Source organism: Pinus tabuliformis, chromosome 7 (assembly GCF_031772625.1).
Source record: "Pinus tabuliformis cultivar Carrire ecotype Pingquan chromosome 7, CPIR1, whole genome shotgun sequence".
NCBI classification, from domain to species: Eukaryota; Viridiplantae; Streptophyta; class Pinopsida; order Pinales; family Pinaceae; genus Pinus; species Pinus tabuliformis.
Window position 1 is genome coordinate 1,122,270,537 of NC_142293.1, and position 72,089 is coordinate 1,122,342,625.

A 72,089-nucleotide genomic window follows, 5' to 3' on the forward strand; every position below is an offset into this window, starting at 1 on the left:
TCCCTTCAAGAACTTCCCTTGAAGTTCCAAGGGTGTCATTCTTAACAGTTTATTTGTGATTCCAAGGGTGCCAAGTTGGTCATGCCCTTCAAGAAATTCCCTTAAAGTTCTGTTGTGTTATTCAACAACCCCCCTCCCCCCCCCCCCCCCCCAACAATTTATTAATATAATAGCTAATATTCTATTAATAAATAGGGACCCTTGATAAAATCCTTCCAAAAAAAAACAAATTTAACATTTAGAAACTTTCTTTTAAGTTTTTGGAATAAAGCAAGATATGAAGTCAAAACCCTTTGAAAGCTAGCAATACTTTCCTTTTCACATACCGTTGGACCAAGTGTGTCAAAAGCTTTATTAACAAGCAAAACTCGCGAAAAGTGATCAAAGAAATCACCACGCTTAACCTAAATATCATTAGGCATTTTCATTTAAAACTAAGGCCTAAGGAATTTCCTATTAAAACAAAAGCCCGTATCGCATATCGTCATTCACAAAGGGCACACTCTCACGAAGCATGTTGAAATATGCGAAATGTGATATTGCGATGAGACGGTCAACCTATCACATCGCATTGGAACACTTAAGAGAGGTTTTAAAACTTACAAATCGCGCGATGTTGCAAAATGCGATAAGAGCCCGGACCCGATAGAACCCAGTTTCATAAAATGATGATTAAGTCTGCTACATGATAAAAAGTGATTTATAAGGTAAAACTCCGTTAAACGAGCTATGCTTTGAATAAATAAATAACACACGACTTATCCTGCATCTTGCATCCCCCAGGAACCTAAGGAACTCTAAAAAAGTGCACAATCAAATATGAGATAATGAGATTTTCGATATTGCATCACAATTGCAAAATCGGCATTCTCGCAACTAAAGTTCACCACCTTAAAAGTTTTACTTCCCATTTTACGATCCAGAACATTAATTAGAAATAAAGGTAGCGATAAGGAACCATTAGTAGATATTTACTATGGGTTAATTGAATTTACGTTGAAAAGTGACTCGACGTGACACAATATCTTTTCATTTTCATTTAATTAAAACTCCTTTCTTGTCACCTTTTCAAGGTTATTTGTATCATTCATCCTCATTTTCATTCTCGCTTGTGTCTATCTGATACCTTCCGCTTTGCTCCATTTCAGGGAAAATCCACATGAAGAGTCATTAGAAGCAATGGCAAAGAGGGGAAAGGCAATTGCATATGAAAAGTAAAAAATGATCCCTCTTTTCTCTGATACTACATGCAGCGGAGCCAAAGGAACTTCAACTTGGGAGGCCATGTATTATTTGTTAGAAGAGGAAAAACTAAGGCCACAGCCGATGCTCATGTTTCCTCTGACACCTCCTACTTCGAGACAGCATGCTCATTCCTACACTGCATATCCTCAAGACCGAAGATAATCCCATACACGGATATGTTCAAGTGGATAATTGACGTGGTGGATGTCTCAGACAGACAATTCAAGAATCAAATGCAAGATGTTATTGGATCTTTTTCAACAGACAGCCTATGGCTAATGTACCATTTACCAAAGCCACAGAATATCTACAATAAACAATGCCTCAAGCAATTTGCTAAGGAGAATGAAGACCTAGTATACGTCACGCGGGCCTGGATAGCAAGCAAAGGCAAGCTCAAATGGGATAAGACAGGTATGTATTCTACGACATCTATCTCTCCCCCTTATAATGTTGCAACAGTCATGCTATGCAGATTGTTCGATAAACCCGATAGCACCCAATTTTCCCCAAAATGATTTCCATTAATAGATGAAGTTGTGAACGCAACAATAATGAATTGGGCTCGAATTTTGTCTGATAATTTGGCAAAATAAATTATGGAATATAGGAGAAAGAGAAATCCCTCTTTAAGGGTTTATCCCCCATTTTTCATAAGCACTTCTGTAATGGATGCAATCTGTTTTAGTTCCAAATTTCCCATTATGGGATGGAAGTGGACCACGTATGACCCACTTCCTATCCATCTGTACCATAAGATTTTGTGGGAGTCTTAGTTTCACCCTCATTTTTATATGATTTGTCAAGGAGTTATGCTACCCATCCATAAACAAGTCTACAACACAACCACAACTAGGTTTTCAAAAGAAGCTGAAGTGGATAATTTTCTTGTAGCCAGATGGTTTGGGGAGGAAACATTTACCTATATCGAAGTATTTTGGAGCATTTCTTCACCGCATGTTCTCCCATACTATGTCCCCGACAAGTTAATGGCTAGGGAGATAGCCTACCAAACGATAGGGGAAGGTGGGTTGAGCAAAGGATTGAAAGGGTGGAAGAAGGTCATTTGGCCTACATTTCCATTGCAATGTGGTGCATTTGTGCTACATGATTTTTGACATGCATGCAAAGAAGAAGAGATCATGAAGTCTCTGAAATTAGCTACAATCCCAGGAAGGTAGTATGACCCAAATGGCACTGCTAAGGACTCCACTACTATGGTGAGAGTAAAACCATTCACCCATGAGGAGGACACCTTCAATGACCTCTTCCTACAAAAAGAAACATTTTCAGAAGTGACGCATATGGAATCACTATAATTTTCCCCAGATGATGTTGAAGCTTTCCATGTGTACAGAAAGAGGATGTTATTGAAGGTCCCATTGGACCTACTGCAGATTGAACCAATAAGGGAGCCAACTCCCAGTGTAATCTTGGAGGATAGCTCCAAAGATAATTTCGAAGAAAAAACCCAAGAAAGATCTATTCATGAGTTAGAGCACTCAGAGCACCAGTCTCAAAATGGGGGAGGCAATAAAAACAAAGATTCTGAAAGGGACACAGCTGGAACTACAAAGGAAACAGTTGAGAAAACCACAACAAAAAAACAGGCAGAAGTTCACTCTACACCTACTGAGTTAGAAAAAACCCCAGTTATTGATTTGGAAAAGGAATGCGAAGATTTCAATAAGAAGCTTCACACAGATGAATAAACATCTGAGACATAGACTCCTAAGAAAGTACAGCACAAGTCAACTCAAGAAACAAAAGTAGAGAAAATTGTAGGCACTCAAGATGTTGAGCTCATTCCTGCCACCCCCACTTCAGAAACTATTTTGAGAATTGAGGAAATTCCTCCACAAGATGTATTTCACAGTCCTTCCCACAAAGTTGTTGTCAAGAGATAGAGGAAGAAAATAAAGTCAGACGTTGCAGCTATTACGACTCCTAACAATGAACCAATGGACATTATATGGAAGGACTTGCCCATGGACCCATCTGAAAATCTCACAAAATTGTCGCAATTTGTAGGAGCCTATGCTACGGAAACTATTGACAAAGTGACAGAGGTCAAAATGCTAATTAAAGAAAAGGAACAAAGAATTATGTTGTTGGAACAACAATTGGCTCAGGAGAAATCCAATCAACAAGCAGAATTACAAGTAGCCCAGCTCCAGCAAGAATTTGAACAGATGCGAATACAACATCAGGCCAGCCTAGTAGAAAGAGATGCGCATATACAAGCTATGATTAATAAATATAAAGACAATCCGCAAATCGATGAGTTCATAAAGGAAGCATTCAGTCTTAACTCCCAACTAATGTAGTAGAAGGAATTTCTTTGCTAGAAAATCTCGCAAATAAGTCCTTATTGCGAAATCAATGATAAGCTAACAAGCCAAGTTGTCAACATGAGACTTGATTATGATGAAATCCATAAAAATATTTCTGACTTTATCTCCTGGAAAGAATCAGAAGAAGGTAGAAAGGTTGATATGCCAAAACTGGAGGAATCGCATAAATACATCTTGTTCACACATTGGGATTCTCAGCTCAAGCAAGAGGAAATGGAAACAACGATCACAGCAGCAAAAAATAACATAATAGAAGCCATCAACGAAAATTTTCATGATGCCAACCTAGTTACAAAAAGAATACCTGGATTTATTCCAAATTTTAAACAATTAAGACAGCAGTGGAGGTAGGCAGCGAAGGAAAAAGACGAGGTGATCATACATATTAGCAAGCTAAACTCGGAAGCATACTGGTAGTTCTTAGTAAAACCATACATCCCATGGATGACCTTGATATGTTTAACAACCTCCACAAAAAAAATGGTGCCAGCACTAACAGACGCTATATTTTTTGGGCAGTTGAAATTTGTCATCGGCCAACCGACACAACTCAAGCCTATGATAGATATTTGAGATCTCAAATATCAAATGCAAAGGAGTTAGTCACTTAGTTTGTTTTTATTTTTAGTTTTATTTTCGCATGATCTAAGACAGGTCGTTTAAACCTCCTTAGCTATTTTTGTAATAATCTATTTCAGGACCTATATTTTGGTATTTCAACCCCTCTCATGCATTTAGAAAGGGGTCCAGAAATTTTATCAGAAACATTCTTCGAAACATTGCACTTCTGTACTTTTGAGGAGGTTTTGATGGAATGAATGGAACATGATCTATTTTCTCTTAAATATCTAGCATGCTCTACTGAAATGCACTTTTGTACTCTTAGAATATGTTGGATTGATTGAAATTTGGTTAATATTGCTGAAGCACATGAGCAAGACTCGTCATATATGGTACTTTTATCTTATGATCTTGTTCTATTTATGTATCAAGCAATACTTCTTCTTTTAATTGTTTTATGTGTGAAAGTATGAATTATAGTTTAGTATTATTGCACTTTTGTATGATGTTGGCTTTGACTTTATTCTGAATACATGAACGATTTTATATGTGATATATCTTTCTCAATCATTTTAGCTAACTATTTATCCAAAACAATTTCATTTCTTACTGCATTTGAATGATCTATATTACCAATTGTTGTAGAACATCATTGTAGATTGCATATTGTATTTAAATTCCTAGGTATATTTATATTTAAGTTGTGTTTAAACTAGGATATATACATGTGTTTAGTAGTTTAGATTATATTACACTTAGCTTAATCATTCCTCTGTTACGTCATAGATCACCCCATCAACACTATCAAAATCTCTTATGGGAAATTGGTCCCATTATCCCCAGCCGGAGCCACTACACCTAATGAAAAAGGAGTTGTTAACGAAGGTCCAGACTGGGTGGTTTTCCCCCGTGTTGTAGCAATGATTTTTGGGGCTTCAACATTTTGGCACTAGAAGGAGGGCCTAACTATGAATGGCAAGTAAATTAAAATCAATAGACCATTCTAAGAGTAAAACTCCCTCAACATCTCCTCCAACTTCTCGATCACATTCCAAATCTCCAAATCCTAAGTGAGAAGTTGTAAAGAACCCTTTAGAATCCACTACTGTGATTTCAAAAAAGTCATATCAATCTTCTTCTATAGAAACCCCTGAAGTCTAGTCTTTGATCCATAAGCTACAGGGGATTTCAATATCTCAAGAAGAATCTGAGTTATCTCAAGCTAGTGTTTCTTCTCAGTTCCCCTCATCTCAAAGGTTAACTAGAGCATAGAGTGAAAATTTTGGGATCCCCCCATTTGAATTCCCTCTACCAAACCGTAAGAGAGCTAAGAAGACACAATTTGAATCCCATAGTGAGGTTCTCTCATCATCACCTCAAACATCCTCATTCATTCCATCTATTTCATCACAAAATCAACCATCCGCCTCACAACTCCAGATCGTGATTTACACTCTTACTGGAGCACACACCTCATCTACCCAATCACCTTCAAATACAAGAAAATCTTCCTCTACATAGATACGTACGATGGCTCAAAACCCACAAAGGCCATGGACAAATCCAGGAGCTGTACGGATGGCGAGACCCTTACATCTATTTCCAACCCATCCAGAAAAGTGGTTACCAAAGTTTAATCTTGATTATGGTTTACTAGCCGAAGAACACATAAACAATTTTACGTTGTCCATAAACCTAAATGAAGTAGTGGAAGAAGATGCAGTTGTAAGATTATTCCCTTATACCTTACAAGGATCAGCGGGGTCATGGTACTTTACAGTATCATTGGGTTCCATTAATAGTTGGGATGCCTTTCAAGAGAAATTCCTAACCAAGTTTGGAGATGACAGATCAATGGCTACTCTTATCAATGATCTCTCCATCTTGAAAGACGAACCTAAAGAGCCAATTAAGGCCTTGAATTCACGTTTTAACAAGTCATTAAATAAAATCCCAACAACATCCAAGCCCATCGATGAAGTCCAAAATGAATGGTACATCTCTGCCCTTCCTTTAAACACATCTATTTTTGTCAATAGGGCTACCAAACCGACTTTGGCAGAAAACATGAAAGAAGCCATAGTTGTAGAAAAACATATTCTAGCCTTACACAAGAAAAATGCATTAGAAGAATGAAAAACCAAGAAAGTAACTTTTAGGGATGAATCCAAGAAAAATCCACCTAAAGATCCTTTTGATCTTGAAGGTCTGCAAAAGGTCCTTAAAACCATGTCTAATGAAATGGTTGATATCAAGGAACAGGTAGTAGAGACTTCCTCAAAGAAACCTTTCAGACCATACGGAAGAAATCACCCCTCTGATACTAAGCCTCCAAGTACCATATCAAATGTTGAAATGAATGTGGAGGAGGATGAATTCTCAATAGCTGAAGAGCAAACAGGTGATGAAGAAGTAGTCGAGTTACAAGGAATGTGTGATTTTATCCTTCCTGATGAAGAAGCAGAAGAAGCACTACCTTTTGCAACTAGGAGTAGAAGCTTTTTTTATTTTCCACAAACAAATTCAAATCAGAAGGTATCAACTCCAGCTCCTAAAGACAAAACAATAGGTAATAAATATTCATCTAAATCCACTCAAACTGCTCCTTCTCAAACAAATTCTTCACCTTCAGCTAAAACCCTGTTAGTCTCTGATGAAACGAAATACAACATACTGGAAGATATATGAAAAAGACTAGGGAGAGCATTACCTTTCACGAGCTTAGCAATTTGAAACATCAACAGGAGCTATTTCTCAAAGATCTAAAAGTGATCCCTACTTCTCCGCTTCCCGTTGTTGTAATCTTGCAAGCTACCCAAGAAATGGGAAGACCTCCTAATACCTCATCAAACTGGATCGGTCTTACCGATATTGCTCTTATAGGAGTAAGATCCAAATCCCATACTCCTCCATTCCTTTTGAATTTTGAAGCTTTCAACAAGAATCTACACAGCTGTTTAGTTGATTATGAAACTTCATCTAACATTCTACCATGAACAGTTTGTGCGAAATTGAATATTGAGCCCCAAAAATATGTTGTGCGCATTGTGCAGTTAGACTGATCCCAAGTTGAAGTTATAGGAGAGCTCAATCAATTCATTATCAGAGTCTCATCAAACCCTAAAGTGTTTCAAGTCATTGACATTCTTGTGGCAAATATCCCGAGTTGTATGGTTTAATCCTTAGCAGAACTAGTCAGAAAAGCTTCATGGTTATTTTGCAACTGACTGGTCCCACATGTGGCTTCCCTATAATGGAAAACCAAATCAAATCAGGGTTGACCTTGAAAAACATAAAAAGTATATTGTTACAGAACTAGAGGGAGAGAATGAGATAGTCGCATATAGTAGCAATATCATCGGAAACTACTCAATTGAATCATTTCTAGGAAATTTTAATGCAAATACTTCACCCTTCTTGGAAAATTATGTTATATCGCAAGTTGAGAATTTTTCTCAAACATATATTTCTAAGTGTATAAATTTTATAGATAAACCTCTAGTTAGCTCATTATTTTGGAAATTATTTTTAGATGGATCCAAATCTAACGATGGAGCCGAGTAGGATGCATATTAGTTAGCCCAAAAGGAGAAAAAACTATGCTAGCATGCAGGCTTGAATTTGAATGCACAAACAACACTGTCGAATATGAAGCATTGGTTCAAGGGCTATATAAGGCTATCGACCTTAATATCAAATACCTTCAAGTGTTTTGAGATTTGGAAATTGTGATAAAATGGGTAAGAAATACTATACACTGTTTGTCTGGACAATTGAAACATTATCAATCATTAGACCAGGACCTCACTTCTCACTTTACAACGTTTAGTATTTCCCCTATCCTAAGACTCCAAAATGCAAGTGTCGATATTTTGGCTAATCTTTCATCCAAGCTCATTCCACCAGAAGATTATAGCCCTGATCGCTTTTCTATTGAATTGATTTTTAGGCCTTCTATTCCTGACAATATCACCAATTGGTGAGTCTTTAATAATGATCCGGATATCATAAGTTTTCTAACATATGAAGGCTCTTATGATGACTAGATAATAGATGAAGATCAACATGACTCCCAACTTAAGCAAGAAACAACTATGAATTCCATACCTAAGTCTCATGGGGGCATCACTGACAAACCAATATTATATCACATGTGTTCATATTGGGGCATTAAAAATGGAAAAATCAAAAAATAATATATTAGGGTTATAATGAGGGCCTAAAGGGTTTTACTATACTATATAATAATATATATAACCTAAGGTATTTTTTATATGATTTTTTGGCTAAGCGGAAGGCAAAATACACCATAGTTTTGGAGAATTTCGGGAACAGTGCAGTTGCACGGACACAAAAATTTGGGAAAGGTTGCAGTTTTTTGTTGAGCCTCTCTTTGACCCCAAACCTTTCTTTATTTCTGAGTTTGAACCCTAATCCTTTCTTCCTTTATATTTTGAGAAATACACTACAAGATTGCCTAACAAACACAGACTGCGAGTGTTTCTCGACGAAGATGAATTGCAAAATGGAGAGTATATAACTCCTCAAATCGAGAGTGCCATTTGAACAACTTCTATGCATATCACTATTTTGTCTCTCCAATATGCAGAGTCAAATTGGTGCCTTGATGAGATCCTGCTCATGTTTGAGTCAAGGGCAACTATTATTCTAGTCTTCTATGGTGGTGTCAAGCCTTCAGATCTTAGATGGGGAATGCAAGGCGAAAAAGGAGTATATGGTCGAGCACTGCAAATGCTGGAGAAGAATACAATGTTCGATTCTAAACCATGATATGACCCCAACACCATCAAGAAATGGAGGAAATCTCTCACTGATGCTATAGAAATAAAATGTCTCGATATGGAGACATATAATGGGTGAGTACTCCAATCTCCCTCGTACTCTAACATTCTACCATACTAGATTGATATATACTTTATGTTGTACACATTTCTGACTCGTAATTTCATTTCAACAATGGGTCACAGACACTACATTGATGGCGAAAATGCAGCTACCAATGTTTGGAAGAGTGAGGCCTCTAAAAAAATCTCATGTATACTCAGACATGGAAATGTTTGGTTGCATGTTTTTAGGGTGGACAACCCTATATTCACCAGGCCAACAAGCTCAAAGGTAATATTCACGACAAGCTCATCTACTATTAGAGGACCATGTTCTTGGTACTTGAAGCCATTAGGAAAGGGTAATATATCATACATTACATAAGGTCCATAAATTTTATCGTTTCCCTTCTCTTGCATGGTTACAATATTCAAAGGAGTCTTAGATAGGTTTGCCACAAAGTGAGTAATAGGGCGAAGCGAGATGAATCGAGAATTGGACCATAAATCCAGGGTGCTAGAAGAACAACTAGCTACTCTTGGAAAGAGACCAGATCCAACGTCGTTGATAGAGCACGAATCCTTCTACTCCAAACCAAAAAAACGTAGGCTTGAGGGTAACTTGTTGCAACAAGAAATGGTACGAGAAAACAAGCATGGGCAACTTGTTTGTCGGGCAAGAATGAGTGTTGGAAAAAGTTAAAATAGCACTACATGTGTCTAGATATCCAACAACGTTGGATGAGAAAGTTGAAGTATTTGAAATGGCAATGTTACTCGAGCAGCAAAGCAAGAAGACTGGATTTATAGGAATTGTGGGGCTTGGCGGTGCTAGCAAAACCACCGAGATGGAGAGAGCACCTCTTAGTGCAACCACTTCATTGCCACATGTGCTTATATTAGTGCAGGTGCCTGGTAGTTCAGGACATTAGAAGACATTGTGACAGATTGATATTGTGACAAGGTAAGAAAGAAATCAATGTTGAGCTAACTACACTGAATTTCTTTGTAGCAAATGTTTGGAACAATATAATTAAGTGGCTTTTAGCAATTTATTTTTTGGTACCCTAAACATAGTCATGTGGATTAGTGCTTTGGGACTATTTTAGGATAGATGCTAAATCATAATTTTAATCTTCATGGTCACATAATGATGTATGATATCGCATATATAATATCCCTTGCACTGTCTCTAAGAAGCATCTCTTACTGTAATTGATCATTTTTATTTGTATACTAGAAATACAGCCTTTTTCTAACAAGGCTTGTAATCAAGCCTCCTTGAACATGGCCATGATATAATTTGTCTTACTTGATTTGGGAAATTTCTTTGATTATTGTGTTTTACCTTTATATGTTATGAACATACTTAGGTAAATTCTATTATTAAAGATCTTTATTTTATATGTGAGCTTTGTCCTAATCTCAGCTGGAAATGGAAAATATTCCAAAACTTGTTTTAGGTTTTTGTTATAGTCAACACTTATTTACTATACAAATAAATTCCAGAGTAAAACACATACACATGAAATTATGTGGTTTAGTAAACACCACAAAGCTATATAAGGGTATATAGGTAAGGATGTATCTGTCGAAGACAGTTCTTGCATGTTCCAAATATTCCAACTTTGTAGCATGAACCTACAACACCTTCATCTATTGCAGAACTTGTGGTGCAAAACTGGCAATCTTCTTAATATAAGGTTGTAAAATTGGGGACATTGAAAAAAAAGGTTTGTGGGATTCATTAGCAATGTAACGTTTTAATTATCCCTTCAGTGACAAACTCAAACTTGAGAACTTTATGCTATCTGTTGGTCAACCATTTTATAGTGACTCTACAGACATAGATTGATAATAAGCTATGATTAAATAGGAAACAACTTGCCCATGTTAAGTACTCACAATTCCTTCCATTATAGACTCAATATTTTCATTATCTTACTTCAACCAATTTCTTTTTGGGTAAAGACTAGGGAGTGAGACCTGTGTGTATGCCCATGATAAACTATAATATTTGTTTCAGGGGAATTTAAATATTGAGTTTCACCAACACAAGATTAAAAAAAATATAGGAGATTCTTTACAAATGCAATGTTAGGTAGTGGATACATAAAAAATTTCATGCTAACATGATTTTTTTTTTGGAACATGGAGAAAACCAAACCTCTGAGACATGTAGCTTAATTTATATGAACTTTTCAATGTTAGAAGTAGTCTTGACCCAACTCAGTCATATAAACAAAAATCGAAGACAAATAATTTCCGGAGTATATAGTTGTATATTTTTGTGTTATTTTTACATCATCATACATCTATAGAATGGTTCCTATCCTATTGGTAAGCTATAAAAGGATTTTATCAAGGTTGAAACTTAAGGGGAAAAGAAGATAGTATCTCTCATCTCCCAGCAATGTACAAAGCCATAATGCAATGGCAATTGGCTTTGATTCTCATTCATGAATGCAATTACAGTTGGCTCATATGTACCAAATTTTAAGTTACGTTGATATACAATGCTCATCTAATTCACCCAAAACCACTCACATCAAACCCCCTTTCCATGGAGGATATGTTGGCATTATGATACAAGTATTGTCCTTGATGGCAACTCACTCATATGAAAGATCACAGTATAGCAGGTAAACAGCAAAGAATTACAAATCAGTCTTCACATAATGAAGAAAGAGAGGTATACGCAGGTTCATCATTGATCAAGCTGCATATACACGCAGGCTCACTGTATACAAGTCGCGTATATGTACACATGCACTTTCACAAAAGGAAAAGCGTGTATACCTTGGAAAACTAAGTTTTTGGTCCAAGGTATTTGGTCCATGGTATTTTGATCCATGGTATTGGTCCAAGGTATCTGATCCAACGTATTGACCCTAGGTATTTGATCTAAGGTATTGGTACTAAGTGGTTTTGGTCCATGGTATTGAGAAAGGTCTAAAACTATATAAGGAGGAGAAGATCATTACGCCAAGGTGTGCAAGTATTGAATATCTGATTAAGTGTGAGATCCAATATACAGGTTATGGGTTTGTGATGCTTTGCTTGAGCTTAACGAAGGATGCACCTATGTGGATGATGATGGATGATGGATCGAGATCTTAAGGCTTGGAATGTATTATCATTATGTGGTTTGATCATGGATAGACTAGATTTTAATACTGACACATGTTTTATTCTGCAAATGTTATGATCTAAGTATGACTGAATTTTGAAATAGCTGTGAAGTTTTTAAGTTAGTACTTGCGGATCTGTATGCGGGTTCGCTTTGGTAAAAGTGTGTATACATGCTGGTTTGGCTCATCAGAGTAGCGTATACATTATGAAATATGATATCTGAATTTGCAGTTGGTTCTAGTGGTTGTTGCAGAGTTCTGGGTTCTGCTCTATGTTCTGGTGATTGTGTTTTGATGACAGGACTTCAGTGATTCAGTTGTTATGTGATTCAGAGATTGATGATTGAGTATTCAATGATTGGTTAATGCAATGGTTGTATTGCAGTGGTGATTGATTTTGAGCTTCAATGTTTTTGATGGGTCCAGTATGAAAATTGGATGAAATGTGGCCTTCATATTATGGTGTTGTGTTCCAGGAGTATACAGTCTGAAAATTTATGGAACATGGTCCCTGGAGGAAGAGAGAAGTTCGTAGCCTTCTATAGGCTGGCGCCTATGTACTAGTGAACATATCGGCTAGTACAAGAGACAAGGGGTTGAAGCTCCCTTCTAGTAGTAGCTGGAAAACGAGTGAAGGTTGCAGCCTTTAGTAGGTCGGCGCCTACGTACTAGTAAACAGATCAGCTAGTACAAGAGCTAGGGGGTTGTATCTCCCTTCCAGTAGAAGCTGGAGAACGAGAGAAGGTTGTAGCCTTATGCAGGTCGGTGCCTGCGTACTGATATGAGTCTGCACCAATACAAGATTGTAAACATGTTTTTCTTATATTAAAAAGAAGACAGCAGCAGGTGGTTTTTGTCCCACATTAGGTTTCCACCTTATATCTTGGTGTTCATGTTTGTTTCTTATGTGTGATGGTTTGTTATGATATTACTGCACATGGTTACTATTTATATGGTTAATGAAGTATTGATGCACTGATTAAATATCAGCATATGATGAATTAACTGAATCATAAGATTTTTTGATATATGTTAGTTGCCTTGAACACAGCTGCATATACACATGAGTTACCTTCACTAAAGTAGTGCATATGAATTTGAATATGAAAAGAAAAAGATTATTGATTTGACGAATACTGATTCACCCCCCATCTCAATATTATTTCCAACAGGATATAGTGGTATAACCATTGGAATTCAAGTCCAACTCCACTACCATTTTGACAATTTATTATTCCCATTGAGCATTTTTAAATTTGATTCGTATAAAATTTCCATGCGGAGATAGAGCACTAGAAAAGGTTGATTATTTGTATAGAGAGATAGAGAACTAGAGAAGGTTTATTATTTTTACACAGAGATAGAGCACTAGAAAAGATTGATTATTTGTATAGAGAGATAGAGCACTAGAAAACGCTAATCATGGGTTGAACAAAAAGCATGCAATTCATTCACAAGTTTCCTTTTTCTTCATACAAAGGATTGCCATTTTCTTCTGCGTTTACTATGTGTTACACTAAAAAATGTCACCTTGACTACTTACAGTTAGTATGGCTCAAATCAACAGTCATGCTACCCTCTTAGGCAAGTCTTATGCCTCTTTTATCCATCTCAAACTCAAAGAAGAGAGAAAGTCTTGTAAAAACTATGTTTATCTCTGGGGTCGCAGGTTCTCTCTAGCCTTAACTGCGGGGACGCAGGCCATGTTCACAAAAACTGCGTCCATGGACGCTCTGTATGTTAAAGGAAAGGTGCGTCCTTCTGTAAAAGGCAAAATGTGCAAGTTTTATCTTGAAAAAGTTACTTGTGGTTACTTCTAGAACATTCTAGAGGTCGGTTTGATGAAATGGATGCGCCTCCAGTTGGTTCATGTATCTCTATTAAGAGGGAGCTTATCTCATCAATAAGGGAGCTATCCCACCCATAGAGGGGGATGATCCCATTGATAGTGGACCTGAATAACCTCTTTACAGCACTATAAATAAAGGCATTGAGCCAGAAGGAGAGGAGGTTGGAGCTATACATTTTCTTTGGGTAAATGCTGCAGGATTTAGGTCTTCCATTAGAACCTTTGTGAGGAGAGATTGTCTTTACATGATTCTACTTGGAAGTGGGTGAGCTTTGTCAAAGTAGAGGAAAACACTTGATGGACCCTGGGAGGAACTTGCACAACACCAAGGCCAGGTTGTAAGAGTTTCTTTGTTTCGTTATTAATACAAACTGGTTTATTTTTCTCAATAGCTTGTGTTAATGAGTTATTTCATGTGTTCCTTGGTCTGCATGTTGAATGTATGTTTTATTATATGAAATACAAGTGCTCGGTAATTGTTTGATTGTTTGTGGTTGCAGGAATTGACTTGAAGGAAGAGCTCATCCGGATTGGCAAGGACGAACTACAACAACAGCGTTTTGGAATAAGGTAAGCCTAAACACTTGTACTTTTCATGTTGTAAAAGGTATATTTAGAGAAAGATCACTCCATTTTGTCTTGTTTGTCGCTAGCGAGTTTAGACTCCTAGGGAGGTCAGTTGTGTCAGCCCAAATGACTTTTTCCGCCACGACAAATTGGCGACTCCACTGGGGAATCCATTAATGAGAGAGTCTTTTCCTTTATATGAACTTTGCTTTGAGAAAATCATTTTTATTTTCTGGTTTTTGACTGTGAGAAGTAGTATTTGGGTGGCTTAGCTTTAGATTTAGTTAGATTTGGTTTTTCTTCCTTTTTCCAGAAGGACGCACCCTCTGAGTACTACACAGTGCGTCCTTGGACGCGCTGTTGCCGTCTGCACAGAGCGGGCCCGCACCTGTGACAACGGGTGGCCTGCGTCTTCCTGTAAAAGTTAAGAAAATTCCATTTTTGCAATAAATTGCTTTTAGATTTTGATTTTACTTAGTGTTTTCTGCCCAGATCCTTTAGTACCCTGTCAAGAATTCTCACCTGAACTTGTTTTGTGAGCTTTGAGTGTTTTAGTGGATTTCAACGAAGTTTAGACCTAGGGTTTGATTTTTCGATAGGTTCTGTAGTGACTTTGAACGTAGAAAGTTGTCCAGCCTTAGATCTCTCTGGTTAGTCAACCTTCTTAGAAGTCGGGCCTGTCGTAAAGTCTCCTTGTTTGAACAGCTTGCCATTTAAGTTGTTTTGGGTCAAATTTCGAATTGCTTGTTTATAAAGTGTTGATTTCCATTTTACAAAAAGAACAAAAAGATTAGAGTTTTGTTTTGGCTAGTTTTTGGTTCTGCAATAAGCTAGTCCTTGATTTGATTGTGATCAAGTAAAACACCTTAGGATAATCATTGTTAGTTTTGACCTTATTTAAATTACTTAGAATAAATTTGCCTTTAGTTTGCTTATGAGTGGATTTTCATAGATTTTGATAGTTGTTAAAGATTGCTTTTTGGTTATATTAGTTTTATTTGCTTTATTAAAAGAAAAATACAAAAACATCTTCTTTAAAAAGTCTTGTTTCAAGTAGCTTTTTGTTTTTCAAAGAAGAAAAGAGTTTTTTTCGTGCATGTAAAAAGAAGTTATGTTTTTATGCTTGGAAAAGAAAATCGAATTGTTTCTTTGATTGTCTTCAATTAAGAAGTTGCTTTTATAAAGATTGCATTCTCTCAACTTTTTAGTTAAAACAATTCATCGAAAAAGCAAAGTAGTGGGTAAATCATCCTAGGTGCATTTTGTAGTGGTTTCGAGTCGAGTCAACACACCACTAGTTTCACTTCCATCACCTTTTGACTTAAAGAACAACCTTAAAAGTAACGCTTAAATTAAAATCAATCTAGTAATTTTTATTTTCTAGGGCTCTAAAGCACCAACATAGCTTAGGCTAGGGTCTTGGAGTAGGTGAGTACTTAACTCTCCAAGACTACAAAACCAAACAGTTAGTCTATCTTGAGTAGAACAAATCCAATTGTTTCAGTTACATTCTGGGAAAGCTCCTCTTAAAGGAGAAGCACGAGCTCGTGTCCGAACCAGTGAGGGGATCATTCCTCCCTCGTTGGGAACGACGCCAGACAGTACGTATTAAAAACGGTAAACCTCGGATTAACCATTGTCGAGGAGCCAGGGGTCACTTATCGGTAAACCTTGGATTACTGTCAAGGAGCCGGTAAGGGGATTGAGCTTGTTACTCTGCCCTTGCGTGCTGTCGGAGTTTAGACTGTTCCCCCAGGTGTAATTGTTGTGATTGGTAACCTTAGTGGCCATAATATCTAGGATTCTACCCAAGGTGACGGTGGAGGGAAGGTCCCACTGTACCTGGAGCAGACGTCGGCTATACTCACTTGGATTTTCTGGGGGGTTCGCTTCACTTCGAGACGGTTAAAGTGGAGGTACTTGGTCCAGTCTATTCATTAAGCAGGTTGTCGGCGTAACTGTTCCACCCGCCATTTCTGTACTGAATCCTGCGAGGTTGGACCTAATCACCAACTAGCGCTTTTGGTCCGGAAGATACTGTTTGTGTGTGCTTTGACACTCTAGATTATTTAGGCGTGTGCTTCAAATTTGTTTGGTTCTTTAGAAGACTTAGGTGGTTTGATTTGAAATTTTTTACTTTGTTTTCGTGTGTTGTAGTTAAAAATCATTAATTGTGGCGGAATTACCGAGACGGTCCCGTCGCATTGCGGGCCAGTCTCCTGAAGTTGTTTCTGTGGCCGAATTGTTGAGAAGATCCCGTGAACTCAGGGGTTCACCTCCTCGAGACGACCCCAGTAATTTAGAAGGTTTAAAGGTCCTTGTAACTCCTCCTAGTGACAGTAGAGTAGGTTCACCTGAAGAAGGAGAATCTTCCTTGGTAGTCCATCCAGATTACCAAAGTTTAGAAACAGGTTACAATCCCGAAGCTGTTACAGTTTCCGAGCTTGCTGGTAGTTTTTCATCTGCCAGTGAAACAGGCGAAGAACCTGAAATTTCCGAACCTGTTACTCCAACTCCTAGTGTTCCTGATTCACCAAGAATAGAAAGAATTATCACCGAAAATCTTCCTGTTGGGTTAATTGCTATAGAAGAACTTGTTCCAGAGGAAGAAATAGGCGTTTCTGATTCTGAAGATATAATTACCCTTGATCTAAGGGAGCGTGAATCCATCTTTTACAGTCCTCCTAGAAGTGAACCTTGGTACCTTGCATTAACCAATTTTTTAGACAACTCAGTAGGTTTTTCTACACCTCGTACTCCTTTTCCACCTGGAGGAATTCATAATCCTGTAAATATGTCTGGTCAGTCATCTGTGTTTACGCAAAGTCCTGAATCATTTTTACATGGTGGTCCTTCTGTTCCTACTGGGTATCAATCACTTTCTGGTACCTTTGCGGGAGCATCTCCTCAACCCATTGATCATGGGTTATTAGTTGGAAACAGTGGTAATGTACCATTGAGTATAGGTGATGTTTATATGATGTCAGGTTCAACTCCCGTTAACCAACCTCAAGGTGGCCAATTACCGCCTGGGGGGCAACCTTCGTTAATGCCTGGGGGGCAACCTCAAGGTACTTCATTCGTGTCTGGGGGGCAACCTCAAGGGTATCAACCCCAAGGGTATCAACCCCAGCCTCAATATGTACCCCAAAGTCAACCTCAGTATCAATATCAACCTCAAGGATGGCAACCTCAAGGGTATCAACCCCAAGGGTATCAACCCCAAGGGTACGTACCCCAAGAGTATCAACCTCAAGGATACCAACCTCAAGGTCAAGGTCAACCCCAGTACTCGTATTTACCTCAAGGTTATCAACCTACGGGTCAATACCCTGGTCAAAGTTATCAACCACCTCAAGGGCAATCATATGGGACTGCACCTTACAGTTATCAACCCTATCCTCAATACGGCTATGGATCTCAGTATCCTCAACCTGTTACGAGTCAGTACCCTGGATTGTTAACATGGGATCCGTCACAGGGTCAACAGATGTTGCAGCCAAGTATACAGTCGGTACCTCAAGCAGGACAACCTGTAGTTCCTGGTCCACCCCAGCAACCGCAACCTGTCCAGTCAAGTGTTCAGACCCCTGTAACTTCGGTAGTTACTCAGCCGCCAATTGCACCTGGTACTCCACCTCACACGGCTGCAGCAACTACCGCTACATCTACCATGCTTACTTCTGGAGTATCGGCAGCTCCGGTTTCTACTGTCCCTGTAACCACTCCTCAGACATCTGTACCGTTGTCTGGATCTACGGTCCAAACCACAGTCCAGATGCCTGTAGGCCAACCTGGTACAAGTACGGTTGTTACTACTCAACCTCAATTTGTTCAACCTCCGTACCAGGGACAGTATCAACCTGGGCAAGCTGCCCAACAACCGGTTTACCAGTATCAACCGTATCCTGGGTACACTTATCAACAACCTCAGCAACCCCAGTACGGTCCGGTTAATCCTGGTTTTCCAGGAGGATATAATATCCCCAATGCGATTCCTGTTCCTAGTTATCCTGGATATCCTCCTCCTGGGGCTGGTATTGTGACTCAGAATTTTAGAGATCCTAACCGGCAGTTACCGTTTATTGCAACTTTAGATTTACCCGACTTGACGCGCCTAACGAACGATCCAATTCAATATCTTCAGTTCTGGCCGCCAATGCCAAATAAGTTGCCCAGCGATATACCCAAGTTCGAAGGTAAGTCTGGAGAGGATCCGTCCAATCACGTGATGACTTACCACCTCTGGTGTGCATCAAATTCCATCTCAGATGATTCCATCCGCTTACGTCTTTTCCAGCGTACACTCATTGGTCTCGCGGCCAAGTGGTACATTGAGTTGCCACGGGCCTCTTTTTACAACTTTAGCCAGTTAGCTACCTCGTTCTTAACTCATTTTCAGTTACCAGTCAGATACGATAATGGTACAGAATTATTAACTTCGCTAAAACAATCGACATCCACGTACATTTCTGATCACATCCATGAGTGGAGACGTCGAAGGAGATTAGTGAAAGTTTTTATCCCGGACCAAATCTTAGCTGAATGGTTTGTCAAATCATTATTACCAAGAATTACTGAAGATGTAGCTAAGGCCGGAGTAGTTACTGAGGAGCAAGTCATTGCTCAAGCACAATACCTTGACTTAGTTTACACTCAGTCGGGTACGTTACACGAGAAAATTCCGGATCTTCCAAGTCAAACCAAATCGCTGCTGCTCCTTCGGGATCTCATGCCGCTGATGGTATGATTGGTATCGTGACTACGAAGAGCAAGAAGAAGTCTTCCAAGGCTTCAACTACTCCAATTATCACTTTGCCTGATTCTCCGACAGGAGAGTCTTCTCCTGAACTCACCGCCGACATTCACGCCGTAGAGTCATCTACGGCCAAACCAAAAAACGGTGGAAAGAAGAAAGGAAAGAAGAAGGCCAAAGCAGACAAGGCTCCAAAGGAGAAAACAGAAAAATCGGAAACCAATGACGAAAAGCGCAAACCTCGTTATCCTTGTCTCATTTGTGAAGAAGATCATTTTACGAGAGACTGCCCTCATCGGGCCGAGGTAGTGAAAATAGTTAAAGGTTCTCCCACTCCTGCTGTGTTAAAGAATCCATTTCCAGAGCAGGAGAATAAGATGATAGGTTCTTCTTCGAATGCCAGTGAAGAACCCATTTTGATGATGTCTCATGTCAGGATTGCGACTCGATCGCAAGATTATGGTAGTAAGGCTCCTGTTGATGGTAAAGAAGCAGAATCTTCTCACTCTAACCCATCAACCTCAGCTCCTGGTTCCGATCCACTACAGATCGAAAAACCTAACCCAGACTTAGTGATTAAGCCGCCCGCCAAGGGTGTACTTCGAAGGTCTGCTTTCAATCCACATGCGAGAGCAGCCCAGAATTACAACATTGTTGAAGACTTAGCTGTTTCACCTTCAGCAATGTCGGCACTCGAAGTGCTGCAATCATGTCCAGCGCAACGAAAATTGCTTTTGTCGGCTATTGGAGCTGTCGATGTTCAGGACCCGAACCTAATGATCTTTGATCTAGAAAATAGTACACCACGTCTCCCCCATCAAATGGCTTTCCAAATCCAGTGATAGTCAAAAACAGGCCTATTCATCGGACTGTGATTGATGAGGGAGCTTCTACGTGTATTATGTCGATTCAATGTTGGAGATCGCTTGGTTCTCCTTCGTTGAACCAATCCCCCACCATCCTTAAGGCCTTTGATGGCCGTGGGTTCCGTCCGTTTGGTATTCTACAAGAATTGCCTATAGGGGTCGAAGGTAAAACCGTTAGTCTGGATGTGGAAGTGGTTGATGCCCCTCTAGACTACAACCTTCTTTTGGGTCGAAGTTGGTCATATGCTATGACAGCGGTCGTTTCATCGGTCTTCAGAGTCATTAAGTTTCCACATAACGGTAAGATCGTGACTATTGATCAGCTGACATACTTTTCATCCGACCCATCCTCTTCAGAAACTATCCAACATGTTGGTAAAACGACAATCCCTTATAAGGACATTGGTGTAGGTTTAGTTAAGGATTCCGGTTTACTGGGAACTTTTCCTCTCCCTCCACTCAATGTAGATCCTTCATTTGCAACGATTCATATGATCACGTCAGAAAACATTATTTATGATGATCCTTGGTATGTTCCCTCTGACTCTGAGCTAGATTCACTCGGTGATGTTATGCCGTTGAGTCCGTATGAAATTGCTTATGAAGCTCTTATGTCTTTTACCGATTTTCATTCAACCGAGCCCGACCAAATGAATGTGGTCAGTGAAGAGTCACTTTTCACCTCACCTTTAGAACGGATAACGTTTCCCGAAGACGTGTCATCTGACGAACAACTTCGCGAAATCCTAAGTGTAGATGATCTACCATGGGAAGATCTCCATCACAGATCTTCGTTTTTACCTAAGGGCGATGCATTTGAAAATGATTTTTCATCTATCTTTACCGCTGAATATGTCAAAGACGCTCAGGATCCAACGAAACATTCTGATTCAGAGCTGAATTTAGGGAATATTTCTCGTACTATTCCCATTGATATATCAGTGAAGCCCGGAATCGAGGAGAACATTCATATAGGTGCCGCATGTACTGAAGAAGAAATCCAAACTTACAAGGCCCTATTCCAAGAATTCCGCGACGTGTTTGCCTGGTCCTACGAGGAAATGCCAGGAATCGATCCTGCCATTGTTGTTCATGAAATCAAAACCTACCCGGATGCTAAACCCATTCGGCAACGGTTGCGTCAGATTCACCCTCGAAAAGCAGCTGCAATTAAAGCAGAAGTCGAAAAGCTGTTGAAAGCAGGTTTCATTTATCCGATCCCGTTAACGGATTGGGTATCGAATATTGTTCCCGTCAATAAAAAACAAGGAACAATAAGAATCTGTATCGACTATAGGGATATCAATCGAGCTTGTCCAAAAGACAACTATCCTACGCCTTATATCGATCAAATAATTGATGATTGTGCCGGAAGTGAGATGTTTTCCTTCATGGATGGTTTCTCAGGCTATAATCAAATCAATATTCTACCTGCCGACCAACCAAAAACGGCATTCATTTGTCCATGGGGGACATTTGCTTATTGCAAATTACCTTTTGGGCTTAAGAATGCCGGCGCTACTTTTCAACGGGCCATGTCTTATGCATTTCATGACATCAAGCACATTGTGCAACCCTATCTCGATGATTTGCCTGCTCATTCTTTACACCGAGCTGATCACCTTGTCCATTTACGAGCAATCTTTATGAGGTGTAGGCATTATCGAATTCGGTTGAATCCCCACAAGTGTGTTTTCTGTATAGAAACAGGTCGATTGCTGGGATTTGTTGTTTCCAAAGCCGGCATTCGCGTCGATCCCTCGAAAGTCGAGGCTATCATCCAATTGCCTCCTCCTTCGAGTTTGCGCCAACTCCAAAGTTTGCAAGGGAAAGCGAACTTTTTACGCCGATTCATCCCTAACTACGCCGAGGTCACTAAAGGTTTTACACGGTTGTTGAAACAGAACGTACAATTCTTTTGGGACGAGATTGCCCAACAATCTTTTGATGCACTAAAACGACCCATGCACCGTTATTGCATCCTCCCAACTACAACCAGGACTACTTCTTATACCTCGCAGCTTCGCATTCCACCATTGGAATGGTGTTAGTTCAAGAAGATGAATTCAAGGCAGAGCATGTGATATATTATCTTAGCAGAACCTTAAATCCAACTGAGTTAAAATATTCACATGTGGAGAAATTGGCCCTGGCAGCCGTTCAAGCTGTCCAGCGTTTTCGTCACTACATTCTTCTCCGCAAAACTACTATTATTTCGGATTGCAACCCTATGATTTATATCTTGACAAAACAACTGCTAGGGGGCAAGTACTCTAAATGGATCGTCATCCTGCAAGAGTTCGACTTGGAGTTTGAGAAGTCCAAGTCTAAGAAATCTTTAGTCTTCGCGGAATTGATGTGTGATTTCCCGAGTGCTGACACAGAGACTGTGGCAGAGGAGTCCATTGCGGACGAATCTTTGTTTCTTATTAGCACTATAGATCCGTGGTATGGGGATATAATCATCTATCTCCAAACCCAAACCTTTCGGCCTGAAGCTTCCAAGGAAGACCGTCGAAAAATTCGGTTTCAATCCCAGCAATACAGAATTATTGGAGATACACTTTATCGCCTGGGGGCAGACTTAGTTTTTCGACGTTGTTTAACTCACGAAGAGGCTGAGAGAGTTTTGAATGATTGTCACTCTGGAGCATGTGGCGGTCATATGTCTGGGTATGCCACAGCTCAGAAGGTGTTGCGCGCTGGCTATTTCTGGCCGTCTATGTTTAAAGATTGTATCCTTGCCGTCAGAAAATGCCACAACTGTCAAGTGTTTGATCGAAAGATGCGCGCTCCACCTGCTCCTCTCCACCCTATAATTGCCGCTGGTCCATTCGCCAAATGGGGTATTGACTTTATTACTTGTAACCCTCACTCGGCCGGGGGGCATGCGTATATCATCCTCGCGGTTGATTATTTTACTAAATGGGCCGAGGCGATGCCTACATTCGACGCAAGCGGCAAGACAGCTGCAGTTTTCGTATTCAATCATATCATAACTAGGTTTGGTGTCCCACAAGCAATCATTACTGACCATGGGAGCCATTTTCGAAATGTCATGATGACTGAGCTTACAAGCCAGCTTGGTTTGCGCCACGATAGCTCTACACCTTATTATCCGCAAGCCAACGGTTTGGTTGAGTCAATCAACAAAGTTCTAGTCATCATGATTCGACGGATCATTGGTATCCATCGAACGAATTGGCATAACATGTTATTTTCGGCGCTATGGGCATATCGAACTTCAGTGAAAAATTCAACAGGTTTCACCCCTTTCCAGCTAGTTTATGGCTTAGAAGCTGTGTTACCTATTGAATGCGAAATCCCATCACTTCAAATGGCTGTCGAATTACTTCCAGCTACTTCCGAAGAGGAGAAACGGTTGTTATACTTGGCTAAATTAGATGAGACTCGACGTGACGCTACTTTAGCTATCGAGACTCACGCAAAACGAATGAAAGCCCAGTACGATAAAAATGTAACCCCTCGAAGTTTTTCGGAAGGAGACCTAGTACTATTATATGATCAAGCTAACGATAAGCTAGGTGCCGGAAAATTCGTTCCCATGTGGCATGGGCCCTACATTGTAAAGCGAAAGCTAGCAAAAGGGGCTTATGAGCTAGTTGATTTTGATGGGGACTCTTTGGGTAAACCCAGAAATGGACTTTACCTAAAGAGGTATTATGCTTAAAATGATGGGTATGGAGAAATTTTTAGATAGGTTAGATTTTCTTTCTAGCTAGCAAGTGTGTTAGTTTAGTCAGTGTGCTTAGCTTAGCGAGTGTGGTTTTTCGTCATTATTCTGGCTTATCTTGGTTTTACTCTTGATATTGTAGATGTCGACGCCTCTCCAAACATACATTGGATTTGCTGATGGTGCTTGTCGTAGTACACGGAATATCTCTTCCGCAGCTTGGGTTATCTATTCACCCTCTGACGAGTTAGTTTCTATGCATGGGGTAAGCCTCGGTCAAACAACGAATAACATTGCAGAATACAGTGCAGTGGTTGAATTATTATCCGAATCTATTTCATTTGGAATTCGACGTTTGATAGTGAGGTTAGATTCTGAACTTGTTGTATTACAGCTTAATAGAGTTTATGCCATTAGAAATCCTGTGTTGTTAAGGTTGTTTTTGAGAGTGCGTCTCTTGGAACGTGAATTTGATTACATTGAATATCAACATATTCCAAGGTCCCTGAATACATTAGCAGATGCAATTGCTTCTCGAGTGTTGGACAGACATTTATAATAATCATGCAAGTAAATTTAAAGACATTTCATCATACATGTTAAACAAGATAAGCCGGTAATAGTGATATATATAGATAGAAGTGTGTCCAAAAAATATATACATCGTCTTCGATCATAGGTTGAAAACACCTTATGATCGGCAAAATGATAGTACAAAAAGTCAAAAATGTCACATGTGACTACAAAAGTGACTAGTCAATCACTGGTGGTGCTCTCTGTACGACACCACTGCGCGGGCTACCTTACGCAGAAATCTCCTAAACGGTCCAGGGACCGCGACTACAAAACGCTGAAGCCTGATAGGAATGTCGTCCATAGTAGTCTCAGGTATGTCTACCGTGAGACGCTCTAGATCATGCTCCAACTCAGCTAGTACGTCTGCAGCCGCGTCCTGTGGGGCCGGTGCCGGTGCAGCTGGATGTCGTCTATCATAAGGCCGGAGATTGGCTGGACGCTGTGGACCAACATCTGCATTTTGAAAATTTTACTGTTAGTTTGAGACGATATATATGAAAAATAAAAAATACATAACTAGAAAACTTGTGAAAATAAAAGTACCTCTGTCATCCCATTGTTCTCCCTGTGGAAGAACCATGTCCGGATCACCTCTGAAATCCATTCCGGCATATGGAAAGTCTTGTATCACAAAAAGCTGGCCCTCTAACCAGTCAAAGTAACTGTCTGAGAATCGAACCACTGTCGCGCCCTCGTCAGGATGCCGGGCCATCACCGCAACCCATCGTATAAGCTTTGGCTCCCGAGGACCCAAGTCATCAACAGTGAGTTGCTGAGGGATCAGCATTGGAACTCTCTCCAAGGCAAAGCTCACGACTATAGGCCCATATCCAAAAGTCTTTAGTCGTCCGTTCTTTGCCTTGGTCAGTTGGCTCTTCATATGAGCCGACACAGCTTCACACCAGTTGAAGATGGTGCCTTGGTAACAGTCAACTGCCATCCGCATTTGGGATCCGGAAGCAATGTGTAAAGCGGCCGCGCCGCAAATTCTGGTGACCGTGAACGCAATGACCTTGAGTTCCGGCAGAGTGATGTGTTTTATCTCTACGCCTTTTTTATGGCGAGTCCCAGGTCTGCACCACTCCTCGCGGAGATCATCAAGGGATTGGCCACCCGGCCTGGTCCCCGCAAGATTGAGTTGCTCACCTCTGTTTGGCAAGCCAGTGAGAAAGTATACATCCGAGGGCTCTATCTCGAGCTGGTGCCCTCCTATGTAAAAGCATTGATCTTGAACGTTCCATCGCTCAACCAGCCATTCCAAGAATCTTACCTGGCCCCTCATGCCCGGTATGGTCCAATATTTGTATAACCCGCATGTTCTTAGGGCATCCAGAGAGGGTTGGTGGTTTATTGCAGCTTCATCTTCCTCTACGTGCTCTCTCTCTCTCCAGTCTAACATGATTAATGCCCTGCATATCAAAAAAGACAATTAGAAATTGATTTGAAGAATTTTGGTGGTTTTTTGAGGGAGTTGGGGTTTTGAAATGCGCACTTCTCGGAGGACGCACCCCAGCTTTGTAGCACAGGGCGTCCGGACGCAGCTGGCCTGAAGGCGGGCTGCGTCCCCCGACCATTTTCCCGTGTGAGAAAAAGTCGGGGGACGCAGGTCACCCGAAGGGCACCTGCGTCCGCCGAGAGGCGCATTATAAACCCAAAACCCCCCCAAAAAATGAAACTAAGACCTAAAACTTAATTCTAAACGGATAGAAATGCAGAGTAGGATGTGTAAAATACCTGGATGAAGCGGCGTTCGATTCCGACGGTCAGATTTTCCGCAGCAACCACGGGAAGTTTCTTGTCAAAAGCTCCTTTTTCAACCTCCAAAGTCAAACGGTAAAAATGACATGGTAAAAGGTCTTTTTATAGGTTTTTTGGGTGAATGAGTTCATTTTTTACCATGAAAAGATGTTTTTCGACGTATTTTTGCCTATTTTAAACAGGTATGAGTAATGTGTCGCTTTTGTGCAGGACAAAGGGATTTCGAGGGAAATTGTAATTTTCACAAATAAAAATATCAGAGTCATCTTTTAAGCCCTTTTCTGACTCCTAAAACATGAAAAGATCGCCGAGTGTTTCTTTTACACTCGTTAAAACGGAATTAAAAGACGGTCCCCTTTTAGCTCTTTTCTGACCGTAAAATCAGGAAAAGATTGCCGGGTTTTTGTCGTTTCAAACTCGATAAGGAAATAAAACGACGTGTCCTTGATCGCTTTTTACTTTTCAGGTCGACGACACTATTATGAAAGTACTCCTTGGTCGCAAGATCAAGCGGTTCCCCCAGGTATTATTTTATACTTTTTCGGGCTTGAGGGACACAAATTTACGAAAAAGTTCAACGTGGAGTTTCCTTAAGTTTTTCAGACTCTCTAAAAATGAAAAACGCCGAGTTTCTCCTATACTGGGCTCGTTAAACTTTTACAGTAAAGGACCTGTTCAATTACAAACAGGAACGAACCACTCCTTCCTAGGGTTCGAATTTAAACTAGGTTGGACTCGTCCGAAGGATGAGCTTATAACCAAGCATATGTTATCCTCCTCAAGCTTGTTAAAAATAAAGAGGTACTTGCCAGAAATGGTGGGGGAAAAGAGAGAAGAATGAACCTATTTGTCACCTTTTGTCTCAAACGAAACTTTATTACCACTCTTGAACACGACACTTTTGCATTTCACCTGGGTTGGGAAATCTTTTACCTCACAGTTGACCAAATCACTTTGAAAATCTTTAACCGGGTTCAGGGATTAACTTTGAGTTATTCGTCACCAAACCATCTGTTGTGTCGTTATGTGTTCAAGAGGTCTGCAAGCAAAAATTTCATCTGCAAAATACTTATCATCCATTTGACCATCCCTGAGTCAGTCCTTACAGCAACATTTCTTCAACTTGAACAATGATTTCGTGTTGCAGGCTTGCCTGCAACGAGTCGCTTTCTATCGACATCGACACATTATCTAGAAAGATGACTTAGGAATCGACAGTACCTTGAAGTCTGCATGCATCAATGGCAGGTTTCTCGCCTTTGACGACAGTTTACATCATTGACTTTCGATCAAAGGATTCCGTGAAGTGTTCGACATCAGAACATCTATTCACATTTCACGGGTTGTGCTTGGTACTTTGAGAACCATTGACATTACTGGTGGTCTCTCTCACGCTTGTTAACAGTTCACATCATCGACTGGTAATCAAGTGGTTTCTAACATGTTCGACATCAAATCATTTAATCACATGCTTAGAATCGTACCAATTCAGGAAGTAGAAGTGAAGACCCTGGATCTAGTTTCTACCATCCAGGCTGCGAGGAGTTTTGTATTCATTATCTATGTAGACTAATCATAAACAGATGGCTGCGTCCATACTGTGTCTACAAAAGTCTATAAAAATGATGTACTGCAAGATCATTCCTGTATCAGAATAGTTAGTCCATTAGTTAAAGTTTTGAATCTGAGTATGGGAATGCCTACCTCAGTGATGATATAATCTTATACATGTATTTTGTGTTGAAAATTGCAGGTTCCAACCAGGTCATCCACAAGTCAATCCTTGAAATGATAAAGCGCTTCACCCTTCCTAGAATTACAAAACACCAATCTATTCCAGGCTTTGCACTTTAGGGGGCAATCTGTTACACTAAAAAATGTCACCTTGACTACTTACAGTTAGTATGGCTCAAATCAACAGTCATGCTACCCTCTTAGGCAAGTCTTATGCCTCTGTTATCCATCTCAAACTCAAAGAAGAGAGAAAGTCTTGTAAAAACTATGTTTATCTCTGGGGTCGCAGGTTCTCTCTAGCCTTAACTGCGGGGACGCAGGCCATGTTCACAAAACCTGCGTCCATGGACGCTCTGTATGTTAAAGGACAAGTGTGTCCTTCTGTAAAAGGCAAAATGCGCAAGTTTTATCTTGAAAAAGTTACTTGTGGTTACTTCTAGAACATTCTAGAGGTCGGTTTGATGAAATGGATGCGCCTCCAGTTGGTTCATGTATCTCTATTAAGAGGGAGCTTATCCCATCAATAAGGGAGCTATCCCACCCATAGAGGGGGATGATCCCATTGATAGTGGACCTGAATAACCTCTTTACAGCACTATAAATAAAGGCATTGAGCCAGAAGGAGAGGAGGTTGGAGCTATACATTTTCTTTGGGTAAATGCTGCAGGATTTAGGTCTTCCATTAGAACCTTTGTGAGGAGAGATTGTCTTTACATGATTCTACTTGGAAGTGGGTGAGCTTTGTCAAAGTAGAGGAAAACACTTGATGGACCCTGGGAGGAACTTGCACAACACCAAGGCCAGGTTGTAAGAGTTTCTTTGTTTCGTTATTAATATAAACTGGTTTATTTTTCTCAATAGCTTGTGTTAATGAGTTATTTCATGTGTTCCTTGGTCTGCATGTTGAATGTATGTTTTATTATATGAAATACAAGTGCTCGGTAATTGTTTGATTGTTTGTGGTTGCAGGAATTGACTTGAAGGAAGAGCTCATCCGGATTGGCAAGGACGAACTACAACAACAGCGTTTTGGAATAAGGTAAGCCTAAACACTTGTACTTTTCATGTTGTAAAAGGTATATTTAGAGAAAGATCACTCCATTTTGTCTTGTTTGTCGCTAGCGAGTTTAGACTCCTAGGGAGGTCAGTTGTGTCAGCCCAAATGACTTTTTCCGCCACGACACTATGTCACTAGTAGACTTCTCATGCAAAATTATTGAAGAGTCGTTGGTCCCAGAGAAAGAAGAAGAAATATTTTCTTCTCCTACCAATTCTTGCAGCCTCATATCTTTTCTTATTTCTTCCTGCTAAAATTGCACCATTGCATCATATGCATACCTTGACTGTTTTCTACCACCAAACTGAAAATGTTTAGTAGGTATCTTCTTTGAATTATGTTACTTTTGTACACTTTTTTCACCCCAATACATTGGTCAATATGGACAAGAATGAATATGTGGCCCCTTTATCTTGTCATGGCTAGTGGTCTTTATTCCTTGACTATCTTATATGTTCTTTTTTATTTCCACATTATTTATTGAAGTTGTCATTTTCAAGCCTTCAAGGTAAATGAGAGTTGTGAAATTCCATCTTACCTACTAGATAGGGAGGTTCCATCTGCCAAATCAGCAAGTGGATTTTTTCAGCAATTGCTACAAGTTGAATTTCAAGCAATTGTATTAGTGGGACATGGCAAAAAACTTGACCCTATTGATGGATGATGGGGCCTTTTAGCTCATTATAGATACTCAATTATCTTTAGTAGAGGTTTTTCTATAACTAAATTGGAATATTATGAACGTTTCTATCCCTTTTTCTCCTCATGCATAGATTTTTGGCATAAAGTTGTTTAATTTTTACTGCAAGGAAGTCCCTCTTCCTTTCAAAAGTAAAAACCTTACATCAGTAAATAGTTGGGGCCTTTCATCTTTTAGTCGACCTTGTTGTGCTTTCTATTACCATTTTCCTATACATAAATAGCTATTACTAAATGGCATATTATGAATGTTTATGTTTTGTCTTTACCAATACATATATTTTTGGCATATTTTGGTTTCTTCAGCATTGCAAGAAAGTCCCTCTTCCTTTCATCTCCTAAATGCTAGAATTAAAGGTGCATAGTTTCAGTTAGTCTTCAATTTACAGAATGTAAAACCCCAACATCCTGGATAGTGGTGAAAATTGCATGTAGGTTGTTATATTTCTAGTTGCTCATGATCAGTTAATATGGTTTTTGTCAGGCATAAATTTTTGTGATGCTTTCCATTTTGAAGTGGATCTTCATACATAAATACATATATATCTTGTGTTACAGGCTAAAAATGAGAACCTCCCACCCGTGGTGATAAATGAAATTACAAAGGAGTTGAAGAGTCTTGATGAATCACCTCATGGAGGTATAAAAGTGGTGGTGAATGATGACAACTTTTTCAATCAAAGTTGTAGACATTGAAGGACCAGGTACATTCTAAAAGAATAATCGAGAACAATGTAACATATTTTGGATGTTTTATGCTTGAGAAAGGGATCATTTTTTCATATTGCATTTACTGAAGCATCTGAATTCGTTTTTTTTTGCATGGTTATTACTATATTTTTGGAACATGAGCTATATTTACATTTATTGATGCTTTTTCCTACATCTAGCATTCCATATGAATTTGGTGTTTTTCGAGTGAAATTGGTTCTAACTCCTTATATTCCAAACTCTCCTCCCAAAGGTATTTGTTGATCCTTATAATGATACTTCATCCAATTTGCATTATCTTAAATTGGAATTATGTTTTCTTTAGATGTTTAGTTGCCTATAGGACATTCTTTTTGTTTTTCTACTCACTGCTTATCTAAGTCATCAAGTATATAAGGGGGATGCATGACTTGTAAAAACTGAGAAATAAACTTTGGCATCTTTCAATGTAATGATTGGCTTGGACTACAGGGTATTTTTTCACAAAAATCTTCCACCCTAGTATTGCAAGCAATGGAGATATATGTGGCAATAATCTGAAGAAGGATTGGAATCCAACCCTTAGACTATGACAGATTCTTCTTGTATGTGTTCATCCACTTATCAATTTAGCTTATTTATCATAATTTTTATTAAGCATTGTAGTGTGTTACATTTGGCTGGACACAATTGTGCTTGTTGTGTATTTTTTGCTTGAAAGATATTTGGAAAATAAAGATAGACATAAGCTATTTGAATGGAATTGTAGTGTGTTAATTGTTTCGATACAACATGAGATATAGGATTTGCACTTGTTTCATACTGCTTAAGTGATATTTGAAAACTGATGTTGCACATGAGCACATAACTCAATGGATTTTTCTCAACTTGTGGATCATTTTTTAGTGGCCACTTTTAACTTTCTATAATTAATTGACCAAGAAACTTAGGGATGAACTATTTGTGGTTCTAGGATTTAGAAGTGAATTTTAAAAATGTATTCAAAATGTTACATTTGATGTGATATGTGCATTTCACAATGAGAAATGACTAGAATTCATGTGAAGAAGAAAAAAAAAATTGTTGGAAGATTTTTTATTGTTATTTGTTGCATAGTTAGCACACCTTATATTATTGTTTGAACTCCACTTTTTATCAACTCTGCAACAGTAAATTGACATGGACATTCATGCAGTTTGTATGCATTCTTGGATCTTAGTTATAGGGACCGGAGTACATGATTTTTTCCATAAACAATAGTAATTTATTTCCCTTTCTAAACTTTGGATTACTATTGTAGGTCATAAGATGCATACTTGTAGAACCGTTCCTAGAGTATTCTTTGAATGAACAATCTAGGAAGATGCTCATGGAACACTATGAAGCATATGCAAAGCATGCCAAGTATGTTATATTTTTTCATCTATATTTGGAAATTATTTACATGATTACACTTTATTCATATAATTTTGGGATATATATGGTTAACCCTAATATTTCTCTCTATCCTTTGAGAAGAGTATGAGGATATTAAATTCATATTAACGAAGTGATTGGTGTTGGGTTGTGTTATATTCTTTCCACGACTAGCCCACGTAGTTAGCCAAGGGGTTAGAGGGGGGGCGGAGCCCCCCTTCGTTGCACCAATTTTGTAGCGAGGGGAGGTCACAGGGGGTTTGAGGTGTACCCGTAACGCCACTTTATGGGGTCCGGGGCAGTGCCTCGGAAAATTTTGGTTTTGGACCCTATGTTAGGTTGGGTGGACCCACCTATGGTTTTGTGCATGATTTTCACACATGTTTTTTAGATACGATGGTTTTCGGTCCATGGTATTGGACGCGATGGTTTTTCGGTCCATGGTATTGGATGCTTCGGCATGTATAAATATGTATTATAACATTGAAAGGAATATAATGAAAAATCAAGCTGGTAGTCCCAGTTTTGGGATCCAGGGGAAATCTCTGTGTATATGTGTTTTATGTGTTATGCTCTTGCATTGTTTATTTTCTATGTTTTAGAATTCATATGCAGGTAATTTCTATACGTGGTTAAAACCTACATTTGGTATCAGAGCAGTTTTGGCTTCAAGGGGATGCCTTTGTTGCTGAGGGGTTTCACCCGGGCCTGTGGTAGACTGTGTTCAATGGGAGATCTGCGAGATCGATTCTGGTGGTGAAAGAAGATGGCAAGCAATGGAAAGATAGAGATCGAGAAATTTAATTGTCATAGTTTTGAGTTGTGGAAACTCAAGATGGAGGATCTGTTGGTGGATAAAGATCAGTGGATTGCGGTAGATATGGGTACTAAACCAACGGGAGTGCCCGATGAAGAATGGAAGAAGCTAGATCAGAAGGCAAAGAGCACAATATGATTATGTGTCTCAGATTCAGTATTGTTGAATGTATCAGGGGAAGCTACGGTGAAGGCTTTGTGGGACAAGTTAAGGACTTTGTACCAATCTAAGTCTCTCGTGAATAAACTATTCTTGCTGACAAAGTTGTATAACTTGAGGATTGAAGATGGAGACTCAATGATAGAGCATCTGAACACATTTAATACTATGGTAAGTCAGTTAGCATCTGTTGATATTAAAATTCCAGATGAAGATAAGTGCATCAGTTTGTTGTGTTCTCTACCAGATTCGTGGGATAGTTTGGTTATTGCAATAGGTATCAATGCAACTACCTTGCAGTTTGATGAAATAGTTTCAGCCTTGCTGATGGAGGAGATGAGACGTAAAAATATGGAGAGCCAGAATGGTGATGCCTTGTCTGTACGAGGACAGTCCCAGAACAGAAACAAAAATAAGTCATCGAGTGGGAGATCTAAATCTAGAGGGAGATCTAAATCTCCAAGAAAACCTGTAAAGGTGGTGTGCTGGAAATGCAGAAAGGAAGGGCACTTCAAAAGGGACTGTAAATCTAAAGCTCTTGATAAAGGAAATGGATCTGATGATGGTCCTTCTGTAGAGGTGAAAACCACCTCAGATGAAGGTGGGGATGTGTACTTGGCTTCTTCAAGTACACATGTAGATCATGAGGCATGATTGATTAACTCAGGTGCATCCTTTCACTTCACTCCCCATAGAGAATGGTTCTGCGAGTATGAGAAATACGATGGTGGTGATTTCTTCTTGGGGGATGATAGGAAGGCTAGAATCATTGGTCGCGGAAAATTAAAGTTGAAGTTGCAAGGTGGAAGAGTTAGAACACTTACGGGTGTTCTACATATTCTTGCATTGGCTAGGAATCTGATTTCTGTAAGAAAGCTGGATGATGCAGGTGTAAAGATAGTGTTTGAGAAAGATACCTCTAAGATGGTTCGGGGAGCACTAGTATTGATGCGGGGAGGTCGGATTGGAACTCTGTACAAGCTGCAAGGTAGCACTGTTGTTGATGGGTGCAACAGTTCTATGGTTCCTGACAGTGGAGCTGAAAATCTAGTGGTCTTTGGAGAGAAGACCATGTTGTGACATCAAAGGCTTGGACATATTGGAGAGAAGGGCCTTCGAATACTTCATGGTAAAGGTATGGTAGAAGGTATGAGTAATATCTCTCTGGATTTTGATTTCTATGAAAATTGTGTATATGGGAAGCAGAATCGTGTGAGTTTCCCCTCTGGTGGTAAAAGGGCGAAATAGATATTAGAGCTTGCGCACAGTGATGTGTTTGGACCTGTGAAGGTTCCATCATTGGGTAAGTCTATGTACTATGTATCATTTATAGATGACTTCTCAAGGAATACATGGATATATTTCCTTAAGAAGAAATATGAAGTCTTTGACAAGTTTAAAGAATTTAAGGCTCTGGTTGAAAACTAGACAGAGAAGAAGATAAAGGTGCTAAGGAGAGATAATGGTGGAGAGTTTTACAATAAGGAATTCAAAGAATTCTGTAAGAAGTTAGGTATAGCATAACAGAAGACTACGCCATATACACCTCAGCAAAATGGAGTTGCAGAAAGAATGAACAAGACATTGATAGAAAGGGCAAGAAGCATGCTCAGTGGTGTCGAGTTAGGACAGGAATTCTAGGCAAAGGTGGTGGAGACAGCATGTTACCTGGTCAATAGATCACCTTCATCAGCGTTGGAGGATAAGACTCCACAAGAGGTATGGACTAGTAAGAAACCCTCTCTTTCACATCTGAGGGTATTTGGATGTGATGCATATGTACATGTTCCAAAGGAGAAATAAACCAAGTTGGATAGTAAATCTGAAAAATGCATCTTTATTGGGTATAAGGATGGTTTAAAGGGTTATAAGCTTTGGAACCCAGCAACAAGGAAGGTTGTGTATAGCCGAGATGTGGTGTTCAGAGAGGTGAAAGATGTTATTAAACATGAAGTCCAATGAAAGGAACCTGAGAAGATAGAGTTTGAGCTAAAGGAGGAAGAATCAGACTCTATAGCAAAGGAGGAATCAGAAGATGAAGAGCCACAAACTCCAGTTGTAAGAAGATCAGTTTGAGAAAGAAGGCAGCCAGAAAGGTATATTCCATCTGCTTTCTGTTCAAATTTTGCTTTATCTATTACTGATGATGATACCAGAAGTGTGAAGGAAGCGGTAGATTCAAATGATGGAATACTCTGGAAAGAGGCCATGGTTGATGAAATGGCATCTTTGCAAAAAAATGAGGCTTGGGATCTAGTGGAGTTTCCTGCTGGAAGGAAACCCATTGGTAGCAAATGGGTGTTCAAGAAGAAGACAAATGCAAAAGGAAAGGTGGAGAAATACAAAGCTCGATTGGTAGCAAAAGGTTATTCCCAGGTGCCGGGAATTGATTTTGGTGATATGTTTTCTTTTGTTGCCAAGGTAGCTTCTATTAGATTACTTTTATCTGTTGTTGATGCTTTTCATTTTGAGGTAGAATAGATGGATGTGAAGACAACATTTCTTCACGGGGATCTGGAAGAGGAAATATACATGAAGCAACCTGAAGGCTTTGCGGTGAAGGGTAAGAAAGAACTAGTATGCAAGTTAAAGAAGTCTCTGTATGGGTTAAAACAGTCACCAAGGATGTGGTATCAGAAATTTGATACATTTATATGGGGACTTGGCTTCACCAGAAGCAAAGAAGATCATTGTGTGTATTTTAAATTAATTGGTGATCGTGTTATTTATCTGGCCTTGTATGTGGATGATATGTTGCTGGTTGGAAATGACAAAAAAATTATCTTGGATTTGAAGACCCAGTTGTCCTCCAAATTCGACATGAAAGATCTTGGTGCTGCAAACTATATTTTGGGCATGGAAATTAAAAGAGATCGGGCAAAGAGGAAGCTCTGGTTAAACCAGAGGAAGTATGTCGAGACAATACTGTAGAAGTTTAATATGCAGGATAGTAAACCGGTGAAGGTTCCTATTCCTATAGGTGTGAGGTTATCTGTTGAACATTGTCCCAAGACACAAGAAGAGGAAGAGGATATGTCCCATGTTCCATATGCAAGTGCAGTTGGTAGCCTGATGTATGCAATGGTCTGTACTAGACCAGACATTGCACATGCGGTGGGAGTATTGAGTAGGTTTATGTCAAAACTAGGGAAGGAGCACTGGACAGCAGTGAAGCGGGTTTTCAGGTATTTTCGTGGCACTAGTGATTATGGTTTGTGCTACCAAGGAAGATCAGGCTTGGACAGAGTGTTGGATATTCGTGGCTTTGTTGATGCAGACTGGGCTGGAGATCTAGATCAGAGAAGATATACAAGTGGGTATGTGTTTAACCTATTTGGAGGTGCAGCCAGTTGGATGAGTAAGAAACAATCTGTAGTGGCACTATCAACTACAGAGGCAGAATACATGGCAGCCACTCATTCAAGCAAGGAATCAGTTTGGTTGCAGAGATTTTGTTCAAGTATGGGGTTAGTACAGGGAGTTATAAGGATAGATTGTGATAGCCAAAGTGCAATTTTCTTGGCAAATAACCTTGCTTATCATTCAAAGACAAAGCACATTGATGTTCAGTATCACTTTGTGGGGGATATGATAGAAGACAAAAAGGTGTTGCTGGTAAAGGTGGACACTTTGAAGAATACTGCAGATGCATTGACAAAATTTGTGAGCTCTGAGAAGTTCTCTTGGTGTAGAGAGACAATGGGCATTTCAAGGCTGGAAAAATTACTAATCTCTCTTGTGGCCCCCCATGGAAAGAAAACAACAAGTGGGAGAATGTTGGGTTTTGTATATTCTTTCCACGAATAGCCCACGTAGTTAACCGGTGGGTTAGAGGAGGGGTGGAGCCCCCCTTCATTGCGCTGATTGTGTAGCGAGGGGGGGTCACAGGGGGTTTGAGGTGTACCCGTAACGGCACTTTATGGGGTCCGGGGCAGCACCCCGGAAAATTTTGGTTTTGGATGCTATGTTAGGTTGGGCGGACCCACCTATGGTTTTGTGCATGATTTTCACACATATTTTTTGGACGCGATGGTTTTCGATCCATGGTATTGGATGCGATGGTTTTTCAATCCATGGTATTAGATGCTTCAGCATGTATAAATATGTATTATAACATTGAAAGGAATATAATGAAAAATCAAGCTGGTAGTCCTGGTTTTGGGATCCAAGGGAAATCTCTGTGTATATGTGTTTTATGTTTTATGCTCTCGCATTGTTTATTTTATGTGTTTTAGAATTCGTATGCAGGTAATTTATGTACGGGGTTAAAACCTATAATTGTGATATTGGTAAATAACTAAAATGTCGAACATACCCATGTCAGAGGAAACGAGTATTGATCTTCAAATCTAAATTTTGCAATTATTGACATAATTCTAGACATTTCCCCATCTAAAGTTGACCATGCTTTAAGTATAGTTTCTACTAACGTTTCCCCTAGTGATTAGGGTCTAAAACTTCTTCGCATTTTCCTTTAATTTCATTCTTTAAAGTTTTGTCTACACATTAGATTTATCAGGTTCTTCACTAGTTGTATCCTCTCTACATCTCCGTCTACATCTGCCTACACTATCTAATGTTGAGTATCACATCTCCCTTTTCTAGGGTTAACACTCATGGGTCACCCTCTCTTAGGGTCTTCTTTCTTGTTTTCACTTGTATCCCATAGCTTGTAGCTTAGGCTTGTTAACTGGATTTTCTAGCCTCTAGCCTCATTCACCCGTTTTCCTTGTGACAAATCTTACTTTATCAATAATAGAAATAATAATGTGAGAGGTTCTTAATGGATCCAGATCCACATACCTACACCTGTCTCTGCACATATGTCTTTGGTAGTTGTCTACCTGGATGTTCTTATGAGATTCTGCCTTTGGTAATCGTCTACATGGGTCTTCTTATGCGAATGTGTTAATTTTAAGTTAACATGTTCTTTGCTTAGGTTAGTTACTTCATACATCCATTTTCCCATTAATCCATCAACAATAATACAATAGCTAATGAAAAAACATAAGAGATAAATGTTGAAAACAAGCTAAGACATAAGAACACAAGAATATGGCTCAAGCCAGCGAAAATCCCCAAGATGGGGAAAACCCTTGATCAAATATTCCTATTATTAATCATCAACTATTCAACAAAGATATTTATAGAGAACAATGATTTAAATTCAATATTAACTTTCCACATGGAAGATATGACATCAAATCACTTAAACATGAAGATGACTTAATGAAGCTGCAATTCTGGCACCAAGGGCTGGAGATTTCTATACTACAATTTTGAATACTAGTTAGGGCACAAACACAGTTAGCTTCAAGTTTTGATGGAAATCTTGGTCATTGGTTAGGTTTGTCAGCTTCATTCCTCATTCTCCTCTCCCTCAATTGCTGCAATTATCCATAGAAGACACCCAATCACTGATTTAGAGCTTGGAAGCTCCTCAACGAATCTTGAAACAATCCCAAACTACATGGAAGAATTCTAACCCATCTACACTCAAGTGTGGGCATATGCATCCTAGAGAGGACTTATGCATGCTTTCATACCCACTGAATATTCTTAGCAACAAGCTACTGTAGCAGCTCTATTCCTCTGACCTGTAACAAAGATAAACCTGTTACCTCACCAAATAGCACATAAAAGCATCCAATAGGTATTCCTCTGACAACGGCTATATTCAACATGAAAGTTGTACCCAAATCAAGTGATATGCTACTCAGACTGACCTCCTATCCTCCACGCATGGAGCCACATACTTGCAGCTCTTTCTCCCAAGAAAACTGTTAATTTTAGGTATGTTCTATGCTAGAGCAATTTATTTAATTTCTTTTCCATATTAGCAATCACATCAGCATAAAGTAAACTGCAGATAGAACATAAATGTAAATCACAGAAGACAAGCCAAGACAAGAGGACACAAGATGTGGCGTGAGCTGGGGACAAACCCCACAATTTGTGGGGAAACCCTTTGATCAGATCTTCTTTTATCTTCAAAGTTCAGCAAAGAAAGAGAGAGAGAGAGATATTACATTTACAACAGAAGTCAACACTTTGACTTGTCTAGATCTAAGCATAGATCATCTCCTATGACGATGAGATCGGTTGAAGACATTCTGCTTCAACTGATACCCATCATCGTGCTGCATCTAGTTCTCTAGTTGCACCATTGCATACTGCACCATGTTGTTGTCCATGTCCATGATCTTATCAATCATAATGTTGTTCAAACTAATGTCCATCATCATCATGCTGCTGCCCCGGCTAATGTATTATTGTACTGCCCATGCACATGATCTCATAGTGTTGCCCACCATGTTGCTACCTCTTCCTTCTCATTGCTTCATAACAATGCATCATCATGCTGCTCATGATCTCATACATCATGTAGTCATCATAGTCGCATTATTGTTGCACTTTTACTTGTACCTTTGTTACTACTGTATCTTCCAATGATGAGATCCATTGAGATATTCACTATGGTCTTTTCTTCTTTTATATAATGACAGATTCATCATATAAACACAAGAATCAGCTAGTAGGAGCACAAATCAACACACATATATATATTGATATATATGTTAATACACATACATTTTTCATTCATCGAGATGACATCTGAGATCATACCTTCATTCATGGCAACCGAGATCTGCTCCTTTGATCGAGGGGTTACTGTCAACAAAACTGCAGCTTACTGTCCATTTGAATTCTTGTCTATCTGTAATTGAGCAGGAGAATGTCCGAGGCAGGTTTCCTTTGACTGCATATAAAGGCTTGTCTCCATGACTGCGTAGAAGGTGACTTCCTGACAGCGTAGGAAGGTATCTCCATTACAGCGTGTAAATATTGCTGTGTATATATATTGACATTGTTGCGTTGTATCTCCATTGCCTGTATATATATATATATATATATATATTGCCATTGCTTGCATGCTCCAGCAGCTTCCATAATTTACTGCGGCTTCCATTACGTTAAATGAACCTACGTGCCATTACGTTGTCAATGCGGCTTCTATGAACCTGCATGTTTCATAGGCTATGAGATATGTTTGGATCTTGACCTGCGTTGGATTTCATTACGTTGTATGCCTGCGTATATATATATATATATATATATATATATATATATATATATATATATATATATATATATATATATATATATATATATTGCTGAGATGTATTGTCTCCATGAACTGCGTGTGTGTGCATTATATTACTGCTCCTTCAGGTTATTACTACGGCCCATTCGTTAATAATGCATATACTATAACAGCGTACATGTTAGTGCTATGACTGCATACGTATACTATATCAGACTTTGCGTTCCTCATCATGTACATCATGGACAGCATGTGAACTGTGTATAATGAACAGCGTATATGGCATCACGTTGACTGTGTGTAGAAGTCTCCATTGCAGCGTATTAGCTTAGGGTTATGAACAGCGTATATGGCATCACGTTGTAGGTGTCTCCATTGCTGTGCGTTAGAACTAGAGCATCATAGGCCAGCGTATATTCTCATGGTGTCTCTCTCCTACTCCAAAAACCCAAGACGTGGAGAGGAGGAGATCACCTCAAGAATGTGTGTTCAAATGACATCAAATCATCTTCTATTTATACCAAAAACGTATAAGTGAATAGACATGACGTTTGGGCTTCTAGAGCCTACATAAGAGCTGGTCGGCTTGATAATAATTACATAAACAAAATAAATTCATATCTCCATAAATACTTATCAGAATTGGATGATCTTTGGATCAATCCTACACCTCTTGACAAGAGGGATCTAATAAAAATATCATCTACCATAAATAAGTCGACCCACATGGAGTTTGGCCCAAGTTTCCAATTTAACACTCCCTCTCAACTAGGGAGAACTCCATCCATTGGTCCATAAGTCCGACTGTACTATCTCTGCCATCAGTGCCCTGCACTACTCTGCCCAGCTCTGCTCAGCTCTGTTGTCTCAATTGGCTCTGCTCTACTCTGCTCAGCTCTATTGGCTCTGCTTTTCTCTGCTCGGCTCTGCTAGCTCATTTCAACTCTATTGGCTCTGCTCTACTCTGCTCAGCTCTGTTGTCTCAGTTGGCTCTACTCAGCTCAGCTCAACTCTGTTGGCTCTACTCTGCTCTGCTTATCTATGTTCTGCTGAACTATGAAGAAGAAGAATTGATTGAGAATGTCTCATACCATTCTCCATTGACCCGAAGTCAGTCTCAGAGTGCGCACCACTAGTCCCAAACTAGTCTCAACCGACCCAAAGGCAGCGTCATAGTGAGTACCACTCCTAACACTGGTCCCAGACCAGTATCGCAGTCTCAAAGAGTGTACCACAGGTCCCATACCAGTCTCAGCCGACCCGAAGTCAGTGTCATAATATGTACCACTCTCACTGGTCCTAGACCAGTACTGCACTGACACGAAGTCAGTGTCAGAGTATGTACCAATGGTCCCAGACCAGTCTCAACCAACCCGAAGTCAGCGTCATAGTAGGTTCCACTCCTACCACTGGTCCCAGACCATTATTGCAGTCTCAGAGAGTGTACGACTGGTCCCAGACCAGTCTCAGCCAACCCAAAGTCAGCGTCATAGTATGTACCACTCTCTCTGGTCCCAAACCCGTACTGCACTGGCACGAAGTCAATCTCAGAGTATGTACCATTGGTCCTAGACCAGTCTCAACCGACCTGAAGTCAGCGTCATAGTATGGTACAACTCTTACCGTTGGTCCTAGACCAGTATCATTGATCCCAAATCAATGGTGGTCATCCTAGCATAGGGAGTATAGTAGATACAACGATGCATCCGTTGGTACTATGGTCCCTAACTTCATTTCCTTGCTCATTGATTAGATGAGAGGTACTTCCCGTGAGTCCCAGACTACATGGGTAGGATACCTCGACAGGAGAAATTAATCAATCCTGTCCTCATAGGAGAACACATCAATCCTACTACAATCGCCATGGAGAACACATCAATCCAGGCCTTACAGGAGAACACATCAATCCTACTACAATCGCCATGGAGAACACATCAATCCAGGCCTCACAGGAGAACACATCAATCCTGCTACAATCGCCATGGAGAACACATCAATCTAGGCCTCACAGGAGAACACGTCAATCCTGCTACAATCGCCATGGAGAACACATCAATCCAGGCCTCACAGGAGAACTAATCATTCTGCTACACAGGAGAGCGAATCATCCTGTTCCACAAGAGAGTGAATCATCTTGTCTCACAAGAGAGCGAATCATATTGTCCCAGTGCGCACCACTAGGGGAGGGTGAGTCACCCTGTGGTCATACGTTGCTCCAGTAAGAACTGCAAGCCCCCAAAGCTCCCAGAGCTCAATGTAGACAATATGCAGAACCCTTGTACAAGGGTCTCTCGATGACTCCAAGTCGTTCAGGAAAATCATAGATTTGATCTTCCCCTTGGGGCTTTAGCGACCTGTACATCATCTCAATGCCATGGAGCCTCCTTGCTCATCAACTTACCATATACTAGATAAGGTAGTATATGATGTCTATCTGCTAGAGCAAACATCGAATACGGGATTCCTCAATAATCGAATTTTCACCTCTGATTGTTATAAATCTCAGTGGTATTCATCATGTGTGCAAAAAGCTCACTTAAGATCTTTCCCAACCAGGTAGCTTCATACGAGATCATACTCATAGATATGTATCCAATCTCGATGGTGCTTATAACAGTCGACTTCTGCTTCCTGCTTAGAAGCAAAATCCAAAGAGGAACAACACTAAGAAGTGCTCCAGTGATCCTCCACATTGCCTGCCCAATCAACATTCGAGTAATCATGCAGTTTCATATTTCCGGCAGTGTATCTCAATCCATGAGAGATTGTGCCCTTAAGACATCTCAGAAGATTCTTGGCACCAATCCAGTGAGGCTCAACCAAATATGAGCTCCCTGTGCTAACTGCAAAACATATGTCTGGAATCCAACTCCCTCTTACTTCTGCAAATGAGAGGGTCTGCAACTGTCAAAAATAGTTCGTCCGCATAAGGTGTCGGTATGAGAGGTCTATCATCCACAACCTTCGGATAATGGTTTGGATCGGTTTCACTCCTTAGTGAATCTAAGCTTCATCAAACAACTATCGGTCCTATCATACTACACCCGGGGTGTTTTGCTTGAAGCCATAGAGGGCTTTCTTCCACTTGTATATATGAGATTCCCATTTATGAATCTCAAGCTCCACGGGTTGTTTCAAACCTGTGGACTAACTACATGAGGGGAATGGTCCCCTTTTAATATTTTTCTTTCGGTACATCTCAAACATGTACTTTCATGCTCCTTTTGAATTCAGGCTTCCCTGTCACCACCTGACTCACAGACCTCTAGTTCTATGTGTCAATGGACATGGTCCCTAGTGGAATTCCTATAACTTAATACAACCCTGAACTCAAAAGCATATTTGAAAATTCTATTTTCAAACATGTACCTTTCCATCGACGAATGCCACCTTAAAGACTTTTACTTCCATTCCTAGGGTTCCTTGCTTCCTTGAAGAGTACGTTGTGTCCTTGATGAGCTGCATCTCTACCATTTGAACACTCCTTCGTATAAGGGAGGAACTTATAACCAAGACATCCGCCTTTCCTTCCACCCTTAGATCCGAACTTCCCAATGAAGTGATATTTAGGTAGGCCAACAAAAGTTTCTTTGCACCATTCTGATAATATGCTATGCTTCAAATTCACCCTATGTGAATTACGAGGAACCCATTGATCCTTCCGTCTTGTCCCAATTGTCTTTGGTGATTGCTCTTTCACTCTTGCTTGGGCATTGTCTTCACCTCAACTCTGATAGCATGTTAATTTTAGGTATGTTCTATGCTAGAGAAATTTATTTAATTTCTTTTCCATATTAGCAATCACATCAACATAAAGTAAATTGTAGATAGAACATAAATGTAAATCACAGAAGACAAGCCAAGACAAGAGGACACAAGATGTGGCGCGAGCCAGGGACAAACCCCACAATGTGTCGGGAAACCCTTTGATCAAATCTTCTTTTATCTTCAAAGTTTAGCAGAGAAAGAGAGAGAGAGAGAGAGAGAGAGTACATTTACAACAGAATTCAACACTTTGACTTGTCTAGATCTAAGCATAGATCATCTCCTAAGACGAAGAGATCAGTTCAAGACATTCTGCTTCAACTGATACCTATCATCGTGCTGCATCTAGTTCTCTAGTTGCACCACTGCATACTGCACCATGTTGTTGTCCATGTCCATGATATTATCCATCACAATGCTGCTCAAACTAATGTGCATCATCATCATGTTCTTGCCCCTGCTAATGTATTATTGTACTGCCCATGCACATGATCTCATAGTGCTGCCCACCATGCTACTGCCTCTTCCTTCTCGTTGCTTCATAACAATGCATCATCATGCTACTCATGATCTCATACATCATGTAGTCATCACAGTTGCATCATTGCTGCACTTTTACTTGTACCTTTGTTACTGTTGTATCTTCCAATGATGAGATCCATTGAGATATTCACTGTGCTCTTTTCTTCTTTTATATAATGATAGTTTCATCATATAAACACTAGAATCAGCTAGTAGGAGCACAGATCAACACACACACATATATATTGATATATATGTTAATACACATACCTTTTTCATTCATCGAGATGACATCTGAGATCATACCTTCATTCATGGCAACCGAGATCTGCTCCTTTGATCGAGGGGTTACTGTCAACAAAACTGTAGCTTACTGTCCATTTGAATTCTTGTCTATCTGTCATTGAGCAGGAGAATGTCTAAGGCAGGTTTCCTTTGACTGTGTAGAAGGTGACTTCCTGATAGCGTAGGAAGGTATCTCCATTACAACGTGTAAATATTGTTGTGTATATATATTGACATTGTTGTGTTGTATCTCCATTGCCTGTATATATATATATATATATATATATATATATATATATATTGCCATTTCTTTCATGCTCCAGTAGCTTCCATACGTTACTGCGGCTTCCATTACGTTAAATGAACCTGCGTGCCATTACGTTGTCAATGCAGCTTCTATGAACATGCATGTTTCATAGGCTATGAGATATGTCTGGATCTTGACCTGCATTGGATTTCATTACGTTGTATGCCTATATTTCTGAGATGTATTGTCTCCATGAACTGTGTGTGTGCGCATTATATTAATGCTCCTTCGGGTTATTACTATGGCTCATTCGTTAATAATGCGTATATTATAACAACATACATGTTAGTGCTATGATTGCATACGTATACTATATCAGTCTTTGCATTCCTCATCATGTACATCATGGATAGCGTGTGAACTGTGTATAATGAACAACGTATATGGCATCATGTTTGACTGTGTGTAGAAGTCTCCACTGCAGCGTATTAGCTTAGGATTATCAACAGCGTATATGCCATCACGTTGTAGGTGTCTCCATTGTTGTGCATTAGAACTAGAGCATCATAGGCCAGAGTATATTCTCATGGTGTCTCTCTCCTACTCCAAAAATTTATAAGTGAATAGATATGTCGTTTGGGCTTCTAGAGCCTACATAAGAGCTGATCTGCTTGATAATAATTACATAAACAAAATAAATTCATGTCTCCATAAATACTTATCAGAATTGAATGATATTTGGATCAATCCTACACCTCTCGACAAGAGGGATCCAATAAAAATATCAAATACCATAAATAATTCAACCCACATGGATTTTTTCCCTATTTTCCAATTTAACAAAAACTGTAACCTAAACAGAGATATGCCTCCTCATAATCTTGACCCCTGCCACCTGCATCCTGCCTGAGATGCCATCCTATTTCCTAGTTGAGGATGAGCACTTGGATGATCTAAATGAGGATGGAGGATGCCTATATATATATATATATATATATATATATGACAATTTGTCCTTATGGAGGTGAAGCCGACCTTGACACTTGGAGGCAAATTTGAATTTCAAATTTTCAATTTTCCCGACTTAATAAGATTATCACTTGTAGAATTTCTTTTAAATAAATAAATATTTTCCTTATCCAAATTCAGTGATCTTTAGGTTGATTTTGGTCCTCTCTAAAAGAATAGTTAAATGCAATAATCATATACAATATATGATTTGTCCAATGGTGTAATTTTTCCCTAGTTGCCAAATTTAACACTCCCTCTCAACTAGGGAGAATTCCACCTGTCAAACCAACAACTATGTCTCTGATCATCATGAACCATCTATGAATCTCAATTTTGCTCTACTTTGTTGAACACTGAAGTAATAATGAAGAAGAATTGATTGAGAGTGAGTCACAAGACCTTACCACTCTCCACTAACAAAATTCAGTCCAAAGGTAAAACCTCAATCAGACTTGATCCCAGATAAAGTTGAAAAACACCAAGCATCCTAGTCATAGGGAGTATGAAAATACCCAATGCATCCATCGGTATTACTATGGTCCTTAACCACTTTTCCCAACTCATTGGCCAGATAAGAGGTACTTCCCATCTGTCCCACACTACATGGGTAGGATGATACTGAAACAGTAGCAGGGAAAGAATGTATCACATCCTGATCACAACCACACATAGGGAAAGGACAAACCACATCCTACAATCACACATCACAATCACACGTAGGGAAAGGACGAACCACATCCTACAAAAACACATCACAATCACATGTAGGGAAAGGAAAAACCATATCCTACAATCACAAATCACAATCACACGTAGGGAAATGACGAACCGCATTCTACAAACACAAGTCACAACAATCAATCATAGGAAGGATCCTACACATGGGGAAAGGATGAACGACGTCCCACCGACATGTCAACCAACAATCATAGGGAATGAGCATCCTACATGTGGGGAAAGGATGAACCACGTCCCACTGACATGTCAACAAATGCCTATATGCATCTCTCGTTGGGGTATCCACAGGAGAAGGTGAACCACCTATCCAGCTCATATGCCATTAGGAAAAGGTGAACCACTTGTCCTATGCATATGTCATCACCAGTAGGGGAAGGTGACCCACTCACCTTACATACATATCAACCGTCATGGGGTATCATAGGGGAAGGTGAACAACTCACCTTGTACACAACGCACCAATAGTGGAAGGTGAACCATTCACCCTATGTTCGCTCATAGCTCAATAAGTATCCCAAGCCCACAAGAGCTCCGAGAGCTCAATATTCAATATTTTATCTAGGATCCCTTCATATAGGGAACAATGCCAAGCTTCTTTCTAAAAGTCAAGACTATATCAATATGATCCTCATAACATATAGATGTATGTATAGCAAACACATTGATTTATAGCAGAGATCTTGGTCGCACAATCCTCTGCTTCTTACGTTATTTGATTGATATTACTCCCTCTTTGTCTTTTCAGGGTGCATTGTGTTCATCTGACAGCCTGCTCATCATAAGATTTGTCCACGCAAACATGTCCTAGAAATTTATCCTTTGTTGTACCATATATTGTGGTATGAGAAACAATGAATTCTCAAAATCTTCTTCTACAATATACAATGGAGGAGTACATAAATGGCTCACTGAAGCCATACTTGATTATTTTAGCCTTCATGATGACCCAGATTTTAGCCTTCATAATGTTTCAGATTTTGATTTATTCATAAAGTAATGTGAATTTTAGATGTGCACTTCTCATTTACCATACTGTCTAACCAACAAAAATTCTAGCAATGTATTTCAGGCAATAAAGATATCTGAGTAAGCAATAATTCATATCCATGGATCCACCCAAAATTCTTCATATAGAGACCTCATAAGATGACTATGTCCAAATTAACAGCATCTCCATCTTATCAAACCTTTTAATCTTAGAGCCCTGCATCTTAACCCCTCAAGAAAAATATCCCTCTTACTTTGATAAATGAGGGGGTTATCATCTGTTGGACAAATGTCATCAATAGTTGAATCATAGCTCCCTCATACTCAAATTGTATTCATAGGTCTGTCTTCAACCTGCTATTAATCCAAAGATTTTATAGTAGAGCCTTGCTATGTTTAATTTCCTGAGCTTCTCGTATGGGCTTCAAGGAAGCTCCAGACCAAAGAGGAACTTTCTGAAGAATCGACAAGGTTCTTCTTTAATCAAGAGAAGACATATTTATTGAGATGATTTCAACGAAGGCCATTCTTTTCCTAACCAATCTTCAAGAATAAAAGCTTCAAAATATGCATTTGACTAGTTTACAGCTTGATTGTGAACAATCCTGTAACACAGGCATCAACATATAGGGCCTACAACATATCACCACTGCTACTAGACTTGTAGCGATATCATACAAAATGGTGGGCTGACAATAGAGCATAAATGATGTTGTGTTTCATGTACAAGGATGTCATTCATAGAAAGTGCCACTGATATTGCATCTTTACTGCACAGGATACGATCCTTTATAGCTACAGATCTTCATACTTCTAGGACGAACCCATCATTACTCAATATACCAATATGGTCCATACAAGCATTTTTTTGTTAACAAGGCTTCTTAGTTTTATTCCAGAGATAAAAGTAATATATGTCCAGCAGTAACTAATCTCAACATTTCCTTATACATATTCATCAACGAAAACAATTTGTGTACTTGATCTAAATGTTTAAGCCTCTGAAAAGTTCACCGCAACATTTTGCCGATGATTTTTATTAGTGATACAACTTAACAACAAGAGTGAAACCATTTTCTACTTATTACTGATTCCATGACAACTTCTACACGCAATCAGTTTTCAACTTGAAACTTAGACATATCTTCATAAAATTGTCCTAATTTAGTTGTCACTTATATGATTTCAAAATGACTTTCCATCAAGCTAATACCTTTGCTCTTAGAGATGTTCCATTCTTAGCTTTGAATGATTTCAATAATTCAAGAGAGAGAAGGTCAAGTAGATTTGAAAACCAAGAGCCACGTTTCACAATATGATAAGGCATTTGACTTTGAAGAAAATGGTACTATTATTTGATATCAAGGTTAGAGATAGGATAAGGTTGTCAAGGCATCGAATATGAGATGTGATAGAATTCCTTACATTTCTGTGTGCTTCAAATTCAATCTTCAAATCTGAACCTCTTAGCACAAAATATGGTTGCCTTACTTACCAACAAGAAAACTTAATAGGTCATCATTTTAAGCATAGCCCAGAATTCTTGTGGGGAAGTTAATTGTTGATTTGAATGAGTCGAGATACCTTCAAGAAGAGAATCAATCAAATGTTGCTAGGATTACATCATCATTAGAGATCAAGATTCTTAAATCAAGTTCAGAGCAAGATCGCTCAGAACCTTAGGGTTGGTATTAAGAAGAAAGGGTGTATTTCCTTGAGATATCAAGTGATCAATGCATCTCCCATAATGCCTTCACCAACCTGACGGATTATGTCGATAACATATATATACATATATCCCCAAGAAAAATTGTTGCAAAAGTTATAGAAATACAATCATTGATTACTAATATTGCTCCTTGATCTGAAAATTTTCCCAGAAAGTATGTCGCATAGGATAATCAAGGTTGATCCTTATATTCATAATTGTCAACAAACTCTCAACAAAGATCCAGTACTCATGCTCAAACTGGGTTGTCTTCAATATACCCTTTAACAACACGGCTTTAAATGCTCAGTGATATGAAATGAACCAAAAAGGGATGAGATGGATGTGAAACCATAGTTGTCATCTGAAACTTTCCAGCGATCTGAGAATCTCAAAGAGAAATTATTCTTTTAAGAATGATACAGTACTCTAAAATGAGGGTTGTAATACTTCAATCAAACATCTACAAAGGTTCGGCCCTATCACCAAGGATAATAGAAGATTTCAATATTTAAGTATATCCTCCTATATGCTTATACAATCTCAAGATAGGACTGCTAAATAATCCTCCGAAAATATCTTGAAATTACTCAAAACATACCATATGAATACAAGAACATACCTTGATGGCTTCCAACCTTTCCCCATGATTTTCGAGTAGCTCTTGGATTGGTATCCATGAAATTTAAGAGAATGTCACATATTTTTTATTCTTGAACTTAGAGTTATCTCAGAGGGCTAAAGGTTTAATCAATGAAATTCCTCAAAAGCTTCTTGGTGATTGCAATCTCTTATACTTGGGCTTGTCCTCCCCTGAGCTCTGATACCATGTTAATTTTAAGTTAACATGTTCTTTGCTTAGGTTAGTTACTTCATACATCCATTTGCCCATTAATCCATCAACAATCATACAATAACTAATGAAAAAATATAAGCGATAAATGTTGAAGACAAGCCAAGACATAAGAACACAAGAATATGGTTCAAGCTAGGGAAAACCCCCAAGACGGGGAAAACCCTTGATCGAATCTTCCTATTATTAATCATCAACTATTCAAGAAATATGGATATAGAGAACAGTGATTTAAAGTCAATACTGACTTTCCAAATGGAATATCCAACATCAAATCACTTAAACATGAATATGACTTAATGAAGCTGCAATTCTGGCACCAAGGGTTGGAGGTTTCTATACTGCAATTCTGAATACTGGTTAGGGCAAAAACACAGTTAGCTTCAAATGTTGATGGTAATCCTGGTCACTAGTTAGGGTTGTTAGCTTCAGTCCTCATTCTCCTCTCCCTCAATTACTGCAATTATCCATAGAATACACCCAATCACTGATTTAGAGCTTGGTAGCTCCTCCCCAACGAATCTTGAAACAGTCCCAAACTACATGGAAGAATTTTGACCTGTCTGCACTTAAGCTTGGGCATATGCATCCTAGAGAGGACTTATACATGCCTTCATACCCACCGAATAACCTTTGCAACAAGCTACTATAGGAGCTTTATTCCTATGGCCTGTAACAAAGATAAACCTCACGAAATAGCACAGAAAAACATCCAACATGTATTCCTATGATAGCAACTATATTCAACAGGAAATATGTACCCAAAATTAAGTGATATGCTGCCCAGACAAACCCCCTATCCTCCACGCATGGAGCCACATACTTGTGGCTCTTTCTCCCAAGAAAACTATAGAATGCAATTTTTAATAGTTTATTCCGCCATATAAACTGATTTTTTTCTCAGTGGCGTATATTCTTCTACCTATCTCCTTTCCTTATGTGTCAGTCATATCCATCCATGATGAGTATTCCTGCTAACCCTGCACATTTCTCTTGTACAATGATTGGTGGCATTGTCAAGAGTGTTCACATAAATGACATAAGTTGGAAATGCAGGTGCAAACATAGAGGAGAATGTGGGTGCCTAATAAATAGGGACTAGGTGCTTAATAAGCATGAAGTGAGGTTTTGAGCCCCATGTTTCACCAAATCAATTTCAGACTTTAGGAGTGCCAGAGAAAATAGTGAATAGATAAGGTGTTAGTGTGGACCTCTCGAGTTACAATGAGAATGCAAGTGCTTGAACATGGTGTTAAGATTTCAGCCCTAATATTTTCCAACTCAAATACTTAAATTTCCTTTTGTGTCATTCCCAAAGGAAGCTATTGCCTTCTTGTCACAATGCAAATTGAAATTTTGAGTGGAAAATTTAAAAGGTTAAGCCCTAACTAGCTGTCAAATAAATCCATGTCCTAAAGATTATTTAATGGTCAGTTATTTAAGAATTTTTATAATGTAGATGTAGTGTGCACAGTACAGGTTTTAGATTCATATATGAGTTTCTCTTCTGAATTTCTAAACTGATTGTAGAGATTCAACGGCATATCTTGTACTGTGTTGAAATTCTGGAAATTCGTTTTCCAACTTATTCCAAAGAAGGGTGGGACACCCAAAAAATATGAAGTTGTTTTTATCGCCCCAACAGGTGAAGAATTCAAGACAAAAAAGGCAATAGAGTGGTACTTGAAGGCAAATCTTAGAGGGTCGTCTATCTCTGAATTTGATTGGAGCACAGGTAAAATTTGTTATTTTATTGGTTTTTCCTGATCTGAACTATGTTCGGAGCACATGTAAAGTTTTTTATCTTATTGGTTTTTCCTGGTCTGAACTTATGTTCTTACATGTCTTTGTTTTTTTTTCCATTTGAAATCCATACCCTTTTTGTGAGGATATTGGCATGTATCTTTTAGAAAATATAATTTTGACATTTTCTTTGTACCATAGGTGAGGTAACACCAACAAGGAGATCTTCAAGGATAAGTGAAAAAGTAAAGGAATCACTAGACAAAACATCAGAAAGTGAATCGAAGAAAAAACCAAAGAGATCCAGAAAATCAAAAGGAGATTCAGAAGATGCAGAGAAGCAAGTATCACATGTAGAAGTTAATAAGGAAGAGGAAATGCATGATACCCATCATGAGGAAGATATGGCTTAAACAGGGGAAGATGTTGATCACAAAAAGGAAGAATAAGGGAAGGGAAGAGATGATCTTGATAAGAAGAAGGAATCAGAAGAAGAGAGTTATGACAAAAGGGAAGTAGAAAACAAAGAAAAAATACATGGGTCCAAAACTGAAGAAATAAATAAAATTGATGAGAAGGAAGAAGAGACAGCACCACAAAGGGAAGAAGGTACCATAAAGAAATATCCAGTGCTGGAGAATGAAGAAAAGCACATGGATTTTGAGAGTAAGGGAGAACCTCAGGAACCCAAGCAAGTTTCAATTGATGTAACAAAGGAGAATGGTTTTGATGGTATAGGTACATTGGAGAATTGTGCCCAGGTCAAACATGCAGAGCCAGTGAAGGAAGTGCATGACCCGAGGGAAAAAATACTTGAAGGTAAAGCAGGACAAATGGCAGATAAGATTGGTTCACTTTCCAACCACACTACAGTAAAACAGACCCCTAAGCCCCCACTTAATGCATCCAGTTGAACTTCTATGGTTTAAATTTGTGCATTGTTGGAGGTTAGCTTCTTAATTTACACATTATTCATTGGGATTTATGCCCCAGGTTTAGAGTTTTAAGAGAGGATGAAAACTCTAGGAGTGTTTCTTTAATATTGTAATTATATATTACTGCTATCCTACATATCATAGCGAAAATGGAAACTGGCTTTTGCAGCGATTCTTGCTATAGTTGCATAGTCACCGCTTAGTTTCCATGGTTTTGGTTCTTTGACTTACATTTCTTATCAATTGTAAATTTAACTTATCTAGTTCCTTTTATAAATGTTCACTATAGTTTTTAGCTTCTTGCATATGATTTTATTAGTCTTTTCTTTATGATGTAACAAATTATCCATGAATTGTTATGTAGCTATATTTAGTTCTCAATAAATTCAATTTATCAGTAGTATGGAAAATGGTTAGGTTTAGATGCTTTATAGTTCTTATTGCTTGTTATATATCCTCTAAAGCAAGGAGATGCAAAATTTTATTTCTCATAGTCCATTATATATGTAGCTTTGAAAGCCTAGAGGTGTTTGGGTGTACCCCCAATATTCTAATTTTCTTGTTCAAGATTTTGTTGATTTTAGCTTTTTAACCTAGACGAGGTCTCTATCTTGTTGCATCTCATGAATCTTGAGACCTAAACAGAACAGGATTCAGGAGAAAATCTCAAATGTAACACCAATGCAGAATCTGTTTGGGGTGAGTCTTTTTGGGAATTATGTGTTACTAATACCTTCTTGATTATGGTTCATTTGTCTTTCTTATTCTACAAAGGCAGGCTTCATTATATTTGTTTTAGTATCAGTTTTAAGTTGTTGGATCATGTTCTTTGTTTTAATGAGATAGTTGATTTATAGGCATTTTATTGGGAACCCTTAAAGCATCTTAAAAATTAAAAATAAACAATTCCCGCATTTTTGATATCTATTTTACTGTTGGAGTGGGTCCTAAAGCTATTTTTTTGTGTTTAACCTTGAATGATTTTGATTTAGTGGTGCATGATTTGTTGATTTGAAGTGTCAGATTTATCTTCCACAAGCCTTTCTTTGCGTTCTTCATGTATTATAATAGATGTACCTTATGTAGACCATGAAACATTTTTTTTTATGGAGTAAGGATAACATTCTATTGAAGTGAATGTGATAACCTGTAGGAATTGAGGTGGGAAAGGAAGGGAATGATACTGCTTTAGTTGGTGGTATTATTTTTGTATATAATTATGTTAATAATTTTTTTGGGCTATTGTAGTTTTTGTAGCTACTTATCAATGTTTTGGTACTTATGTGAATTGTATCTCCTCTCTTTATAAACTAGAAAGGGCTTCACTGTATTAGTGGCAAGAACCAACGTCCTTGTAGAGTTTAGGGGAAGTGTGGATTTACTTTTTTCTTGACGGCACAAAATTGTATGCCTTCTGTTTCGTTGAAATTTTAGGCCTTAAATTTGATCTTGCATAGGTTGCTTCGTTATAGGGCGATAAGGCTCTTGGTTCTTGGTGTTCAAGACATTACTTTAATATTGTTTAGCTTAAATTTTCAAGAGATTCTCTGATTATAGAAATGCCAGGGTCATTCCTATTTCAAGGAAGTGATATTAGTTCTTAATATTGTTTCCAGGGTCGTTTCTATTTCCTATATGATGTTAGTTCCAATGTGGTTCCAATGTAATCACTCATTATGTAAAAGAGACCTTAAAGAGAAATCCACTATATCTAGATTGAGTGGGCCTAATGGTTAAGAGCATGTGTTTCCTCCTAAGAGGTCACAGGTTCAAAACCAGAGGGGGTAGAGTATGTATGCCTTCATTGACTTAGCGGTCAAATCATTGTGCGGAGGTGGGTCCCTTGTCCCACAAGTAAGGGGGTATCATACACCAATGTGGGTCTAGCTTGGTTGTGACCTTTATAATTGTATTTAAAAGGTATGAGAGTGCAAGGAAGCCTTGTCTTTAGTGAGGTGCGTGATAAGGTAATTCTTTCCTTCAACATGTAGAAAATTTTATAGATGTTTGGAGGTTTATTTTGGAATACACCATTTTTTTGAGCTAGCCAAATGGAGTAGATCATCTCTACAACCAAAATTTTGTCTTATGTTCTAGTTGTATTCCATTCATTTAATGCCTCTGTGTTATCTCCAATCCATTGTTGCATTTTACATAGTCTACGAGTGATAATCCATATCTCATTAGTGAGATGATAGTTAATCAAAAGGTGATTTCATGCTTACGTGTTATTCCCTTAAGAGCGCATGTTTTGGTACTTTTCCATCCTCTTCTTCTAAGCATGTCTAGGTTGGGATTGAACCCTTGATTTGAGATTTAGGGCCCTAACCTTGGTTGTAGATAGTTGTCTTGCATCTAGAGGATCTAGACTTGTGCTTGAACACCTTATTTGGTGCAAACCTATTCATAAATATTCCTAAATTGATTTTTCATCATCATATAGATCAATTTATATGTTATTTTATATACATGCACATAATCAATCTTCCTAAAACATGGTTTGATCTTCATGTGCCTTAGCCAATAGTGTTTCTCCTGGTGGGAGGGAAAACAATGCTTTATATCCAGAATCAAAGAAATTCCATCCTGTTGGAATCAAAGAAATTCCATCCTATCATGTTGGATGGCCCTCCCTCCCCAACTGCCATTGAATAGTACTCTTCCCTTATAAAGATTAAAAGTATTTCTTCGCTTCGTTGTTGTGTTCATTATTTCTATTATCTCTCAAAGATTATCCACCCCCATGATACCTTCCAACTATGAAACAACCAATGGAAAACAAAAACAATGGGGTTCTTGTCAAATGACAAAACAACAACAGAGCTCAACGAAGAAGAGAAGGGGAGCAGAAAAGACCAACAAAGAGAATTACAAAAAGAACAACAAGCCCAACACTAATTAATAGGACAGATCAAGCATCTTGTAGGATCAACTGTGGTGAGATGGCTATGGCGATGGCTAGATTGCTTGTATGGTTCGTTCAGTAGAATCAACCTAGCTTGTTCACTTCCCCTTGAAACCTAATGAAACCTAATCTCGCATAAAGGCTAATTGCCTTATGTTACCTCTCTATCCCTAAAATAAGAGCTTGACCTTGACCTTGACCTTGACTTTGAGCTTGAGGTTACACTTTTCCTCAAACTAAAAGAAGAGCTTGAACTTAAGGCAAGGCCTTTCATTACCACTTCATGTTCCTCTAAGAAAGAATAATAACCTTACTTTCATTCTAATCCCGAACTTCCCTTCGGCACGCAGCAAGTATTATCAATGAGCAGGAAGTGTGCCTAACCCTCACAATGTGTATCATTCGGTGCCATATCGTGTCGTAGTATCGTATCGTGCATGTTGGGGGGATGTGTCAAGTTGTGATGGTTCCTTCTCTCATGGTCTGGCGGTGTGGACTTCCCTCTGTTCTGGCGGTGCGGACTTCTCTTCTTTCTCTCGGGTATGTTGGAAACTAGGGGGCCTTCTCCTCTCTCAAGTATGGTGGCTCAATAAGGTACATATCCTCTCGGCCATTAAATGCCACAAATCATAGTGAGATGTGCTTGAGTGTGGGTTAAGTAATTGCATTGTGGGAGAACTAATATGCATTTACAATGTTTATCAAAAGAAGAAAGGTGCATTGTATAATGCATGTGGGGTCATAAGAGAGGGATCATGTCACTATACCAGGGATATAAAAATAAAAGGGTATAAAAAATGTGAATAAAAAGATGGATACATACAATAATAAGTGAAAATAGGGGTTTTATAAATTGAGAAGGTGTATTGGATTTATATTGGTTGGAGGTTAAATAATGTGATTTTTAGAGGTATTCTCTAATATGTAGTCAAATTAAGGGTATTGTTTAGTATGCCACGAATGCACATGTTATTTCAGAGGTTCAATGAGTGAAACCCCTGTAATAAGTCTGTGGTTAAGCTGGAGGACCTATATGATCTCAAGGACAGATTCAAAAAACCCACTAATTCAAAACTCCAAAGTTCAACTTTGAGGTTTGAATTAGTTAATCTTGGAACTGACCTTAAACCTCAGAATATCAATCTAGGACTTGGTCTTACACCTGATGAAAAACCAGCCTTCATTAATTTGTTGAAGAAATACAAGAATGTCTTTGCTTGGAACTATGAAGACCTTAATACATATGACACTTCTATAATTCAACATACCATCCCCATGATATCTTATGAAAAACCCATGCAGCAAAAGCTAAGAAAGATCCACCTGATTTTAGAAAATCAGATCAAATCTAAATTGAATACGCTACTCAAAGCCAAAATTATCTTTCCTATTAGGCACTCAAGGTGGTTTTCCAACCTCGTTCCTGCTAGAAAAAAGAATGGTGATATTCGAATATGTATAGACTTTCGCAATCTTAACAAATCTTGTCAAAAGGACAATTTCCCATTACCTCCTATGGAACAGATATTGCAATCAGTTGCAAGCTTAGAACTAATGTCTTTTCTGGATGGATTCTTAGGTTATAATCAGATTCTAGTACATCCAAATGACTGGCTAAAGACTACCTTTCGAACCAAATGGGGCACCTATGCCTATTAAAAGATTCCATTTGGGTTAATCAATGTTGGTTCCACATATCAAAGAGCCATGGACATAGCTTTCAAAGGCTTGGTTAATAAATCAGCGGTAATCTATTTGGATGATATAATTGTTTACTCTAAAAAACGCAGTAATCATTTAAAGGATTTAAAACAAATCTTTGAGCGTTGTCGGAGGTATGGAATTTCTCTCAATCCCAAGAAATCATTCTTTTCTCTGAGTGAAGGAAAGCTCCTTGGATTTATTGTATCCAAAGAAGGGATTCACAATGATCCTGATAGGATAAGAGAAATTTTGGAATCCCTTTACCTCATAACAAGAAAGCCATGCAATCTTTCCTATGTCAGATAAATTTTGTCAAAATAATTGTCCCTGACTTTTCACAAATTGTTTTACCTCTCCAATCTATGATCAAGAAAAAATCTCTTTTTAAGTGGGGACATACTAAGCATGAAGCCTTTGATCTGCTAAATAAGAAATCTTGAATGTTCCCTCACAAGCAACCCCAAATTTTTCTAATCATTTCATTTTATATACCTTTGCTTTCAAGAAATCATATGCAGCTATATTAACACAGGTCAATGGTGATAAAGTCTAAGCATCGATTTCTTTATTTAGCTCCGATTTGCAGGGGGCTGAATTAAACTACTCAAATGTTGAAAAATAAGCTTTCACTATTTTCAAATCAATAAATAATTTTAGGCCCTTTCTCCTCAAAATCCACACCAAGGTAGTAGTCTCATTCTCAGCAGTGAGAAATCTATTAATACAAAGAGATGTAGGTGAGAAAAGGGAAAATTGGGTAACAACACTGCAAGAATATGACATTGAGATTAGACTAGCCAAAATTGTAAAAGGTCAAGGTTTTTGCAGAATGTTAGCAGGAGCATCCAACTTACTAGCACTACAAGATTCAGGTGATGATATACAAGTATATGAGGTAAGCCTCAACAACACTGAATCCAAATATGTTGATATCATTTTTTATTTGAAAAATGGATATGCCCCTATGCAACTAAGTTACAAAAGAAAAAGGGCTTTGAGGTTAAAAGCTAGACAATATCAAATCATCAATAATGTGTTGTTTAGAATAAATTATGATTCTTTTTTGCTTAGATGTCTTGAAAAATATGAGGCAAAAAAGGTTTTGCAGGAACTCCATGATGGACCAGCTGGTGGACATTTTGGAGGGGACACAACCGCACATAAAATCCTGCATGTTGGATATTATTGGCCAACCTTATTTAAAGATGCACATGATTATGTAAGGAAATGTAAAGTTTGTCAAACAGCTGTTGGGAGACAGAGAAAACCCGCATTACCATTGCAACCAGTCAACATTGAACAGCCATTTGAACAATGGGGACTGGACATAATAGGTGAGATTGTTCCTCACTCTTCAAAGCAGCATAAATATATCCTTACAACAACTGATTACTTCACAAAGTGGGTGGAAGCAATTCCACTTAAGGTAGCCAATTCTAAAAACATCATTGAATTTATTGATCAATTTATTATTACCATATTTGGTCTGCCATCTGCCCTCATGTTTGATAATGCATCTTATTTTATAAGCAATGTTATGACAGAATTTGCTCTTAAAAGAGGTTTTAAAATTAAATACTTTGCTAACTATTATCCTCAGGGAAATGGCTTGGTCGAATCTACAAACAAAAGTCTCAAAAGAATTATCAAACGAATCATTGATCAAAGTCAGAAAAACTAGCACAAATATTTAATATTTTCTCTATGGGAAGATTGAATAACACAGAAGGCCTCAATAGGCACTTCTCCTTTTAATTTGGTCTATGGGAAAGAAGTTGTCCTCCCTACAAATGTAGTTATTCCCTCTCTAGCCCTAGTTCAATTTATTGAAGAAACCCCTTCCTCTTCTATGCAAGTAAGACAATCACAAATCCTTAAGCTCGAAGAAGAAAGGGAAAAGGCCAAAATCACACATGCACATCATCAACAGTTAGTCAAATCTTCTTTTGATGCAAATTTTGTAAGTTCAAAATCCTTTCAGCTCAGAGACTTGGTATTGAAATGCGATAAAGCACGCAAGGAAAAAGGTAAGCATACAAAATTCCAAAGAATGTGGCTTGGACCTTTTCAGATTGTGGAAAAAATAGACCCATCAACCTTTTTATTGCAAGATTTATCAGGCAAGAGAGATTCTCTACCTGTTAATGGGCAGATCCTGAAGAAATATTTTTCATAGAAGATAATCTCTTCTATTCATTGTATATTATTTTTTTTACTTTTTAGGAAAATAAAAGTTGAGTACCATTTACTTTTGGCCTTTATAATAATATTCTCTTTTACATTTTGAATTTTCGCTTGTATAAGTAGAGATTGTTAAGAAGATGATTTTTACATTTGAAACATAAGCTAAGTTCTATCTCTCTGAAATTGCTTGTCCTCTACCAAAATTAGTTATCCTTTGGTGAAACTCAGATTTGTAAAAGAACCTTTGTTCTACCATCAGTTAAGAAATTTATCTATAACAAAGTGATGACTCTCTACAGAGAAGCATATTTAACTCTATAATTTTCATCCAGAAACTCTTAAGGAGTCAATGATTCTCCCCATCTAGTGAGCTTTCACTTTTTAGAGTGTAATTCTAAAATATGCTTAAACATAAAGGATGATAGGTCTCATAAAGAGCCGACTTACCATGATCATAGGGAAGTAACAACCTGACATTGCTAATACTGCATATCAAAACAAGGTAATGGCTTGAGATTATGATTAATCAAACAACAAGGGGTCTCATCATGAGCCATATTGTTCAGTTAAACTTACAACCATTGAATGGCATTGTCAATTTTGACCACCAAACCAAGACAATGACATTCAAGAAGAAAAATGAAAATTTAAGAAAAAGGAATTGTTTAGAAAAGAATGAGAAAGAAAGTAAGTATATGAATCTGAATTTATCTTTAAAAATTTCACTCTTACCTAGATGGGAAATTGAATCATTGTTGGTTAAAAGGTAACCCTGTCGAGGCTATGGACGCCTGCTGGAAGCAGAGACTCTACCTATGACAACTGAGTACATCTAAAAGCTAATTTTCGAGTGTCCCCTGTTTCTATCTTTAAAACCAAGTAATGGCTGATGTAGACAAAGAAATTTTCATATTGAAGAGGATAATCAAATGGATGATAATTAATTAGATTTTGTTTTTTTGTTATTCAGAGAAATTTTACTTATGTTATATTTCATGTATTTTTATTTTCTAAACTACCTTTATTTTGGAAGTTTTTAGAAATTTCAAAAAACAGTCAAAGATAACTGGTTCTTCCAGAAAATTGAACATTGTTGTGTTATTCAACAACCCCCCCCATTTATTAATATAATAGATAATATTCTAGTTATCAATACGGAACCTTGATAAAATCCTTCATAAAAAAACAAACAAAAAAACAAAATACAAAAACGAAAAACAAAAAAACAAAAACAAAAAAAAAAAAGCAAAAAACAAAGAAATACAAAATAATACAAAATAATACAAAAAAAATACAAAAAACAAAAAATAAAAAACAAAAAACAAAAACAAAAACAAAACAAAAAAACAAAAACAAAACAAAACAAACAAAAAAACAAAACAAAACAAAACAAAAAACAAAACAAAACAAAAAAACAAAACAAAACAAAACAAAACAAAACAAAAAACAAAACAAAACAAAATAAAACAAAACAAAAAAAAAACCAAAACAAAAACAAAACAAAACAATAAAAAAAACAAAATAAAACAAAACAAAAACAAAAACAAAAACAAAACAAAAAAAACTAATTTAGAATTTAGAAACTTTCTTTTAAGTTTTTGGAATAAAGCAAGATATCAAGTCAAAACCCTTTGAAAGCTAGCAATACTCGCCTTTTCGCATACCGCTGGACCAAGTGTGTCAAAAATTTTATTAACAAGAAAAACTCATGAAAAGCAATCAAAAGAAATCACCACACTTAACCTAAATATCATTAGGTTTTTTCATTTAAAACTAAGGCCTAAGGCATTTCCTATTAAAACAAAAGCCCGTATCGCATATCGTCATTCACAAAGGGCGCACTCTCACAAAGCATGTTGAAATATGCAAAATGTGATATTGCGATGAGACAGTCGACCTATCGCATCACGTCGAAACACTTAAGAGAGGTTTTAAAACTTACAAATTGCACGATGTTGCGAAATGCGATAAAATCCCGGACCCGATAGAACCCAATTTCATAAAATGATGATTAAGTCCGTCGCGTGATAAAAAGCGCTTTATAAGGTAAAATTCCATCAAACAAGCTACGCTTTGAATAAATAAAGAACACACCACTTATCCCGCATCTTGCATCCTGCAAGAACCTAAGGAACTCTAAGAAAGTGCACAATCAAATATGCGATAATGTGATTTGTGATATTGCATCGCAATCGCAAAATCGACATTCTCGCAACTAAATCTCGCCACCTTAAAATTTTTCCTTCCCATTTTACGATGTAGAACATTAATGAGCAATAAAGGTAGCGATAAGGAACCATTAGTGGATATTTACTATGGGTTAATGGAATTTATGTTGAAAAGTGGCTCGACGTGATACGATATCTTTTCATTTACATTTAATTAAAACTCCTTTCTTGTCAACTTTTCAAGGTTATCTGTATCATTCATCCTCATTTTCATTCTCGCTTGTGTCTATCTGATATCTTCCGCTTTGCTCCATTTCAGGAAAAATACGTAGGAAGAGTCATTAGAAGCAATGGAAAAGAGGGGAAAGGCAACTACGTCTGAAAAGTCAGAAATGATCCCTCTTTTCTCTGATACTACATGCAGTAGAGATGAAGGAACTTCAACTTGGGAGGCCATGTATGATTTGTTAGAAGAGGAAAAACCAAGGCCACGGTCGATGCTCATGTTTCCTCTGACGCCTCCTACTTCGAGACAGCATGCTCATTCCTACACCGCATAGCCGCAAGACCGAAGATAATCCCATACATGGATATGGTCAAGTGGATAATTGATGTGATGGACATCTCAGACAAATAATTCAAGAATCACAGGCAAAACGTTATGGGATCATTTTCAGTAGACAACCTACGACTAATATACCATTTACCAGAGCCACAGAAGCTCTACAATAAACTGTTCCTTGAGCAATTTGCTAAGGAGAATGAAGACCTGGCATATGTCACACAGGCCTAGACAGCAAGCAAAGGTAAGCTCAAATAGGATAATACAGGTATGTATTCTACTGCATCTATCTCTCCCCCTTATAGTTTTGCAGCAACCATGCTATGTAGATTGTTCGGTAAACCCGATAGCACCAAATTTTCCCCGGAATGGCTTCCATTAATAGATGCAGTTGTGAACGCAACAATAATGAATTGGGCTCAAATTTTATCTGATAATTTGGCAAAATCCATTATGGAATATAGGAGAAAGAGAAGTCCCTCTTTAAGGATTTATCCCCTGTTTTTCATGAGCACTTTTGTAATGGATGCAATTTGTTTTAGTTCCAAATTTCCCATTATGGGATGGAAGTGGACTGTGTATGACCCACTTCCTATCCATGTGTACCATAATATTTTGTGGGAGTCTCAGTTTCACCCCCATTTTTATAATATTTGTCAAGGAGTTATGCTACCCATCCATAAACAAGTCTACAACACAACTGCCCCTAGGTTTTCAAAAGAAGTTGAAGTGGATATCTTGCATGTAGCTAGATGGTTTGGGGAGGAAACATTTACCTATATCAGAGTATTTGGGAGAATTTCTTCACCACATGTTCTCCCATACTATGTCCCCAACAAGTTAATGGCCAGGGAGATAGCCTACCAAATGACAGGGGAAGGTGGGTTGAGCAAAGGATTGAAAGAGCAGAAGAAGGCCATTTGGCCTACATTTCTATTGCAATGTGGTGCGTTTGTGCTACATGATTTTGGACATGCATGCAAAGAAGCAAAGATCATGAAGTCTCTGAAATTAGCTACAATCCCAGGAAGGCAGTATGACCCAAATGGCACTGCTAAGGACTTCACTACTATGGTGAAAGTAAAACCATTCACCCATGAGGAGGATGCCTTCGATGACCTCTTCCTACAAAAAGAAACATTTTCAAAAGTGACGCATATGGCATCACTACTTTTTGCCCCAGATGATGTTGAAGCTTTCCATGTGTACAGAAAGAGGATATTATTGAAGGTCCGATTAGACCTACTATAAATTGAACCAATAAGGGATCCAACTACCAGTGTAAGATTGGAGGATAGCTCCAAAGAGAATCCTGAAGAAGAAGCCCAAGAAAGATCTACTCATGAGTCTGAGCACTCGAAGCACCAGTCTCAAAATAGGGGAGGCAATAGAAATAAAGAGCTCGAAAGGGACACAGCTGGAACTATAGAGGAAATATTCGAGCAAACCATAGCAAAGAAACAAGCAGAAGTTCACTATACATCCACTCAGTTAGCAAAAACCCCAGTTATTGATTTGGAAAAGGAATGGGAACATTTCAACAAGAAGCTTCACACAGATGAACAAACATCTGAGACACGAACTCCTAAGCAAGAATAGCACAAGTCAATTCAAGAACCAACAGTAGAGAAAATTGTAGGCACTCAGGATGTTGAACTCATTCCTGCCACCCCCACTTCAGAAATTATTTTGAGAATTGAGGAAATTCCTCCACTGAATGTATTTTAGAGTCCTACCCACAAAGCTGTTGTCAAGAGACAGAGAAAGAAAATAAATTTAGACGTTGTAGCTATTACGACTCCTAACAACGAACCAATGGACATTGTATGGAAGGACTCGCCCATGGACCCATCTGAAAATCTCACGAAATTATCGCAATTCATAGGAGCCTATGCTAAGGCAACTATTGACAAAGTGAGAGAGGTCAAAATGCTGCTTAAAGAAAAGGAACAAAGAATTTTGTTGTTGTAACAACAATTGGCTCAGGAGAAATCCAATCAACAAGCAGAATTACAAGTAGCCCAACTCCAGCAACAAGAATATGAACAGATGCAAATACAACGTCAGTGTTATAGAAATTTTTGGGCACTACAACCCCAATCATATATGTCCATAAACCAAGGGATTTTGAGTCCCTAAAAGTGTTGTTTCATGCCCTAAAGGAACAAGGTCAGCTAATTACATCATCTCCCAGAAGTTCTCCACAGAAAACTGCTCAGAACTACTCAAAACTAGACCATACAGGTTGCTTAGAGCTAAGGGAGCGATGCATCTCACCTTCCCAGTGTAAAAAGTGCGATGCATACTGGAAATCCCTTTTGTAGGGTGCGATGGGCGAGAATGGACAAATGGCAGAGATAGTTTGCGAGGTGGATGATCATGGAATCTTCTAGAAACTTCTCCCGTGACACTTGCCTCTCTGAATTCGCCCAGGGATGAGTAAGAGATCATCAATATCCAAGTGGAATCAAGAACTATTAGAGATAAGACACTAATCAAAATCCCAAAAGCTGACACACCTCCCTGCAATCATCTATATATGGATCCCTCATCCCAGAGATCCAAAGGCTGGAATTTTGTATCTTGTAAGGAAGTGTTATTGGTTTCTTGGTGAAATATCATAGTGTTGGGTGATCTAATCTTTTCATGAGGTGAATAAAGGCTTTCATGCTGGGAGGATGACGTTGGGTCAAATCAATGGGTTGTAATCCTCTCTTCTAATCTTTATATCAATAAAGCTATTCAAGTTTTCCTCCACATTCTTGTATGTCTGATAATATATGCATTTGCGTGGTCAATATATATCTGGTCCTATATTGTTTATGATTATAGATCTCTGCACTTTGAAGGTATTATGCTGCCTTGACTTTACAGGTACTCTTTGAAGCAGAGTGGTCAAGGGAGAAGCAGCAAAGATCTATTGGTGAGGAGAAGGAACAAGCAAAGAACCAAGTACAAGATCGAGTTTGGTATTCTTTGATCCTCTCCTATCTACTTCTCATAAAGGAAAACGAAAGTAACTTTAATCTGTTTGTTTCTAGGATAGCCAACCGCCTTAGTGGGACTAGTAGCTCTGCATAGACACTAGATTTCCCGATAACAAAATGGCGACTCCACTAGGGATCGAATAGCTTGTTTGTTGGTCTATACTTGTTTGCTTTATAAACTTATAGACGGAGCCTGAAGTTAAGCCAGCTAGCCTTCAAACTGCATTTGCTATGCGAGTGCAAAGTAGATCAATGTTGCTTCAGTCTATCTACGGGTTTTGTTTATAAACTGAACAATTGATTTGAAAACATCCTAATTGCCCTAGTGGTGGCTCTAGTAACCTCATTAGATCAACCCTTGTGATTTCTATTTACTGACTATCATTAACTTGGCCTAAGTCCCTGATCTAAGTTGCAAACTATGACCAAGAACCAAGTTGAAGTCTCGTCCCTGGACCATCGCACTTTCTCCTCTTGGGAATCTGGATGCATCACACCTCCCGTGTGCAGTAGGTGTGCTACATTTCACTTTCCTTGTGTTGCAGGTGCGCTGATCAGATAAGACCTCTTCTGCTTCCAGATTTTGGTTTCTTTGTTCACTCTCTTCAGCTTTATTCAGGAGTTTTGTTGTCTGCGATCAGTATACCACTGTGGAAACTCCCTTCCTTTGCATGATTCCACCTCCATAGGACAAATAATTATGAATGTTTTTTATGTATTATGCACCATTTACAGTTCTCTTTTACAAAAAGTGTGTAATCAAACTTTCGTCTTTTGATTTGGAAGTGTCGCAAGTGTCATTTTCAATCAAAGAAAAGAATTCTATTATTCTTGATGGTCGATTATACAGTTACTCTTGTATTTTATTTGAATTAGTAGTTTTTCAAGTGTCGAAAGCAGTTTTCAATTCAAAGTCGCAAAGTGTCATTATTATCTTCCTTTCGTTTTTGAAGAGAAATTTGTTAGTACTCTCACCTTGAAAATATAATTCAGATTTTTACTTAGCATTCTTCTTGTCATTCACACATTAAGAAGGCTGAAAACAAATACATGCATGTGCATTTGCATTTAGACTGCTTGTTGGTTTGATTTAGGACAGTGCATCTAGTGTGTGCTCTCTGCTCTATGTTGAAAGAATATCATCTCTCTTTCTTTAGTAGCTAGGATTTTCATTACAAAAAGAAGATTAAATGATTGTTTATCATCTTAGATTGGATTTTAGGAATTGTATATCTACATCACACGGTGAACCTGAAAGGCAAATTTCTTAAGAAAGATCAACTGTAAAATAAATTCAATGAACATAAAAACGCTTTGGAACCTAACACACAACATCTAGAAGTCTAGGCTAGAGACGTATTCTGGCATCGTAAAGCCTAGTAACTATCGCTTTCATCGTAGGTTGGGTGATTCCTCCTCTTTGAGATGACAAGTGCCAGTACGGACTTGTGCTCCCACGTACCATCGAGTATATATTGGGAGACCACAATAGGCTATATACGTTATCCATAGGAAGTCGTGTCTGCTGCCCTATCGATCGCAATGCACTGAACACAGCATTCGGGAAGATTGACTGTCGTACTGTAAAAAATATTCTGCAGTTTTGCGGTTGGTTTGGTAATCCCTCTGTCTAGATTTCCAAAGTAGTCTCTTTCATTCCTTTTCAAACTCCTTAAAGGAAAACGTCCATCTGAGCACTTGTCACTTCAGGCTCATTAAAAATCAAAGGCGACTAGAGTCAGCTTTTGTTTTTTCTCGACTCTTAAAAATTGAAAAAGAAAGTTATGTCAAAGCATCTAAAATTTATTTTAATCGGAATAACGTCATTGTTCCCTCATTGGTCTTAGGTTGAGAAAATGGAGTCCACCAACCAATGATTTCCCCTTGGAGGAAATCCTGGTCCTTTCTCCTCTTGGGGAGATGTTGGTGCACCTCATATGGCCACATTGTCACTTCCAGGATTGACGATTGGCTTGCCAATATGGCTCTTCTCGACCTTTGATGTTAAGAATACCGTGATTCCTGAACAATCGAGTCAGCAACTAGATGATACTAGAGCTACCCCCCAACCTTCTACTTCGTCTGTTTCTCCCTCTCCTCCTTCCTCTTCGCTTGATGAAGCTGGTAAAGCAAAATATCAAGTAAATAAGAAGGAGAAGAAGGGGAAAGAGAAGAAGGAAAAGAAGAAGAAGAAGCCAAAGGCAAAAATGGGTAACCGGGCATCGTCTAGCGAAAATCCACACACTGCACCGTCCAAGCCTAAATCTCCATGTGTCATTTGCAAACGAGACCACTATCATCGAGATTGTCCTTGCATCCCTCGGATCTTAAGGGACTGGTCTCCTCATTTGCACGATCTGGTGTCATCAACCTCTGAAGATCATGTTGAAAGTACACCGTCAACTAGTGAAAGCAAAGTATTTGGATAGAAAAGGAAATGTAAATTTCCTTGTAAACTGTGTGAAGGCGATCGCGTCGTCCACCGTTGTCCCTTCCTAGATGAAGCTAAAAGAGTCTTGGATAATCGTCTTGCTTCACCGCCACGGCTTCCTCCTGGATACAAGAAACTCTTGCCGAGTCCATCACTAGTTGAAAATCCAACTGACACGCCATTGTGGTCAGTCGAAGCATCTATCATTGAATATGAACCCTCTGAATCCACACCAGATGAAAGTCAAAAGGTCGAGGCGGTGGTCGACCCGGTCTTGCCTTCAAAAGGTCCATCTCCAGATGATACAGTCACTAAAGAGAATGAGAACGACACCGTTCAAATTCTTTTCGTAAACACAGACTCTGATGAACATGGGGGAAATCTACCCATTCCTTTACCGTAGGAAGGAAGTTCACCAGAGTCATATTTGGTCGTCTATTCGGTCCCACCTCCAAGCAACCTAGTGGTTTCCTTCGATTGGAATCTACTAGGCAGACCCCATTTACCGACTAATGTACCATTTCGAATCATTGTACAAGCTTACAGAATGGTCATGGTCGGTACCATCATTGATGAAGGGGATCCTATGAGTATCCTTTCCTCAACTTCTTGGAAAGTGCTTGGTTCACCATTGCTTATGCCTGAGATGAGAAATCTGACAGGCTTTGACAAAGGAACCAGTCGACCATTAGGGATCCTTCCAAATGTGCCTATTACTTTGAGAAGGAAAACCATTTATATGAGCGTAATGGTAGTCCAAGGACCTCTAGACTATAATCTACTCCTTGGGCGTGACTATATTTATTGAATGGGAGCCATTGTCTCCTCACTCTTTCGAGTAATGTGTTTTCCACATGAAGGCAAAATGGTCCAGCTCATAGACCAGCTTTCGTTCCCCGGCTCACACATGGAAAATAGCCAAATACCATCCCTAAATGGTCTTTTCATGCAAGGAATGTCTCATCAATCTCCAGTCTGTCCACCTGAAAAACGCGAGTAATTCGGGGGGTCGTGACTGAAACCCCGGGGGCATGCACCCTGGTCTACTCCGGCAGGAAAACTCTGGGTATAGAGTAGGTTTCAGTGAAGGATATATGACTGGTCCGACACCCGTCCATATGGGAAAATGGGATTAGACCGGATAAGATACCTCCGTTAGAAGGTATGCCTTTCCTGATAGAACAAATGTTTTGTTTGCAAATTGAGGGATAACCTATAAAAGATAGGCCTTTCCTGACAAAGAAAATGTTTTGTTTGAAAATTTAGGGGTGACCTCGAAACTCTACTTCACTATACCTGGGGGCATGCAAACCCTTTTACATGCAAGTGAAGAGCGACCATTTATTTTCTTAGTTTGTAGGTTCTCAAACCCTTTAAACTCATAGGATTGGTCGTTCCTAGCTTGCATAAGAAAAGGATATGGAGCAAAGCTTCGAAAGGTGCAAGCTCCATAAAAAATGGAATCTATTGATGAGACATCCTTATTATATGATTGGCACGAGCAATTTTTATGTGAAGTTCAAGCTCGTTAAAAATTAAACCTAAGCAATGAGCAAATGTTCCCCAGAGTTTAATCTCATTAAAAAATGAACCAATTTCCAGTAAATAACCATTATGAATGCATTATCATCAGCTCTTGAGCCTTGGTCGTGTTCTCATCATCACCTCCACTCTGTTTTAGCCAATCATTCGCCTCCATTTGATTGTTTACCCCTTTTGAGGAACAGCTGCGAAGAGTGATTCTATTAGCCATCCTTGTGACACTGCCATGATTGGAAAATTCCAAACCTTACCTGGAATCAGCTGCTACCTGAAATTATCACTCGTTCCTCAAAAAACGAGTCTCCTTTAAGCTCTTTTCGTCTGACTCATAAAATATGAAAAGATTACCGAGCAGTTGGCCTCTCCAGCTCGTTAAAGCTACCAAGAGTGCTATCCCTCCTCTAGATTTTAATCTTTTTGGACCTGAGGGATTATTACACAAAAAGATCGAGCGCTTGTCTTGTTCGGCTCATTAAAACTATCGAAAATTCATCCCTTTCATATTATTTTATACTTTTTCAGACTTAAGGGATTATATGATGAAAAAGAATTATTGGAGTTTCCTTTACGTCCCTTTCAGACTCTCTAAAATTGAAAAGGACTGAGTTATCTTTGTCGTTAAACTCGTTAAAACCAATAGTGACAAACTTGTCCATATAGACAAGAACGAGTTTCAATATCTCTAGGCCCGTTAAAATATAGTGACGGGTTTGCCCGAAGGGAAAATTATAGAACAAGCATATGTTATCCTCCTCAAGCTTGATAAAAATAAAGAGGTACTGATCAGCAATCACTGGGGAAAAACTGGGAAGAAAACTTGAAGAAAATTTATTGGTAGCAAATTCACTCTTGAACATGGCACTTTCACTCCATGTCTGAGTCAGGTTGGGTTATTCCATTCATCGGCCATATTACCATTGGTCCACCGAACCATCCATCTTTGGGGTTAACGCTACCAATCCATTTCAGTGTCGTCGATATGTTCAAGAGAAGTCGATCAAAGAATTCACCAACCCATCTTGTGTCTCATATGTTGCAATACCTTTACGCTTCATTCTTTCATGACCGCCACCCTAAACCTTGTGTCATCAGATCGTTTTCACCTCCAAAAGTCATTTGCTCCATTCTGTGTCATAGATGTGGGATTCATTAAGGCCCTCCTATGATGGGTCACTTCTTGTCGACATCAACTCATTATCTAAGAATTCGACCTAGGAACAACCCTTTCAGTACTTTGAAGCTTGCATGCCACAATGGCAAGTTTCTCACTTTCAGTGACAGGTTTACATCAACAACATTCGACTGAGAGATTTTGCATGGTGTTCAACGCCAAGTCCCATTTTCACACCACGCGAATTGTACTGTCATACCTTGAGGGTCATCATCATTAACGTTGATTCCTCTCGTGCCTGTTAATAGCTTACATCATTGGCTGGTAATCAGGCAATGTCTTTCCATGTTCGACCCCAAAACATTTTTCACATGGATCAACTTGTACTTCGGGCGAAGATTGGACGAGTTTGAAGACCCTGGATCTAGTTTCATCCATCCAAGCTGCGATATATTTAGGAAAATAAAGACATCAAATGTACATCATTGTTGCACAGATGATCATCCGAATCAAAGGATGGTGACTCTATCAGAATCATCAGTCTGCCACACAGACGGTTGTCTGTCCCGTGTACATGAAAATGAATTTATAAAGCTGAGCATGGGAATGCTCGCCTCAGCTAGATCATGAAAATATTATGAAGATAATGTATTGTATTGTATCTTATTACAGGTCGCCTTCCAGTTCGAAAAACCTCGATCCTCATGATAAAGCATTTCACCCGACATCAAAAGATTAACGACCTCATGCTTTAGGGGGCAACTGTTATAGACATTTTTGGGCACTACAACCCCAATCATATATGTCCATAAACCAAGGGCTTCTGAGTCCTTAAAGTGTTGTTTCATGCCCTAAAGGAACAAGGTCAGCTGATTACATCATCTCCCATAAGTTCTCCATAGAAAACTGCTCAAAACTGGACCATACAGGTTGCTCAGAGCTAAGGGTGCGATGCATCTCACCTGCCCAGTGTAAAAGGTGCGATGCATACTGGAAAGCCCTTCTGTAGGGTGTGATGGGCGAGAATGGACAAATGGCAGAGATAGTTTGCGAGGCGGATGATCATGGAATCTTCCAGAAACTTCTCCTATAACACTTGCCTCTCTGAATTCGCCGAGGGATGAGTAAGAGATCATCAATCTCCAAGTGGAATCAAGAACTATCAGAGAGAAGACACTAATCAAAATCCCAGAAGCTGACTCACCTCCCTACAATCATCTATATATGGATCCCTCATCCTAGAGATTCAGAGGCTGGAATTTTGTATCTTGTAAGGAAGTGTTGTTGGTTTCTTGGTGAAATATCATAGTGTTGGGTGATCTAAGCTTTTCATGAGGTGAAGAAGGGCTTTCATGCTGGGAGGATGACGTTGGGTCAGATCAATGGGTTGTATCCTCTCTTCTAATATTTATATTAATAAATTTATTCAAGTTTTCCTCCACATTCTTGTATGTCTGATAATATATGCATTTGCGTGGTCAATATATATCTGGTCCTATATTGTTTATGATTGTAGATCTCTGCACTTTGAAGGTATTACGCTGCTTTGACTTTACAGGTACTCTTTGAAGCGGAGTGGTCAAGGGAGAAGCGGAAAATATCTATTGGTGAGGAGAAGGAACAAGCAAAGAACCAAGCACAAGATCTAGGTTGGTATTCTTTGATCCTCTCCTATCTACTTCTCATAAAGGAAAACGAAAGTAACTTTAATCTGTTTGTTTCTAAGATAGCTACCCGTCTCAGTGGGACTAGCAGCTTTGCATAGACACTAGATTTCCCGATAACAATCAGGTCCACTTAGCAGAAAGAGATACACAGATACA

General features: G+C 38.7%; 1 pseudogene; it reads left to right on the forward strand.

Moving 5' to 3' along the window:
- The first annotated feature begins 9,768 nt into the window (after positions 1-9,768).
- Positions 9,769-52,651, forward strand: LOC149251461 (uncharacterized; annotated as a pseudogene).
- The last annotated feature ends 19,438 nt before the right edge of the window (positions 52,652-72,089 follow it).